The sequence below is a fragment of the Nicotiana attenuata genome, unplaced genomic scaffold (genome assembly GCF_001879085.1).
Source record: "Nicotiana attenuata strain UT unplaced genomic scaffold, NIATTr2, whole genome shotgun sequence".
NCBI classification, from domain to species: Eukaryota; Viridiplantae; Streptophyta; class Magnoliopsida; order Solanales; family Solanaceae; genus Nicotiana; species Nicotiana attenuata.
Window position 1 is genome coordinate 305,575 of NW_017670961.1, and position 53,130 is coordinate 358,704.

A 53,130-nucleotide genomic window follows, 5' to 3' on the forward strand; every position below is an offset into this window, starting at 1 on the left:
TTAAAAACCCATATAAATAGCTTAGTGCAGAAATTAGCAAATTCATTTCAATGAAGTCCGGAATCCATTTAGGGGTCGGTTGGTTACCGGTTAGAGTTATGCAGGTATTAGTGTATACATGTATTAGTTTATGCAGGTATAAGTTATGTATGTATTAGTTATGCAGGAATAGGTAATGCAGGGATTAGTTATGCATGCAGTATTAGTTATGCAGGATAAGTTATGCAAGGTTGAGTTATGTTGGGATTAGTTATGCATGGATTAATTATGCGGGATTAGTTATGCGGTAGTTATATAAGGATTAGTAATATAAATGTAATATGAGTGTTATTTATTATTATCTTACTTTATTTTTATTAAAATTGTTTAGTATAGTTTAAATATATTTATTTAAACAAAAAAATACAAGTTTGAATAAAGGGTATTCTTGTCAATTTTGCGTTTTAATACAAGTATTACTAATTATGTATAAGTTATTCCACCTTCTACCTTGCATAAATAATACATAGATTCCCTCATAACTTATACATGTATTTAGTTGTACATGTATTAGTTATGCGGAAAAGAAAACACATAAACCAAACATTGTATTAGCCAATGCTATATTTTATGTGAAAAAGAGGAAAAAAACAACCAAACATTGTATAACTTATGCTAGCTTCTATGTGGAGATTATTCTTCCCCTTCTTTTAACCAAACAATGTATAAAGTTATCCTACATTTAATACATGGATAACTCCTCTCTAACCGGGCTACCAAAACGATCCCGTAAAGTATAGAAAGCAGATCAAGGGTGACATCTATATCTGTCACATATTAATAACCAGAATGACCATCAAAGGATTGAAACAAACGATTCTCGTGCACATAGTGCAACTATGATGTAATCCAAATCCCGCGGAAGAAACCAAGGACGGCCTTTCCTTTGACCTTTTCTGATCTTTAGCACCATTACTTTAAATAAATGATAGTTTTACGCTCAACAAGTAGCTGGTTGAAGTTGAAACATTGCACCGATGCTTGGGTCATTAAGTAAGTGGTGAAGTGCCTGTTGTTCCTAACTCACGATAAAATCTTTTTTGTCTTTTCGTGCATCATCTATGGCTATTTGGTCTATCTTGATCTGTCCTTTTTTCTTTTTGGGATAAGTCTGTTTCAGTCTTGTATTTCCTTATTTCTCAGCATAGCAAATGGAAAAGTGATTGCTGTTAATCTTCTGGTTAAGTTGGCACTTCACCTTTTGGTGGTTTAATTAGAATTCCTTTTTGATAATCATGAATTAATGTGGACTATACACTATACAGAGTCTGATTGTACTTAAATGAAAACTATACAAAAGGACAAAAAACAGTCGTTTCCTTCTCTGGAAATTGCAGATAAGTTTGTTAGAAACAGCACAATAACTGGCAGTGAGCAGCAGTCAACTAATAACTTGAGTTCATTGAGAACCAACATCCATCCCTTAATAAAGCAAACTAATAGAGAAGGAAAAACGGAGTTTAGAATATCAAAATATCAGCCAATATAGGGAGTGAAGGAAGACTTATAATCTCTTTTGGGTTCAAGAAATCTAAAATGTCTATCTTAGTCAAAACCAGCTTAGAGTAGGAGTCACGGCTCATAAATTCCCCTGCATGTATAAAAGAATCTGATTGAACGCAGATAAAAGAACGCATAATTGTCCTTGTATTCATTGCTAAGACTAGAAGAATAGAAGATAGAAGATCGATGACATACAAGCAACTGCATACACTGATCAATGAGTAACACACCTTTTAATTTGATCAACTATAAAAATGCTTTGAACTCTCAACATGATACTAACCATATCTTACCTCTGAAATAATAACAAGAATGAGAAACCATATAAGCAACTCTATCCACAAATCATGAAAACACAACTATAGTCTATGTTACTCAAACTCTCCGAAAATGTCGCCGGGTGCATGTCGATCCTCCCAAAATAGAGTATTTTTGGAGGATCCGACACGGGTGCGACAACATTCTGAGAGTCCGCGCAACATAGACTAAAGTACAGTTGCTCACATTATGAGAGATATACCTGAATTAGACCCTTGACACGCCATACGTTATGCCTTCAAAACCACTATCTGTGAGTCATCTGGATGCATTGAATGCAACTCTTGTCGGACGGATTCAATACTCGCGTTATGCTCAGCTGAAAGCTGGATCGCAAGAACCTCTCCTGTAGCCTTCACAAGCCTTTCTAAAACAGCTCGGGAATCACCTACATTAGCAACATAAAGGGTGCCATTGCAGATCACCGCAACAAGACAGCAAGATCCAACAGCAGCTATCTGCGGCTTCGTTGGCCATTGCTTTTGCAACCAGGAGAAAGAATCCCTCTTCTGTTGCTTGAAATGATTTTTCGTATTACATCCACAGACATACAATTTTGTTCAGCTGCAAACCCTACAATATAAAAGGTGCAGACTGATTAATTCAAATGGCAAATAAGCTAATATGCTAGATATTTTAAAGGCTTTTTCATTTTTTGTCGGTCGACATTAATTACGGGCGCTAGCCCAAATATACAAAACAAGATACACTGATTATGTATATAACATGTATATGTAAGTATATTATATGTATATTTACACTTAATATTACAAAAAATATACATTTGCCGCTATTATTTTTAGGGCGGCCCAAAAATGTAATTATCCCTATTTTAAATTTAAAAAAAATACCCTGGCATTTTTCTTATTAAAAGATTTACTACATAGCATTTAACTAGCTTACCAACATCATTCCGAACTACACTGGATTGATGCAATGCAATAGACAAATGAGTACTTTGGTCAATAAAAAAGGTCTAGTTGCTTACTCTTGAGATGCTGAAAGAGGTGATCATTGATATATCGTGATGTTTCAGGTCCACCATGACCATCATATTATCCCAAGCAAACGTACCGTAGGGGCCCGAATCAAGCAAGCTCAAAGAGCCCGACTCGATCTGGCTTTGATCCTCCAGCAAATTATTTGGCCTGTACAACTGCCATTGAGAACTCACCAATCAAGTGTTGACCACTGTCCTTATACCAAAAAAGTCCATCTTGCCGTCCAGCTGCATCCGAACCAGCGTTATACAGAACGGTCCGTTGATGGCCGCCAACAGGCCCTCAGGAAATTTATCAGTCTTGATAACATCCCTCATTTCATTTCACCTCTGCTCTACTCCAATTCTTCAACAGCCAAAATAAAAGAGCAGTCTAACTAAACTCTAATTTGGTTATTACTCTCTTATCCTTGCAAACAAGAAACAAGCATATATTAACAAGAAGTTCAGCTATACAACTACTTCAAGAATCACAGAATTGGGAAAAGATCATAGCTTTAACCATAAGAAATAAATCTACATAGTAAAACAGAGAGTTCCAAAGTCCAAAACCCAATTTTAACACCAAAGAAGAATAAACAATGAAGTGGGCTGAGAACCTCGGGTTCTAAACCCATACTAGGTGATTTCTTTCTATCTGTCCGAGCCTTAGTAGACACAGTTACCCATACCCGTGCTGGTGGGAGGCACCAAGTACCCTTTGGAATTACTCGAGAGTACGCCCAACCAACACGAACACATCCCGACAAGTCCAAATACCCTTTATTGGACTTATCCAAAGGCTCGAAACACTACGTGCAGCTCAACAACTAAAAATGAAGACTCAAGTCAAACTTAAGGATCCTAATGTTCCAATTTTCATGCAACGGTGCCACCGAAATGCTACCGAGCCCCTCAGTGCCTAATCGAACATATGCACAAGTCCAAATACAATCATATAAACTTACTAGGAGCATCAAATCATGAATCAAAGCGCGAATACTAGAATCATGACCAACAACCTAGCAATTTTCAGACTACATCAGCAATGACAAGAAGCAAATTGGGGTAAAATTACACACTACAGTCTACACTGAAAACCAGTCAATCCTATCTCACATACCCAAATGAACAAAACACAGTAAATTCATAACACAGAAAGCACAGAAATCAAATAAAGTTCACAGCTTGGAGAATTACCTTTCTTGAAAAAATAAGTAGAAAGATTAGACTTTGATGCAATTAGGCCTATATTACGCTATATTTTTTTCTGGTCAGTTACTGAATCTTTTCAATGATAATGACTGAGATCTGAAAAAAGACATAACAATCCATGTGGGTCTGAAAGTGTTAGATCTATAGATCCATCAAAGCTTCACCCCTTAACTATACACAGTAAAGATTGAGTCTTTTTTTCAGTTCTTGTTTCCTTCTTCTCTCTCTTCTCTGGTTTTACTTGTAAAAAGAAAATAGAGAAATTAAAGAGGAAAGAAGAAGAAAAAGATAAGTACTATAATAAAGAAAAAGGGAGTGTTGGGTGGGGGAAAGGTTTTACTTTATCTGTGTGTGATTAAACTAACTGAACAGAACAACCACACTCTCTCTCTCTCTCCAGTGTTTATCAGTAAACAAAACCCAAACCCTTTCAGGAAAAATCCAACAAAATTAGATGGTTAATACTTACAGCTTGTTTGGATGGTTGTTACCTGTCATTTCATAATGTATCGTATCGTATTTTATTATATCGTTTGATAAATATATGTTTGGATAGATTATATCATTTTACCATCGTTTCATGATATTACACACCAGCAATATGAAGATAAACTTAAAAATATTATAAAGAAAAATTATTATATAAAAAGGTAGGATAAAATGATAAAATAAAATTATTTAATAATAATAAAGGGTGACATTGAGAGAAAAAGACAAAGGTAAAGACGCGACCACAACAAATCGATCGTTACATAAAGTGGCACATTTCGTCGTTATGTAACGACGGATTTAACGATACGATACAATAAAATTTAAGTAACAATCAAAACAAACATTATATTTAACATAACAATACGATATAATATAATGGGTAACAACCATCCAAACACGCTGTTAATAGACAGCAATGCTAAAGGTATGGCATATAAGTCAAATAAAATATAGGTAAAATATTAAATATTTTTTTAAAAAAGTGATTGATAATAGTTTCACGTGTCTTTGTAAAAGAATGAAATTTCATATTACATGTGTTGGAGATGTATTAAGATTAACACAAAATACTTAGATTAAATAGTTTTCAAAAAGAAAAAATCTCATTATTTTCTAGATAAACTAAAAACAAAAATGTGTCACAGAAATTTGGATGGAGAGAGTATTATCTTACTACTTTCTCTCTCCAAATTTATGAAGAGGTTCGGAACATGAGGGTCAAAAATACTTAGCTAGCGTTTGGACATAAAATTTAGTTAAAAATTTAAAAAAAGGTTTTGTAGGCGTGTTGAAAAATAATTTTTGGAAAGTTGAAATTATTTGAATATACAATTTATTTGAGACAAAGTTGAAGTTTTTGTGGATGCAAGAAAATTTTCACCTAAAAACTGCCATAAACTCGTTTTTTGGGAACTTGAAATTTTTTCAAAAACTGATTATATTTCTATGAACAAATAATATTTTTAATTTTTTTTTTTTTTGAAAGAAAAAAGTAGCCAAAATCTTATGGGCAAACGGAGCTTAATTTTGAAATGTGAATTTTGGTATAAATTTTTTAAAAAAATTATTTTTATATTGATAGTTATATAAAAGAACTACTATAAGTCAACATATTTAATTATTCAAATTTATTTAAAAATTTATAGTCAAAGAAAAAGTATTTGACTTCCGCAAATAATAACATCTCTTAAGTAATTAGTATTGTTCTACGACACAAGAGCATATATTTCCAAACATATTGTACAACACTGGATGAATTTTCTAAAACTTTAGTATTTATATATATTAGAGGTAGAGCCAACATTAATGTTTATGGGTTTTGAATTTACAACCGAACTCATAGCTCGTTAGTTAATGGGTTAGCAATTAAGTATTTATACATATTTAATAAATTTTCTAGTACAAAAATATAGGATCTAAGCAAAAAGTTATTGAATTCATCTGACATGTAAATAACACCCTCCCTCCGCCCCAAAAAGTAATATGTATACAGAGTCATTAAGAAAAGTGATATTATTTGATGCTCCAAAGTTTGAAATATTAGTTATCCCATTTACAACATCTATGACTTTCTACCAATGTCAAATTTTATTTTTAGTTCTATTGTTCATTCAACCATAAAAGTGAAACAAGCCATCGGAAATTTCTTTTAAAACAATTTCTACTGCCACCTTGATTTCTCCCAAAAAAAAATTCTCGCATAATTCAGAAAATAATAATTATTACTATACTTTATTTATTAGGTTGGTATACTGGGTGCAAAATTTTCGTCCCATAGTGATTAATGACTAACATTTAGATTGCATCTCAATCTACTCAAATCACTTAAATGCTACTAACTATTTCCATGATTGTATCATTTGTCATTTTCTTCTAGTATTTAAATTGTGATGACTGTACCAAAATCTAAATCAATTATTAGTAGAATTTCTCACAATTTTAAAGAATTTGGATCAACCCATAGTTGAAAAATAGTATTGTCAATTTCCAGCCCAATACCATCTCATCACTTCTACTTGTGAAAGATTTCAGAGAAACTAAGAAGCTTAGTGATAGCATAGATAGAGAAAAACAAGGGATTTTTTCATTCCTATACACTATGGGAAACTTTATTACCCTAAATATTCATGTTTAGTAAATTACCCTACCTACACAACAAAAATATATACATTCCACCTTAAAAGGCTCACAATCCAGTATTAGTGCCTACAATTAAGGGATATAGTTATACCCTTACCTTTTTTTGGGAGTTATCCTCGAGCTATCTCAGTTTTTTGTGGATGTCCTGTTTCCAAGTTCAACACAATTCTCCCAACATGCTAATATTTCGGTTCAACATTTGTCGTATACCTTTCTGCAGTATTTCAATACAAAACCTTACGCTTGTGACCCATCAAGCTTGCCTAATTAAGTACCCCCAAAACAAGGAAATTGATGCAAAGTTCGAGAAGAAGCGCGGAGATGGAGGTCGAGTATTAGGGTTGTAGGTTAGGAGGTAGTTGAGTCTTGTCTTATATGCCATAACTTTGGGAGACTAGTTTGGTAGGGATAATATTTTGCTTTTTGCTTTGTATCACTCTTCTTGATTTCATGTTGTTTCTTATATATATTGTGACGACCCGACCCGTCGTCTCAGGTGTTACTGCTTCGTTTCTCCCATTTTATGTTTCCTTATGTTTCGTTATCGGTATGTGGTGCGTTAGAGTTGATTTGGATTGATTTTGATAAGAAGTGAGACACTTAGTCTCTTTAAGGAAGGCTTAAGTTGGAAAAGTCAACCGGACGTTGACTTATGAGTTAGAAGGCTCGGATGTGATTTCCGGTGATTCGGTTAGCTTCGGAAAATGATTTGTGACTTAGGAGTGCAATCGGAATTGATTTTGGAGGTCTGGTGTAGAATTAGGCTTGAATTGGCGAAGTTAGTATTTTGGCGAATTCCGGTTGATAGATGAGATTTTGATCCGAGGGTCGGAATGGAATTCCGAGAGTTGGTGTAGCTTCATTAGGTGATTTTGGATATGTGTGCAAAATTTCAGGTCATTCGGAGGTGTTTTGGTCGGGTTTTTGATCGAATGCGTAATTCGGAAGTTTTTAAGAAACTTAGGCTTGAATCCGATGTGATTTGATGGTTTTAGCGTTGTTTGAAGTATTTGAGGATTGGAACAAGTTTGAATAAGGTATTAGGATGTGTTGGTATTTTTGGTTGAGGTCCCGGGGGCCTCGGGGTGAATTCGGGTGGTTAAACGGAAGGTTTTTGGAGTTAATTGCAGGTTCAACCTTGCTGATATCTGTTGGTTTCGCACCTACGGTTATGGGACTGCAGGTGCGGTCTCGCTGAAGCGATTGGAAGATGCGCACAAGCAGAAGTCTTGGCCCTTGCCAGATTCTGCAGGAGCGGAAGGAGGACCGCATAGGCGGCCTCGCAGAAGCGAGCTAGACCTCGCAGGAGCGGAATTTGGAGCCCTGGTCAGGTTCCGCAGAAGCGGAGCATTGGATCGCTTAAGCGGTCCCGCAGATGCGATTGGGGACCGCAGAAGCGGAAGGTTGCCTTAAGTGAAAGGTCCGCAAAAGCGGACGTTGACCGCATAAGCGGAAGCCGCAAAAGCGGTACTGGATCCGCAGAAGCGAAATGCCTGGCAGTTAAGTGAAATTAATCATCTTCGCGAATTTTTGAAAGAACAACATTTTGGACTTCGGACTAAGGAGATTTTGGGCGATTTTTGAAGAGGGTTTCGAGGGCTATCATCAGGTATGGATTCTTGGGCTTAGATTATGTTATTATTGTGTATAAACATGAATTAACACTGAAAACCCAAGGAATTAAAGGGTAAAAATGGGGTAAGTTAGGGTTTGAGAATTATGATGTAAAAATAGAATTTGGAGGGTCAAACGAACTCCGATTTTGGTGAATCTTATATGTATGGACTCGTGGCGAGACGAGGAATCCAGTGATGTGAATTTTGTAATTTTCGAGAAGCGGGCCCGGGAGCCGGGGGTTTTGCTAGTTTCGAGATTTCTGCTATTTCTTGGTTGTTTTCGATTGGGTATTGTTCCCTTGGCATATTGTAATGTATTCGCTCTGATTTTGGTTAGATTCGACGCGCGTGGAGGCCGGTTTGAGGGGCAAAGGCGTCGAGAGCTAGAGATTTCACCGGTTCGAGGTGAGTAATACTTGTAAATGATATCCTGAGGGTTTGAAACCCCGGATTTGCACATCATAGTGCTGTATTGTGGTGACTTGCACGCCAGGTATGAGCGTGGGGTAGAGCACCGTTGGGGATTGTGACTTGGTCCGTCCCGGTTGTTGATTTTACTGCGTAATTGACTGAAACCTACTTGATGTCGTGATTTGGGTTGATTGCCATATTTTGGGCTTCGTGCCGATTATTTGAATCCTTTAGGGATTATTATCACTGTTTTCATGACACTTAGCATATTAAATGATTTCAGTCCTGAGTTAAACCCTGTTTTGAAATGTGCAGTCATATTGCTAAAGTTTAAAGACTTAAATTGCATTTTTCTGATGTTTTGAGTTAAAAGCTATTACTTGACATTGCCCGAGTGGCTCATTTGCATGTTCTGGACTGAGGATGGATCGGGCTGCACGCCGCAGAGATGCTATGATGATATTGCGCTTGGGCTGTAGGAGCCCCTCCGGAGTCTGAACCCCCACAGTGAGCGCGGGTACCCAAATGGATCGGGCTGCGCGCCGCAGCGGTCATATGCATCGCATTGCATTCATGCATTGGTTCCTGTTTGTAATACGTGTCATGACATTCAGCACTCTCATTTCATTGGCATTCATGCTACATCTTGCACTGTTTACCAGACGCACTGGTGTTAATTGTTAGTGGAGTGTTGTGCCCGAGGGGTTGACTTATGTGCGGACTTGCACTATCTGATTACGCATTCATTTGCTTGACTGTTGGAAAAGGATATTTTCAAAAGAGGTTTTTAAACCGAGTCAGATATTTTCTAAAGGATTTTTCACGGTTTTACTGTTTTCTCAAAGGGTTATACCGTCCTATATAGCATGATGGAGTGCTCTTACGTGATTTCTTGTCTCTCAGTTATTATTTACTCTTATTACTCACTGAGTTGGAAGTACTCACTTTACTCCCTGCACCTCGCGTGCAGTTGCCGGTATTGTTTACCCGGTAGCGGGTTATTAGCGGACTGAAGGTAATACTAATATAGCTGAGCAAGGTGACCGCCAGCGTTCGCGACACCGGACTTCATCTTTTGGATTCCAGATTTCATTTTATATATATATGACCATGTAGTCATGTTCCTACCTCTTAGATGCTCGTGACTTGTGACACCCTGGTCGGGTTGTGTTGGGTTGTAAATACTAGTTATTATTGTCGTTAAGCTGTATTTATCTATTCATTTATGTTTAATAATTGTTAAAGTGAAAGGATTTGGGTTAGTTGGTTGGCCTTGTCTTCACGAGAGGCGCCATCACGACCGGGATGGAAATTGGGTCGTGACATATATATATATATATATATATTCTTTCATATTATTTCTGTGGGGGTACTAATATTGTCTTCTTTTGTCTTTTTGTCTTCTTGAGCCGAGGGTCTTTCGGAAACAGCCTCTCTACTCCTTCGGGGTAGGGGTAAGGTCGCGTATACACTACCCTCCCCAGACCCCACTAGTGGGATTTCACTGGGTTGTTGTTGTTGTTGTTTGTCCTTCACAGAAAGCATTTTCTGCTTGTAGTTCCTCAAATTGACGGCTTGTCATCTGGATGGTACAAATATACTAATCTATATTATTATAAAAGCACGAATAATTTAGGCTAAATATTGAACGACTAAAATATCCTTGAAATATTGATCGACTACTATGCCCTTATTTATTTATATAATTTAAGGATATAATTGTAAATTACCTAAGACTGGTTTTTCTTTCCATTTAAATTACACATACATTAATGCTACATAATTGACTTTGGGTCAAATTCTATACGCCTACTTTTTGGCCGATTTGTTTTACGATTTGGTTTCTTTAGCTCAACTTTTTTTTTAAGCCTTTTCCTTTTTTTACAAGAATATTTTTCTTTATTTATCTTCTCCCATAGAATTCAGCCTACTCACCGCCAACGTTTTTCCTGTAGCCTTTTTCTTTTTTGATAACAATATTTTTCCTTATTTAATCTTCTCCCATAGAACTCAGCTTAATTGCACGAATCTATATAGGAAAAGAATAAGCTAATTATTCCTATAAAGATGATATTGTTCCACATTGTTCATTGTTCTCTAAAGGTTTTGGTGTTGAACAAAGTAATTTTCTCCAAAGGTATTATTAGTTCTCTTCATTGTTCCCGTTTTTCGTAATTGAGTAAGTTCCCGTTTTTCGTAATTGAGTAATGCTTTAGGGTCATGTATATGAACTAGAGAGAAAAACAATGATACCTTAACTTTTATTGTAATTGTTTTTTGTGTCGTACTTCTTTGTTTTTCGGCAGAGTTTTTAGTTTTACATATCAAAGTCTTTTACATTGAAGTAGTATTATGTTTAAATTGTATAGCTTTAGAGATTAATGGTTTATGTTATTTCAACTAATGTTAGTGTAACAATAATAATTTTCAGCTATTACATAATATTTTGCAGCTTTCACAATATTTTATACGGATACAACAACATACCCAGTATATTCCATATCGTTAGATCTGGGGATAATAATAATAATAATAATAATAATAATAATAATAATAATAATAATTACTATTATTATTATTAAAAAAATTTAAAAAATCCAAACTATCCTACTAAATTTTTTTTCCCAACATATAGAAGTTCTTCAAAAAATCGAGCATAGCTTGCTTAATGTATCTCTAGGCCTTCAAAATCGACTATCCATCCTTTCATTCGAGAGTCCTTTCAACACTTCTTACATCCTTTACTTTTTGAATTTAAGTTACGTATAATATTCTGTTAATGTAAAAAGACTTTTCATTAAAGCAAAAATTAAGAACGCATAATTTATCAAGATTTAATATTTAAGAATTCAATCTCTTAAACTTTGAATTCAACTAAAAGAAATATTGTATTTGTATTTTATGAAAGCCTATATTTTAGGATGAGGAATCCAAGTTGCAATAACAAGCTCCCCATTTTGCTAATAATTTATACTTCCTCTTTTTCAAAAAGTATGAACCTATTTGACCGGCACAATTAATTTAAGAAAGAATGATTGACTTATAAAACTTTTGGTCTAAAATAGTAATTTTTTAATATTTATGTAGCTTTAAATTATTTCTTTAAAGGTAAAATGTAAAATTTAAAATTATATTATTTTTAATTTTAGAAAAGGATTATTCTTTTGAAACGAATGGAGTATATATTTGTAATTTTCAACTACTATTACAAATAAGATTCAATAATGAACTTTGAAAAGAGTAAATATTACTAAAATAAAATAAATTTTAAATTCCTAATGATAATAAAAAAGATTTTCCTTTACTGGCAAGTTGATTTTGACGAAAAGGGCACCCAATCATATTACTAAGAAACTAAAATACCTCAAATAGCTTATGTGAGGGCACAATGATGGTATGTCGAAATTTTGACAATAAAGTACTATATACGTGCAGAAATCATGATTGGTTATGTATTACCACACAAGTATTTATCTCAAGAATTCAACTTCAGCTCTAGAAAATGAAGAATATCATTTTTAAATTTGTTCGAGAATAATTTTCTCACGCTTATATTTTACAATCACAATAAAGAAAGCACATGGACACATGATCCCTTGAACTATATCTGATACAACATATTTTCTCAGACATATAACTATATATTACTATTTCAAATAGGGTTTTAATGTCGACAACAAGAGTTACGGTCATTATAGAGTAGTCAAAATATTAGAAGGGAATATAGAACTTAACAATATTGTTTATCTTTACAGGTTCAGTCGATATTAAATTATTTTGAATTTAAGTATTATTTTAATTTAGTAATATTAATATTCATTTATTTCCGTGTCAATTGTTTTAAAATAATTATTCTTCATACTATAAATATTAGACTAAAGATTTACGTGTAACGCACGTACGTAGAAACTAGTATAGTAAAAGCCAACAAAGTTAATCTGCATGCATTTGTATGCACAAAAAGAAAGATGATTCTTCGTTGTTCCTTCACTGGTTCGAGTACTAGTTCAACATTATAGCTTAAACAATTTGTACAGTAGAAGTTTTTCCTAAGGAAAAAATATTTCTGTGCAAGTCTTTAAAGATATCCAGTTAAATACAACTACAATAACATACAACTTAAATGCAAATTTTATACAATATTGTCTTTTGTATATTTTGTATCTGATTTATACATAGTAAAAATAAATTTCATACAACTAATTATATATAACTTATCTACAATTTTCATACATTATTTCTACTCAGTTATATACAACTACAATATCATACAACTTAAATATAATTTTTATACAATGTTGTTCAACTTTCATACAATAGTTAAATAAATAAAAGAAAAATATATAAACAACCGAATACAATTTATCTACAATTTTACTACAAATTCGAAAATATAATGTATATCATGTCTTCTTCTTTTTCTTCTTCGAGTTTCAATCTGAAATTCAGCCAAAATCAAGTCTAATCTTCACCAAAACCCCTCAAAATTGAGATATAAACTCCAAACCATATTCCCAATTGGTTGCAACAACACCCAATCCAAACAAATAATGATTTTTGAAAAGCTGCTCTCTTTTCCTTTGCTTTACATTACTGAAATTAGGGATTGAGAGATAGAGAGAGACGTAGAGAGAATTCCCAATTCTTTGCAACAACATCCAATTCAAACAAATAATATTTTTTGAAAACCCAAATTCGAATTCAAAGCTTCAAAGCTTTTTAATAGTTGTCAATGGTGGAATCGTGGATGGGTGCAAGATACGCGGGGGAGGGGGGTGGGATGTGGAGAGAGAAACGTGGGGGGTGAAAGATACGTTAGAGTAATTTTAGGACACTAATTATTATCATTAATTCCCTTAAAATATACATAAATGGTAATTGAGTATATAAAATATAATTATAGTAAAACTTGAGTAGGGAGGGTAATATAGTTTCATATAGTGTATAGGAATGTAAAAATTCCATGTGTAAGATTTTAGAGGGTAATATAGTTTCAGCCCAAGACCATCTCATCACTTCTACTTGTGAAAGATTTTAGAGAAACTAAGAAGCTTAGTGATAGCATAAATAGAAAAAAACAATTGTGGAAAAAGGTTTATGAAAGTTTGGATCTAATGCCATGTTAATTAATCGCCAAAATTTCACGGTATAGCCAGTTTTCGGACTGGTCAATCAAAAATAGCCAGCGTTTACCAAGTCAATGAAAAATAGCCATCGTTTTGCTGCAATAGAGGCCGGTCCAGCATAATATATTGGAGTTCGGTGCACTTGTGTATGAACTCCAGCATATTATGCTGGACCGGTATACTTTGCTGGTTCCAGTATAATATACTGGACACTGGAGCACTGGTGCTCCAAACTCCAGTATATTATACTGGACCATTATACTTGCTGGAACTCCAGTATATTATGCTGGAGTTCTAGTGTATTTATGCTGGAACTCCATCATATTATGCTGGAGTTCCAGCATACTATCCTGGAACTCCAGTATAATATGCTGGAGTTCAAGTATACTTATGCTGGAACTCCAGCATAATATACTGGAGTATTTAGGAACAAGGCGTAGAGAACGTAAGCCACCAAATAATGGCGCGACAAAGCTGCTATCCTACCATAATTCTTCACACGGGTTGATTCACATGGCTACTCATACTCACACTTGACGTGCCTAATTCTAAAACAAAATGTGCAACTTGGGGAGGGGACTATCGTCCCTATTTCAATGAGAATTATTGTTCACAAAAAACAACGAACGCCAGATGTGAATTACCTGACAATTTTCACACGGAGAACCCAAGCAATATCAATGCCAAACTAAAGCTACTCACAGAAGCACAATGTAAGCACTAGTACAAATAGAAAGAAGATATCTGGGTTCTAACCACGGTGGTGAATCCAGTAACCTTCAGGGGAACAAAAGGGACACCCAGGTTGGAGTTTTGGGTCAGGGGCAAAACTTGGGGAAAGAGAAAAGTGGGAGAAAGGATTACCTCATGATAATTTAAAACTTTAGTAGCATGAGAAACATCTATAATTCCCTCTATTCTGGAAAATTAGTTTAATAATATTATACAATACAAAATCATAAAGAATAAGTGATCAAAGAAAATATTATATGATGCTGTAAATTAAATCTCAAATATTAATTATCTATCATTCCCCCAAACTGACGAGGGGTGCCCGACTCTAGTTACTCATCGAGCGAACCTTGTGTCTAATTGTTTGATAGATAAGTTAACTGTCTGAATTTAGCTAGAAATGTAACCATAGTTAAAAATACTGAATTGTCTAAGTCTATAATTGAACATGAAAAATTGGTCGCATGAGAATATTGGATTGTGAGATGGTGATAATTGGTCGCATCGGAAACGTTGTCATTTAAGAAATTAAAGCAAGCCCTTGCCAACTAATTATTACTGATAGGATACTCAGCAACTCTCACAAAATACCTCCTAAAAGCCAGAGCAAGACTATCTGAGGAATACATGTTGTACAAGAAATATATTCACACATAACATGTAAGTAATTTAAGGTTTGGAAATTAATAATAAACTGAAAGCTGAAACACTAAGTTGAACTGTAACTTCAAAAGCTTTATATATAAAAATATGGATTTCATGTAACCTAACCTACGATGCACAATTATAGCGCTAGCATTGGACTTACTCTATTTTTTTCTTGCAATTGCCATGCGATACATGAGTCTTGAGATGTTTTATTTTGTCCCTATGAATATTTCCATAGATAATTAGATACGTCGAAAAATCAAGGGGAGTCAGCGTATAGTAAATACACATAAAATAAAATAAAAATTATCTAGCAATATAGTGTAATTTTACGATGATTCAATGTGGCTCCGCCACGGTTTCACTAAGTCTCATGTCCATTAATATGTTCCAAACACTCTAATTCCCCTCAAATGAGTCTTAACTAGTTACAAAACGTTACAATACCTTACATTATCCAACATATAATTAATTGGATACAGAAAATACCTATGGAATTCAATGCAGGCTGGATATGCAGGAAATTGGAGTATATTTTCATATCGTGAGAGCAGGTCACCCGTGACACAATGCATCACATAAGTGATAAGACCAAGTACCATATATAACCATATCATAATATATAGCTACACTCAACTATATATGTAGTCTATCCATTGAAGCTATGATATGATATTTATTATGTTGGTGAAGTTATAAGTAAAGTTGAAAAATTAACGAAGAAAATAAAAATATTCTTCAGGCTGAGACGCAGATATTTCGTTCTCTTTAAGGAGATTCAAACTCACTGTATCAAAATCTTTGTTGGTCCAGCAATAATCTTTTTTACCTATCTCCCCTAGGATACAACAACCTGAGCATGTCGTATGATCACTCAGACAGATTCTGGACTAGTTGTTGAGTCCGAAGCTCCACCACAAATAACATATTTCTTCAACTAAATAACATTCTCTTTTGTAGTGAATAAGTTAGAGACTTATATTTAATTTTTCTTCTGTCAACTCTCCTTTTTACTACACCAACCTTACTTCTTATGCAAGCTTTATAGGAAACACGCATATTTATAAGTGTAAGAATTCTTGCTTGAAATAAATTAGAAGAAAGTTGGCCAATTATAAGATTATAGAGAACATGAATTAATGGAAATTAAGAGTTATGACCATTTCTCAAGATCATGGTAATAGAAATTAATAAGAGATCATGATATTATTTTTTTTAATATTAAAATGTCAATATTCCAACATATTACTCACTCTACTTCCTTTTACTAGTCTAACATACTAAAAAATAAATTTTCTACTTTACGTGTCCACTTTAACAAATCTACATTTATTATTTTCTTCCAATGGTACCATTAAGTACCCATACTTCCTAATCATTGCTTTGCTGACAGGATTTTTATTACTTAATATATGTAATTTAGTAAAACAATTACTTCATAAATAAAAGAAGATAGGATATGATATTGACTCGATATAAGATGTTTGGTACTCTGATAAATTTGGAAGATTGACTAAAATTTTCTTTTCTTTTATACACCAGAAACTACCCGTGCCCCTCAACTTAAAAGAAAGAAAGAAAAATCGAGAGAAATCGGCAACATGTGATCAAGTCGTCTCCCACTTTTCTGCCTCAACCCGTTTTCATTTCCAATTTCACGACGGAGTCAAAATTTTCATTATGGGTTATCAAAAAATAAAAAAAAATAAACCCACGAAAAGTCAAGAGGAGTCAATACATAAAAATATATTTTACCTAGTTACATAGTGTAATTTCTCGGTGAAGGGGACACTCCTTGAGTACATGTGGTTCCGCCACTGGCAACCAAGGTAAAGGCAAATTTAGGAAGAAAAGACAGGGCGGATTTATTGCCCAAAATTTGAGGCACGTGAATCATGATTTCTTCGTCAAACTAAGTATTTTACGTACGTATTTTTTAAATATGATATTATTTGTTGGCTTTCGTGCTCCAAAAAAATTGAATATTGCACTTGGTAAATATTGAAACAGAAATCAATTCCTAATTAATACGGTTTTTTTCCTCATTTCTTAAGAGTACACCCATATTATAAAATTCTAAATCCGCCTTATGTGTTAGGCATTTTGGTGGCTCAGAGCAACATATAAATTAAGGTTGTTCATCACTTCTTCGCTCTCTCGTGTGAATATTTCAGCGACGAATTCAAAACTTGTGGAGCCTTGTCTGTTTCATCTTCTTGTTTAGTTCAACAAAAGATCTTGGCTAATGTATAGGGTCAAATTTGACCCTCAGTATCTCTACACCAGTGGGTACGCCCAATGAGTGTACGCCGACCAACGTAGCAGGTACGACTCGGCCGTGAGGACAAAAGCGACATCGTTTAGAACTCAGCGTCCACGATAGGGAGACGTTACCTATTTTTGTAACTTTTTGATTCTTTCGAGGAAGGTCTCCTATTATATAAAGGAGACCTCCACATTGTAAAAGGGGGATCTGATCTAATACAACTCTCTCATTTTTCTGGCTTTCTCTCTCTATATCTCTACCTCTAACGAAAATATCTTATGGGTAAACATTATCACTTTGCAATATCAGATCCACGACAATATTATCATCTTTGCATCTCTAGACTTATTATATTTGATTACGATTTACCCCTTTACTATTTTTGATTGTTTTATCGCTTACAAAGTATATCGTTAACTTTTGAGCCAAACAGCTAACAAAAAGAGCTTTTTTTAACTGGTCTTTTAAGCCAAGGTCACACTGACTCTCACGTATATCATTTCTCGATCCTATAAAAACAATTGGTAGGACGACGTTACTCTTTTACCATTCAACTGCAAAAAGACTCGGACGAATGAAAAAAGCTTCTTTCTTCCATTATTTAAGTTAGTGAGTGCATATTATCATCATTTTTACTACTTTGTAAGTATTAAATACAAACTTACACTGTACTTGGTAAACACAATTATACCTCCTACTTACAAACTTAGACCTTGAATTCATTTAGTCTTATTGAGCATATAAAAGAAACCATGCAAATACTTTTCACAAAACAGAAGAGGAGAAATCATGAATGGATTAGAAACTGCAGTATCGGGTCTTCTGGTAGGTAGTACAAATACTCAGGCGGAGCTAAAATGCGGAATAGAAGCTCGGCTGAACCTAGTAACTTTGGTTTAAATTCTTTATCTATCTTAAGAAATTATTGAATATATACAAATTATTAACTTAAAACCTAATAAACTAGATTCCCGAACCTATAAGCTTCAAATCCTGCCAATACCCTCCAAATTCTTTGCACTTCATATCCACCAACAACATTAAACCTTGGGTCCCACAATGTCTGGATCCAAACATGGAACCCACTATACCTTCCCCAATCAGTACTATATAATTGTCCAAACATCCTTGATTTCACAAAGACGAAAAAAAAAATTTTTCCCTCTATTATTCTGTCATTCCCCATTTGACAATAAACTACTACAACTTGTAGTAAGCTTCAGTTGGTAGGTTCACCTTCCACCTCCTCCAGTTTCGAATTCGTCAACCCAAAATTTTCTATTCATATCTTCAATTATCAAACACCCTTTTGATTCTTGGTTCTTTCCTTTTTTGTCTCTCATCCCCCAACATACATATATATGGACTATGTGTTGTACTCCACTCTTGTTTTCATTTCTTATCACTGTTCCATTGAGAATATTTTGAGGAGTTCTTTTCCCAAACTGCTTGGGGTTCGACTTGACTTACACAAATCTTCACATCGAATGAGAATGAGAGGAGAAAGTTAAGGGTCATATAAGGCGAGAACAGGAATTCAACTGTTAAGACGCCTTTTGGATTGAACTCCAAGAGACAAAATCGTGCTGACAATACCTTCGCAGTTGAACCTGGGACATTGAGTTGCTTTTTCTTGTAATTCTAATGTATAATTCTAGTTGTACTAGCAACTTCATGGTGTCTGTTCTTTTTCTGGTGGTTTTGGGTTTACAGTTGCATAGAAATGAAGCATTTGGGACATTCGGGTTTGAGATCCACCACAGGTATTCTGATCCGGTGAACGGTATTTTGGACCTTTATCAGCTGCCTCAAAAAGGTAGTATTGAGTATTATTCAGCTTGGACTCAACGTGATCACCTTATCAAGCGTCGCCGGCTTGCTGGCACCGGAGGTCCTACTCCTGCGCCAGTCACATTCGCCGGAGGAGGAAACAAAACTGTTCTACTCAGTTCTCTGGGATTGTAGGTTCCTTCTTTCTTTTTCTGTTCCTCTCCTTTTCTGCTTTTAACTCCAGTATGGCAATAGCATGCTGTGATATTTGACTCAGAATTGCAGTATATGTCTGACGTTGTACAACAATCAATTATGTTCTTCCCTTTGGGATAACTAAATGTGTTTGGTGATTTTCAGTTTGCATTATGCAAATGTGACAGTGGGTACACCTGGGCAATCATTTCTGGTGGCACTAGACACAGGCAGTGACTTATTTTGGCTACCATGTAACTGTAGCAGCTGTGCCCGTTCACTTGTGACGGATTCTGGAAGAGTATGTCAATTTTTTACATAGTAATTTGCATATACAATACTTTGAAACAGTTAAATCACGTTTCCAATGAAGGATATAGATTAACTAAAAGACACTTGTTTTACTGTCTGTACCTTTGAAACAGCGTATAGATCTCAACGTTTACAACCTTAATACATCGTCGACAAGCAATATCGTTCCCTGCAATGGCACTCTGTGTGGACAAGGAAGACAATGTGCAGGGGCACGTAGTGCATGTGGTTATGTAGTTGCATATCTCTCAAATAATACCTCATCTTCAGGGGTACTGGTACAAGACATCTTGCACTTACAAACAGATAATACTCAACAAAAAGGTGTTGAGGCACCAATTACACTGGGGTGAGTGTGATTGTTTCTGATTTCTCTTTTGAAGATTTAAGGGGTCGTTTGGTATGATAGGTAAGCAAAAATAATCCTGGAAAAAAAAATTCGTACCGCTTTATCCCTTGTTTGGTTACTAATCCTGGGCTGGGATAAGTTACCCCAGGATTAAAAATAGTACCTGGATAACTTATACCAAAGGATGAAATAGTAATCTCAGGATTAAAAATAGTACGGGGATAACTTATACCTGCCAGAGGGTGGAATAGCAATCCCAGGATAAGTTATCCTAGGATAAGTTATCCTAGGATAAAATATTAAAATTGACAATCCAGATTAATATAACATACCAAACAGTCAATAAGAAATAATACCACAATAACTAATTTCACCACAACTAATCCCAGCATAACTTATCGTCAAACCACACGCCCCCAAGGTTAATAACTGCACACTAGATGGTGTGAGAGAAAATGTAAAATTCACTTATTGACTGCCCAACCTAAGAGCGGATAGCTAATGCGTTCCACTTATTGAACATGGTTCAATGGCCGATCCAGGACCCCAGGATGCCAAAGGCGTTCTTGCATTACACAATGCATTTTCTAGTCCACTACAATCTATATTTACTAGTAGTTCCATTTCAGGTGTGGGATGAAACAAACTGGTGCATTCTTGAATGGTGCGGCTCCCAATGGTCTATTTGGACTTGGTATGGACAGTATATCTGTTCCTAGCATTTTAGCCAGCAAAGGTCTTGCTGCAAATTCCTTTTCCATGTGCTTCGGGGCTGATGGAATTGGAAGAATAGAGTTTGGAGACAAAGGGAGTCCAGGCCAAGGAGAAACACCATTCAATCTTGAACAACCACAGTAAGCATTCACCTTGATTCACAGGGTTCAGCATTTTGATTCTGTTTCAAGCTTGATTTTATATGATGTGGGAATTCAAACTGAATATGTATTTTCTTCCTTTTCTCTGTCTGAATGCAGCCAAACTTACAATATAAGCTTGACCAGAATAACCGTGGGAAACAAGAAAACTGATGTTGATTTCACAGCCATATTTGACACTGCTACCTCATTCACATACTTAAATGATCCGGCTTACACAGTCATTACAGAGAATGTGAGTCAGGAGAAAAGGCAAATATATATGTGAAAAACCACTAAAATTTCAATAAATATTAAATTCTGAACCCATAATTTCAAAAGTACAATAAGTTCAAGTAAGAACCTTAAAGGTCGTAACCCATCAAGTTTAAAACCTGGATCTCCCTCCGGCCAGGAGCTGCATGTATGATCACTAGTTGGAGACTTTGTTGTTTATATTTAACTAAAAATTATTTGGTATATTTGGCAGTTTAATTCCCAAGCACAAGAGCAACGTATTCAACCTACTGTCCAACTTCCTTTTGAGTACTGCTATGGCCTAAGGTTAAACCAGCTTCTATAATCTTTGTTTGTATTCTTTCTCTTAATTCCTTATAAACTCTCAGAATTTAACACTATCTGTCTATTCAGTGCAAATCAGGATGCCTTTGGAAATCCTGATGTAAATTTGATAATGAAAGGTGGCGACCAGTTTTATCTTTTTGATCCAATCATAACATTGTCATTTCCGGTAAGATGGTATCTGCTCTTTGTAGGTTAGAGCATTCTCTATTATAATTTTCTAATTACCTCCTTAATCCTCAGGACGGATCCAGAGCATATTGTTTAGCTGTTGTAAAAAGTGGGGATGTCAACATCATTGGACGTGAGTATCTATTAACTACTAGTAATACTTCTGTTTATTTCTGCAACTAAGGAACTAAAGATCTTACCAATACCAGAGTGTTAAGAAGATTTTAAGTTTTTGATTTCATCTATATCTTGAGTCTGATTTACAGAAGAATGCAAAAATGAAAGAAATAACACTAATACAAGGACCCCTTTGCAGAAAATTTTATGACTGGCTACCGGGTGGTGTTTGACCGGGAAAAGATGGTTTTGGGCTGGAAGCCATCTGATTGTGAGTGTACATTCCACCTTTAACATAAGATATATACTCAACCTTCTGTTTAAGCAAAACCAGTTCAAGTCAAAAGGAGGTTCGTTTTTCACAGGTTATGATTCTAAGGAACCCAAAAGTACTACTCTGCCGATCAACAAGCAAAAGCCTACTGAAGCATCTACTCCTAACAGTGTGGAGCCTGAGACCACCAGAGGAATTGGAAATGGCACAGCTATGACTACTCCAGCTTTTCCATCACCTACACCTTCAGTAAACCATGCAACACAGTTGAATTCCTTCTTTTCCACACTAGTGATGACTCTGTTTACCACTTTTAGCTATTATTTGATTAATATTTCCTCATGAGACTTCTCTTTACCCCTGTATTATAGTGAGCTCTGTTTTATTGGTCGTATAGAAACTTCGAAGTGTCAAAAACACACCATTTTCCCATACTGCAATCTCTTTTTCTTTTTTATTTCAATTTACAACAGTGGTACCCTGGTCAGTTGGTGCAAACCTCAACTATTCCACCTGGTATCTGCTACTTCTCAGTTCCCACTAGCACAGGTACCAAGTAACTCTTTCCAACAATGTTTAGGCAGATGGGAAGAAAACACCTAACATTTTTGTCTCTACTGGAATTTGAACTCATTGACCATACTGCAATATCATTTTGTAATCAGTATTTGTTAATAAATTTCTTTTATTTTCACACACCTTTCAAGTACAAACTTGATTAGTAATAAAAAACGATGAGCTTACGTTAAGTGAAAAACATCAAGATTCAAAGAAATGGAGGATGAAGCGTAAGAGTGACACGGTTCATAAGACGTTTGTACTCTCATTCATAGGAAGTTGAAAGAGTCTCTTTTTGTTGTACAGAAACCGGAACCTAGCTGCATTATTGCTTTTTCTTAAAACGTTGTTTCCAATTGTTTCACAAAAGATTCATCTTTTACAAGGTGCAAGCCACTAAGAGCGATGCTCTCCCAATATACTTCTGTTTGCAGATAATATATGTTCTGGCAGGGGTCCTATGTAGTCAATACACAGGAAGAGTTGAGATGTAACCTTGTAGGGGAGGTATAAAGTAAGATATTCCTTATACATACTGCATAATTCTTCAACTACCAATGTAATTTGCATCTTTTAACTGCCACTTCAAAATTTGAAGGACAAAATTCTCTCAAGGTTTTAGAGTTGCAACACCAAATCTACTGATTTCACTTGATAAGCAATACTTTCACGGCAATACATATTCCTTCTCTGTGTTATATCTATTATCATTATGTCAAAGTATACAAACATTTGGAAGGTTGGGTTCAGCCTCTTGGATTCTAGATAAAATGCTGAGCAGGAAGATGCAAAATATGAAAATAGCTGGTAGTGTTCACCAATTGCTCCTTCTGTAAGTATTCAAGGCAAAGATACAAGCACCCACAATTGTGTTCAAGAGTGCACACGTATAACCAGGTCTTTTAACATGTGAGCTCTAGAAAACATTGATATTACGCTTATTAATTTAAAAAGAAACCAATGCCAGTAAAATGAAGTTTAAGCCATGTGTTCCAAATGCCAAGACAATTCATGAGCTCAAGGCTAACACCATTCATCAAAACATATCCTATGTTTCAATTGCTTATAAAAACACAGCCTCTTGGCTCTCGCAATGCAAAAAATGATTTGCACAAACTACCTCATGAAAAGAGATATAGAAATTCGGTAATGAGATAATGCTTGCGGAAAAAATAGAAAATTAGCCTCTTCCAGGTATTCCTAATCAAGGAGAAGCATTTCTTATTAACCTCACTGATAAGTATTCGCTACAACTAGGAGTGCAGTCAAGAACAGGTTGACATAATAAAGAGGTACAACTGAGGTAAACTCACATAATTTTTTCGAACATCTTCCATCAGCTTATGAGCTCCCTCACTGTTGTCATGGATAGTGTTAAGAACTACCTCTTTTGATCATCATGTTTTTTTACTAGGCAGATCACCAGCACCATTTGAATTCAATGCATCATCACTCTCAATAATCTTGCCATCTGTTGGTACAAGGCGAGGTACCCCATCGACTATCTAATTAAACACAAGGAAGAAACATAACCAAATGACAAACTTGACTAACAACAAAATGTAAATCATGAAGTCAAATACAAAAGCTCCAGTTGATATGACATAAATGTCCTCTTAATTTTCTTTGTATGTACTGAGTATATCATGAGGGAAATGTTCTCAAATCAATATTTTTCACTAATTTGACTGGAATAACTCTCTATTAAAAGTGAAGGCACTTAATTTCCTCAGATTTCCAAACTCTTAAAGTTATCCTTCCTTTTGAATAAACAAAATATTACTCATTCCTTTTCCTGAACGTTGTATTAAGCAGTTTAATTTTATTGACTTCATCCCTCCACCCCCACCCCCCCACCCCCACCCCAAACAGATGTATTTCTTTACATTTGCTTTGCCTTGGAAGTTGTTCAAAATAGTTTAGGCACACATACTCAGACATTGATTAAACAGTAGGAATGGGCAAGGAATAAATTTATTCTCAAAATGAATATATTGATTAAATGAAGAAACATGATTAATAAGGACTCATATAGCCGACGCCAACTAGTTTGGGATAGAGGCATAGTTGTTGTTATAAAAGATATATTAATCGATTATAAATCATAGTAACCTGCCTAAGAAAGCTTCGCAAAGCATAGCTAGCGCCCAGACTAGATAAAGGAGGAAGATTGCAGTATGGTAAAGCTAGTCTAAACATAACGAAGCTGTGAATACAACAACAAGAACAACATACCCAGTGTATTCCCACACTGTGGGGTCTATGTGGGGTCTAGGGAGGGTCTAGTCTAAACATAACGAAGCTGTGAATACAACAATAACAACATCATACCCAGTGTATTCCCACACTGTGGGGTCTAGGGAGTTAATGTGTGCGCAGACCTTACCCCTACCTTGTGGAGGTAGAGAGGTTGTTTCCAATAGACCTTGGCTCAAGAAAATCATTTCTCAGGAGGTTATAACAGAGTTGTGAACATGGATACAAATTATTTACATACAGTACCCCAACATAATTTAATGGTAAAAACTTAACTCCACCTGTTGTTTATACTAAACCAGTAAATGCAAGACACGTGTCTTTCATACACACTGTTTATCACTTATAATGGTTAATTGATACGTATTTTTACTTTAATTCAAACTAGTGAGGTTATATTGTTTGGTTTGGTGTAAACACTGGCTGCAAGTAAGTATTTATTCTAATTTATGCTCTGATTTCGTGCTTGAGGAACAATAATAATAGCAAAGATCATACAAAATTGGACTCATTTGACGGAATGTTTTCCGTAGTTTTAGCAGCAAATACTAAGAGCAAAACACAGTGGAAATGAAATTCAGTTATCAAAGACAATTTAGTAATTCAGTGCAACACAAATCACTCACCGGATAAGAAACACCAATGGTATCACTGATTAGAGAATTCGTCTTCTCACAAAGCCTTCAACAGAGGAAAAAAAACTACTAAACACAAAATTCTGAGTCCAGAAAAGAAAAATAATTTCCAATTATGTAAAAATTATGGTGGTTCAGTAACTGACCTTAAAGGCTGTTTTGAAAGTGGACAAACCAGATATTCTAACAGTGTTTTGTTAAACCCAACCGCTCCATCTTTTAGAAGTATTCTTCCAAATCTCACCATTTTTTATGTTTTCCTGCAAAATTTGATTCCGATGCTGGGGTTTGATATTGTGAGTTGAGAAGAATTGGGGGCGGGTCAAGATTAGCGGGTAAGAAATGGGTCAGCTCCATTGAGGTCAATATGAAATCTTTCTTGAAGAGCGGTTTACAATCACAATTGATTAGAAAGCATTATTTAGTATTTTTAACGTATATATAAAATTACACTGATAATATAAAAAATATAATTATTCTATAATCCTTTATATCTGATTCAACTTAAAAGGCCTCAGTCTTCACAATTATTTTTCTTTTATTTATCCTAAGGAGAGGTAGAGGCAAACTGAAAAAGTATTGGAGAGAGGTGATTAGACATGACATGATGCATGTTGAGCTAACCGAGGATATGACATGACCCTTGATAGGAGTGTGTATGGCGAGAATTAGAGCAGAAGGTTAGTAGGTAGTTGAGGGTCTCTATTACTACTCGATGTTACTTGTATTTTGGTTTTTCTACTATTTTGGTGTTATTACTGCTTATCTGACTTTTGTATTATTGTATATTTTTCTCTATACTGTTGAGATTATGCATACTTGCTTTGAGCCGAGCGTCTATCGGAAACAGTCTCTCTACCTACACAAGGTAGGGTAAGGTTGCATACTCATTATCCTCCCGAGACCTCACTTGTAGGATTGCACTAGATTTGTCGTTGTTGTATTGATTACTTGTGATTTAGACCTTCAAAATAGCTGGTTGATAATCAGCTTGCTAGCTTTCTTTCAATCCATTTTAGTAGAAACCTTAGACGGATCAATTTGGGTTAAATCTATTATAATCTTTCCTTAGTTATATCAGTCATGTAATGTTGAGCTAGGCAGCCATGGCAGAAGAAGAAGAAAGTCGATGAAGAATAAGTAGAAGCTTCATTCTCTGTATTAGAAATGAACTGTTCTAACTAATTCTAAGAAGCTACTATACAGATATAACGAACTTCTATTTATACTACTAACTAACTAACCTCCCCTTTTATCTACTAACTTCATCTAATTACAAAGTATTAAATTAACTACTAGACTCTACAACTGTTTCTTCTACACTCCCCCTCAAGCTGAGGGATGAAAACAGACTCTTCATTCCCAGCTTGCAGAGTAAGTAATCATGTTGTGGACTGCATAGACTTTTGGTGATGATATCTGGCAGTTGCTCTCTTGTGCCAATATGCTGAGTTTGAATCATCCCTTCTTGAATCTTTTCCCTTATAAAATGACAGTCTATATCTATGTGTTTGGTTCTTTCGTGAAAAATAGGATGAGCTGCAATTTGAATTACAGCTTTGCTATCACAGTGAAGTTGAACTGGAAGCTCAACTGATACTCCCAACTCCTCAAATAATCCAACCAACCACTTTATTTCTGCAACAGTAGTGGCCATGCTTCTGAACTCTGCTTCAGCTGAGCTTCTTGAAACTGTTCCTTGCTTCTTTGATTTCCAGGAGATTAAGGCATCACCAAACTTCACAGCATAACCTGTAACTGACTTTCTTGTCTATACACAAGCTCCCCAATCTGAATCACAGAAGGCAACCAGCTTTTGACTGCCATTTGATGGTAGAAATAGCCCAAGACCAGGATTGCTCTTAATGTACCTGATAACTCTCATAGCAGCATCTAGATGTGACTGCTTGGGAGCATGCATGAACTGACTCAGAACCTGTACCACAAATGCTATGGCAGGTCTAGTCATGGTCAAATACAACAGTCTTCCCACTAATCTTTGATCGCCACTTCTGTCTTCAAGCAACCTGTCATCAGACAAGTCCTCCTTGTTGAACACCTTATCAAACTCTATGGAGGTAAGCTTGTGATTGAATTCCAGTGGAGTGAGTGCTGGTTTTCCTCCTGATAGACCAGTCTCAGATAGCATCTCAAGTGCATATTTCCTCTGACACATATGGATGCCTTTCTCTGATCTTGAAAACTCTATGCCAAGGAAATACTTCAGTTCCCCTAAGTCTTTCATCTTAAACCTGTTCTGCAAGTCCTTTTTAGCCTTCTCGATCAAGTTTAGATTATTGTCAGTCACAAGCAAATCATCAACATAGACAAGTACAACCACCAAATCTGCTCCCTTCTTGCGTGTGAACAAAGAATAGTCATAGTGTGACTGTACAAATCCTAGATCTGTTAATGCTTTTGTCAACTTTAAGTTCCATTGTCTAGGAGCTTGTTTAAGTCCATACAAGGACTTATTTAACTTGCACACCTTCTGATACTCCTCCTGGCTTGAAAAGCCATCAGGAATTTACATATAGACTTCTTCACATAGATCTCCCTGCAAAAATGCATTATGAAAATCCATTTGAAACACAGACCAATGAGAAGCAGCAGCAAGAGCCACTATAGACCTTACTGTGACCATCTTAGCTACAGGGGAGAATGTTTCAGTGTAGTCCAACCCTTCTTGCTGGCTGTAGCCTTTGGCTACCAGCCTTGCTTTTATCTTTACACTTCTCCTATGGACTTGTACTTGACCTTGAACACCCACTTGCAGCCTATAGGAACTTTGTCTGTAGGAAGATCTACAATTGTCCAAGTATTATTGCTCTCAAGAGCTGAAATTTCAGACTTCATAGCATCCACCCATAATGGATCAATACTGGCTTCAGCATAGGTCTTGGGTTCTACAATTGCTAAATAAACAGCTAAAGAAGACCTGTAGGCAGGAGTGAGATGGTCATATATCACATAGTTGGACAGTGGATATGGGCAAGAGGATTTCTGTTGAACAATATAATCTCCCATCCATACAGGAGGCCTTGATTCCCTTGAGGATCTTCTAAGTTGTACTGGCTGAGGAGAGGGATCTCTGGCAGAAGATGATGAAAGAGGCTGAGAAGCATCATCAGAAGTGAAGTTTGAAGGAGAATGCAATGGAGCAGACACAGTAGAAGACTCAGGAGGATCAGGTTCAACCAGTTTCACCACAGGGAATATAGGAGAATGACTAGTGTTTATGTGCTTGAAGGGAAAGATGTCTTCTTGAAAGACAGTATCTCTGCTTACAAAGAACTCCTTGGAGGTTAGGTCATAGAGGTAATATCTTTTCTGAGTTGTGGAATATCCAAGGTGGACTGCTGGAATTGCTCTTGGACTAAACTTATCACCCTTCTTGACATTGGTAGCATAGCACAGGCTACCAAATACTCTGAGATGTTGTAGTGAAGGAGCTCTGTTAAACAACTTCTGTAAAGGTGACTTACCTTTCAATAACACAGTAGGCAATCTGTTGAGTAGGTATACAGCTGTGGATACACACTCTCCCCAAAACCTTAAGGGTACAAATGCATGAAATCTTAGTGCTCTTGCCATGTTTAGAATATATCTATGTCTCCTCTCTACAATATCATTTTGTTGTGGTGTATATACACAAGAAACTTTGGTATATAGTCCCACACTCCTTAAGCAAATTATTCACCTGATCACTGAAGAATTCTGTACCATTATCTGTTCTGAGGCATTTCACTCCACAGCCAAATTGAGTTCTGACATATATTAGGAAGTCCTTTAGCACTACAACAAACTTTGCTTTAGTAGGCATTAGGGAGAGCCATGTATATCTAGAGAAATCATCTACTAGATTCAAAAAATATCTCTTACCGTCATGCGTGGGAACCTTATAAGGACCCAATACATCGGCATGCACAAGATCAAAAGGCTTAGCAGAACAGGTAGTACTTAGAAGAAAGGGTAGTCTTGCCTGTTTAGCAATAGGACATACAGAGCATATGTGATTATTCAGTTGAGAGTTACACAAGCTTTCAATATTCCTCAACACTCTTAAAGGAGCATGTCCTAGTCTTTTATGCCAAAGAGACAAATTGTGACGACCCAAAGGGTCATCACCTGTTTTCTCTTTCATTCCGTGCTTTCGAGGTCTTGAAAACCTCTTTTTTTTTCTTGTCTCGATTTGCGTGCGCAGTTCGGGCGCGTAGCCGGAAAGATTATATGTTAAATTCTGTGAAAAATTTCAAAATGTGGCTTTAAAATGATTAAAGTTGACTTTGGTCAACATTTTTGGTAAACGGACCCGGACCAGTTATTTGACGGTCCCGGAGGTTCCGTAGAAAAATATGGGACTCGGGCATATGCCCGGAGTCGAATTCCGAGGTCTAGAGCCCGAGAAAAGAATTTTTCTGTGAAACTGTTTTTCTGAAATTATTAAGGAAAATGGAAATGAAAATTGATTAAAAGACTGTGGTATCGGGCTCGTATTTTGGTTCCAACGCCCGGTACAAGTCTTATATATGGTTTAAGCGCTTTCTGTGAAATTTGGTTGAAATCGGACGTCATTTGACGTGTTTCGGACCTAAATATCAAAGATTTGAAGTTTATGAAGTTAGAATGAAAAAAATGAAGATTTTGAGGTTTGATTAATTGATTTTGATGTTGTTTTGGCGATTTGATCGCACGGTTAAGTTCGTATGAGGTTGTTTAGTTAGTGTGTGAGTTTGGTTAGGAGCCCCGATGGCTCGGGAGTGTTTCGGAGGTGTTCCGGGGTGTTTTGAACTTAGGAGATTGTAGCAGATTTTCTGCAATTTTTGCATAGCTTTTTCCTTCTTCGCGATCGCGGCCTTCAGCCCGCATTCGCGTACCTTTGGGCTTTCCCTTCTTCGCGTTCGCGGCTCAGTCCCCGCGTTCGCGTAGCTTTAATCCTCCCTTCATCGCGTTCGCGAACCCCGTATCGCGTTCGCATAGACCAAACTCCGGACCCCGGCACTTTTCTTCTACGCGTTCGCGTTTGCCTTCACGCGATCGCGATGACTTGCCCAGCTTACCCTTCGCAAACGCGGCCCCCTTCCCGCGAACGTGAAGGGCATTTTTGCCCAGTGAATTTTAAAGTTCAAAAACAGAACAGTGAAGGGTTTATTCCTATTTTCTCACGAGCTCTCTTCCTCCCCAAGCTCTAGGACTCCATTGAAGCCCCCATCCTTCAAGACCACTTGAGTAAGTAATTTCCCACTCATTTCTTTCACTTTTCCTTCATTAATTAGTAAGTTTCTAAGCCTAAATCATATAATCTAGGGTTAAAATTGGGGGAAAAGGGTAGAGTTAGGGGTTTTCAATTTTCCATGATTTAGACCTCGTTTTGGGGTCGAATTTGAAAACAAATTGTATATCCGGGCTCGTGGGGGAATGGGTAACATGGAAATTGGTTCGAACCTCGTGTTTTGACCAAGCGGGCCCGGGGTCAATTTTTGGAATTTTGGGAAGAAAGCTTAGAAATTCATATTTAGGCATTGGGTTTAGTTTGTTTAGCTATTATTAATATTGTAAAGTCATTATTTCATAGATTTGACTGAGTTGGAGCCGAATTTGAGGGGTAAAGCTATACTAGAGGCTTGAGTTGATTTTGGAGCATTTGAGGTAAGTGTTTGATCTAACTTTGGCTTGAGGGAATAGGATTAGAGTATTATTTGCTAATTGCTAAATGTTGAGTACGGTGTATAGGCATGGTGACGAGTATCTATACACCGGTGTCTAGCATGACCGTGGGTCTTTATTTGTGCTTAATTGGGATTCTGTAGTGACTCTTCCTTGTTAATTGATGGTTTCTATATGATATGAAGAGAATGAGAAGGAAATATGATGTGTAAACTCTTTGGAGCGTTGGCTCGATTTTTGACTTGATTAAAAAGTAAGAAATGAACGTAAGAGAAAGAGATGTGATTATTCCCTTGCCGGGACGTGTAAGTTATTGTTGTTGCTCCCTTGCCGGGATTTAACTGCTTAGTCGTATTCTCCCTTGCCGGGAAACCACTTATATATTATGAAATGGGATCGTGTGGCACGCCGACCACTTATATATTATGAAATGGGATCATGTGGCACGTCGACCACTTATATATTATGAAATGGGATCGTGTGGCACGCCGACCACTTATATATTATGAAATGGGATCGTGTGGCACGCCGACCACTTATATTTGCTGAAATGGGATCATATGGCACCCCGACCACCTAGTTATACTATGAAATGGGATCGTGTGGCACGCTGACCACTTATATAGATTATGAGATTTGATGTAGTTTCGTGTTTTTTTCTGATAAGTTGTTTTCGTCTGTATTTCCCCTAAGCATGTCCCCTCCCCGCCTTAATTGGTATTTTCTGTGGTTATTTCGTTGCACTTGTATATACATATATATCTGCACAGGTTGTTTTTGGTAGGTCCTGTCTAGCCTCGTCACTACTTCGCCGGGGTTAGGCCAGGCACTTACCAGCACATGGGGTCGGTTGTGCTGATGCTACACTCTGTGCATCTTTTTGCACAGATCCAGGAGCAGCTTTTGGGCCTCAGCAGTAGGATTTGATTGGGAGCTGACTTCAGTCCAGGGACTTTCGAGGTAGCCTAGCTGACGTCCGCAGGCCGGAGTCCCTTCTATGTTATTAGTTTGTTTTCCTTGTACCGAGACAAACATTGATGTACTTCTATTCAGACTTGTTTTTAGCACTCTTTAGTAGTTCGTGAGTTAGTGACACCGGATCTGGGTAGAGTTGTATTTAAACTTCCGCAATTGGTTTTCAGTTATCTATGTTTTTAAGACGTCCGCTTTTATTTAAATGACTCGTTTTATTTATATCGTTGTGATGTTATCAGAAAATGTTTTAATACTTGGCTTGCCTAGCTCCGACAGTAGGCGCCATCACGACTCCCGATGGTGGGAAATCCGGGTCGTGGCACAAATCAACAATCTTAGTTCTATTCTTGGAACTAGCTTCACTTATTGAACTGCAAATGGTATTTATAGATGATTGACTGATGACATCCTTATTCTCAGAGAGTTGCTGTGAGTTTCCTCTGTTCCCTCAGAATGTACAGGCCATCCTCTTCTCTACCAATCCCTATCACCTTCCCACTTGAGAGTTCCTGAAACACACAGAAGTCAGGAAAGAATGCTGCACAGCATTGTAATTCCTTGGTGATCTTTGATACTGATAATAGATTGTATTTGAATTCAGGTATATATAATACTTCTCCAATTGTCTTGTCTTGAAATATATGAGATTCTCCTGTCTTAGTGATACTCACTTGCTCTCCAGTAGGTAGATGTACCTTATTTTTACCCATTTGAGACAGTTCTTTGAATTTGTGAAGCAAGCCTAACTGATGTACCATGTGATTTGTAGCCCCTGTGTCTACTATCCAGTTATGGTTTCCTAAACTAGACATTAGAGCAGTAGGAATACCTGTTGTTCCCACTTGAGCTGCATTAGCCACAGGTTCTCCCTCTTTTCCCTTGCTTAGCATTTGTAGAATTTGATTGTATTGTTCTGAAGTGAAGAACTGAACTGGAGCTGGTGATGTTGTATTAGAAGCAGGTGCTGTTTGTTGAGATGATCCTTGAGCTTCAAATCCCTGATTTCCTGCACCACACACATTGTTAGCATAAGTGTTTGGAGTGCCTCCCTTCCTCCTGTATTTGAAATCAGCTGGATATCCGCGCAGCTTGTAGCAGTTATGCCTTGTGTGACCCTTAAACTTGCAGTAGTCACATTGAAGTGCAGACCTTCCAGAACTCTAGTTTGTCTTAGCTTTGTAATTGATGTTACCACCACCAGAATTGTTGCCACTGTTATTTCCTTTGTTGCTTAGTAGAGCAGTTGCATCGTTGCCATCAACACTAATGCTAGCATTAATTCCACCACTGCCATTTCTCCTTTGACTTTCTACATTTACTATCATAGAATATGCTTGGTTTATGTTTGGTAAAGGCCTTGTCATAAGCATTTGATCCCTGACATTCTCATAGGAATCATTCAGTCCTGTTAAGAACTTATATAGCTTTTGCAATTGATAATGTTCCGCATGTTTGACAAACTCTGGACATCCACAGGAAGGAGGAGGAGATAGTGTCTCATACTCATCCCACAGTTCCCTAAGTTTCGAAAAATACACAGACACAGAAGATATGCCTTGGGTTAATGCAGCAATTTCTTTGTGCAGATAACATGCTCTAGAGGCATTTACTTTATCAAACCTCTCTTTGAGGTCTTCCCACACCTTATGAGCATCGGATGCATAAATCACAGTACTAATTAGACTAGGAGATACAGTGTTCATTATCCAGGCTAGAACAATGGCATTGCATCTGTCCCAGAGTTCATGCAAGGTAGAATCATACATTTCTCTTCTACAAGTTCCTAAAACAAAACCTAGTTTGTTTTTACCATGCAACACAATCTTCATTGACCGACTCCAAATTGAGTAATTTTCAGAACCTTGAAGTTGAATTGAGATAAGAACAGAACCTTAAGTATCTGAAGGATGAATGTACAGAGGATGATTGTGATGCACCAGATCTGGAGCAAGTAGTGCTTGAGCCTGACTTGCAGTCGCCATAGGAGGAGTTGAAGTCGAGGTTCCGTCATCGATTGCCATGTAGATAGTATAGATTGTATCGCACTTCTCTAAATGAGATGATTTAGGTCGCAAATCACTCAATTTCAGCAGAAATTGACACTAATCAGACAAACCCTAATTTCAGGGAATTTGCTAGAAAACTGAAAAGGAATAGAGTAAAGGAAGCTATTAACTAGCGATCTTCCTCTCCTGAAGCTGCTGAGTTAATCGATCTAGCCTTGAAGCTCTGATACCATGTTGAGCTAGGCAGCCATGGCAGAAGAAGAAGAAGAAAGTCGATGAAGAAGAAGTAGAAGCTTCATTCTCTGTATTAGAATGAACTGTTCTAACTAATTCTAAGAAGCTACTGTACAGATATAACGAACTTCTATTTATACTACTAACTAATTAACCTCCCCTTTTATCTACTAACTTCATCTAATTACAAAGTATTAAATTAACTACTAGACTCTACAATTGTTTCTTCTACATGTAATCTGTCAAATTTTAAATAAATTAGGCTTCTTCTTTAGTGAGACAGGGAATCCCCCCTTAGAAAGATGTTAGGATCAAAATGTAGTCCGAGAAGGAATATTTTCATGTTGGTGGTTCGATTTCCGAAGAAAAATAAAGGTAACATCTCAGTTCACTAGTAATATTGTCCATTTTACGCCTAAGTTGAAATATATTGATAAAGTTTAAGGTTTATTTTTTCATACATACTCAACATCTTTTCTGTGTTTTGCTGACTTGAAATTTGCCTAGAATGTTACAGTTGAATGTGTAAAAACGGCAACATACAATTGTAGGCATGTAAATTTTATTAAGATTAAATCCATGAAATAATTTGGACTATATTCAAGATATATTAGTCCAAATAAATATATGGGCTAATATAATTGAATTAATTATATAAGTCCAATATATATGGATTAAATAAATAAGTCTTAATTCATTGGGCTAGCCCATTTAATTGGGCTAAAGTGATGAGCCCACTTTATTAAGCCCAAGATGTCATCTTCCTAGAGGCCCAGTTTGGTGCCACGTGTCAAATGACGTGGCACGCCAAGTCAAACGGAAGAGCCAATAGGATCATGCCACGTGTCAAAATGACAAGGCATGCCCAGTCACACTGAAAGGCCAATGAAATCGTGCCACGTGTGCAAGTGACATGTTTTGGCCAATCAAATGCGGTCATGTCACCCTTCAATTTGATTGGTCGGAAAGAGTTTGTTCTTATCATGACTCTTCCCTTCCACAACTATAAATAGGGGTCTTCATAACTCAGAAAAGGCACCAGAAGTTATAACAAGAAGCAAGAAAGAGCTCGTGGATCAAACGCTGCAAATTTCTCCACAAGTTTCAAGCTTCAAGTTCAAGTTCAAGCTCAAGAACGAAGAACAAATCAATTCCAAGCTCAAAAACGAGAACAAATCAAGATCAAGTTCAAGCAATCAAGCTCAAGCTCAAGAACAAGATCATCGTTCGTGGCGATAACTATAAATTCAAGATCAAGCTCAATGGCCTTTGAATTTATTTACAATTGGAAAGAAGAATCAGAGGATCCATAGAGATTGTAACACTTAAATATTCGAAATAAAATACTACGACTGTTGCAATATTTTCGGTCTTGATTTTAATTTTCTCGACGCAAATTTATTGTCTACAAATTCTGGCACGCCCGTTGGGACCATCTCTACCTCTCATCTCAACTTTTCAATCACCAAAGTTCAAGAACATTGAAATGGCTTCAAAGAAAATTAACTCCATTTCAACTTCCACCAAGGCTGCTAACTCCAGATTCTATGCTGATGTGGAAAGCATCCTCGATGTCATCTTTGGAAGCTTCGGACCAGTTACGAGGAGCAAAGCAAGCTCTTTAGGACAACAAGCACCCCAAGTGCCGTCCGCATCAACCCCTGTTTTCGGATCTTCATCCTCAAAAGGAGCAAGATCTGCCACAAACGCATCTGAAGGAGGAAGCGATGTTCCTGAAAAGATTAAGAAAACTCTTGCTCTGCTTGACCTCTCCGGCTCCAAGCACTCTGCTGTGAAGGAAGATAATGATGCTTCAAGTGATGGATCCTCCCCGCTTACACCACATAGCGTGAGCCAATCAAGGATCAATCTGTGTGAAAATCCATGCTACTCTCCGTCATCCACGACAATCATGCAAGCCATGGTGACAAACACTTCATCCATGGAGGAGCAGTTGGCAAACTTGACGGAAGCAATCGCTGGCTTAACCAAATGCATGCAAAATCAAGAGGCTAGAATTGACAAGCTAACAGACAGGGTGGGAACCTTGATGGAAGAAGAATCTACCCATGCACCCGGCAAGCTCCCAGAAGTTCTAGAGAGTGACTCTCCCCCAAAACAAGCAGCATCCACTAAGGCTATCCCTGTCTCATCTGAAGGGATGATTCCAATCGATCAACTGAAGGAGTTCATCGAAGGAACCATTAAGAACAAATATGAAGTTGCTGCCAAATCCTCCCTTACATATGCAAAGTCGTACACTGCAAGGGTCGATATGTTGAAGATGCCTGCCGGCTATCAACCTCCGAAGTTTCAACAGTTTGATGGTAAAGGTAACCCGAAGCAACATGTTGCGCACTTCGTGGAGACGTGCAACAATGCTGGGACTTATGGAGATTACCTCATCAAGCAGTTTGTCCGCTCGCTAAAAGGAAACGTTTTTGACTGGTACACGAACCTCGAGGCTGGATCTATTGACAGCTGGGATCAACTAGAGCAAGAATTCCTCAATCGCTTTTATAGCACAAGACGCACGGTGAGTATGATAGAGCTTACAAATACTCGTCAACGAAAGGGGGAACCAGTTATCGACTTTGTCAATCGTTGGAGGAATGCAAGCCTCAACTGCAAAGACAGGCTTAGTGAAGCTTCAGGCATAGAGATGTGCATCCAAGGCATGCATTGGGGATTGCGCTACATCTTGCAAGGTATCAAGCCTAGCACATTTGAAGAACTTGCAACTCGTGCCCATGACATGGAATTGAGCATGGCCTCCACTGGAAATGAAAGGCTGCCCATCTATGAACCTCGCAAAGCGAATGACAAGCAAGAAGTCAGGAAGTGGGTCAAGTTCGTACCCAAGTCTGAAAGCAAAGAAGCTATGAATGTCAATACGTCACCTATGAAGTTCACGACGAAGGTGAGCAAGAAGCAGAGTATGAAATCCACTTCTTTTCAAGACAAGCCAAGTGGAAAGTTGACTCTAAAAGAGATGCAGGAGAAAGAGTACCCATTCCTGGATTCTGATGTGCCAGCCATTTTCGAAGAACTCCTCGAGTTAAATCTCATTGAGCTTCCGGAGATGAAGCGACCAAATAAAGCTTGTAAAACAAATGACCCAAACTACTGCAAATATCACCGACTTGTAAGCTACCCTCTGGAGAAGTGCTTTGTCTTCAAGGACAAAGTCATGGACTTGGCTCGCGAAAAGAAGATCGTGCTGGAAGATGAGAAAGCAAGCGCAAACCAAGTCTCTATCCCCTTCGGCTCATTTAGTCCAGATGAATTATGCGGTATTAAAGAAAGTAAAAATGAAGAATTACTGGAGAACAACAAAGTTGAAGACGATCAACCTGATGATGATGAAGGTTGGACGTTGGTGACTCATCGTAGGCGCCACAAAAGGAGCCCACGAAAAGAATTAGTAGAACAACCAACAAGGAAGATGATGGCAAAAAGACCAATGAAAAAGAATCCAGTTAAGCGTTTGAAGAAAGCAAAAGTGGAGATGCACCACCCTCAAAAGCCACGACATACAGTGACTTTGGAGGATTTCTTGCCATCTTGGTTCCGCACGAAGATTTCCTGTGATCGTGTTGAGGCCTCTTGTTGCCATGCTGGCAAAGGGGAAGAAAAGAGTGATGACCTATCGTTGGCACCATCTTCGGAAAAGCCCATCGAGTCCACTCCTCAAGAAGTTAATGCTTGTGAGGAAAAGGTCACGTTCACAAATGACGATCTTTTGCTAGGTGAAACTCCTCATAACCGCCCGTTGTACCTGGTTGGCTATATGCGCGATGAAAGGGTAAATCGGATTTTGGTTGATGGAGGATCCTCGGTGAATATTTTGCCAATACATACTGTGAAAGAACTTGGTATTCCTACGAACGAACTCTCAGAAAGTCGTGTGATGATCCAAGGATTCAACCAAGGGGGGCAAAGAGCCATAGGCGCGATCAGGCTGGGAATCACTATTGAAGATATGCAATCAAGTGCATGGCTGCATGTGATCGACGCGAAGACTTCATACAATGTTTTGCTTGGAAGGCCTTGGATACATGAAAATAAAGTAGTTCCGTCTACCTACCATCAATGTTTAAAATACTACGAGGGTGAAGTCGAGAAGACGATAGTTGCTGATGATAAGCCATTCACCGAGGCTGAGTCACACTTCGCCGATGCAACGTTCTACTTGAAGAACCGCATTGTGAAGGAGCTGAAAGCTGATGATGGCATGAAAAGCAAGAATAAAGAGCCCTCAACTAAAAGAGAAGAGGTGACTACTGGTGAAGCCAAAGCTGTTAGTAAGGAGGTACAACCCAATGCGAATAAATCTTATAGAGGGAATATTACGTCTTATGGCAAGAAAGTAAGTCCGGCGCTCCAATATGTCCCTAATAGGAAGAAAGACGAAGGTGAACCATCTAATCTCCAAGTTAACATGCTAAAGGAGTTAACTCTTCCGGTTAAACGAATTGAGGCAGTAAAGTCGCCCTCAATGCCGCTTGCAGGGTTTTTAGCCCAAAATCGTTTGCAGAATGTGGCACTCCCTACAACAATAACAGGTAATAATTATCTACAATAATCTTCAAAATTATAGTAAATAACTTGCTTAACCGGTTAAAATACATGTATATAAATTATACCAAGAATGGTATATTATCCCATTTACATCACATGAGAATACAACCCCTTCTCTCTTTTCACGTGAAATAGGTGCATAGCTAAGTTCATCTTTCCGCTATTTAGACTGCCGGGGGCCGGGGGGGGGGGGGGGTCGGCTTCAGGTGTAAAAAAAGGTTAGAGATAGTCCCTGATTTGTCAACCACAGTTTAAGGAATGGACAATGAACCGTTGAAAACTATAGAATATATTCTGTACAAGCTGAATCTGGATTACTAAGAATTACTTTACAGAATGGTTGACTAAACTCAGTCAGAAACTATCACGATGCATGAATCCAGTAGTGACAAGTTAATCAGTCATTAACTCTGCATAATTCTATAAAAAATTTAGCCTTAAAACGCCAACCGTAATTTCCTAGGATTCCATAAATTGAGAAGGTGGAGGACATGTTTTCGTCTTCCCTGTACCTGCATAATATAGCTTTGCATCATTCGTGAACGTATAAAGAGTGAGCTTAGTGCAACACATAGTGTTAAGATTTCCAGTTTGGATCTTGTTAATACAGAAAAACGGCTCCAACCTAGTTGAAGGCATTAACAGAAGGAAATGTGAGTAGAGGATTCAAGTAAAACATACCATGAGCCCCACGTATCTCCACTTCACGCAATTCTTGGACAAGAGCACAGCAACAGCACATTAAGTGTGAGAGAAAATCATCAATAATGCCTCCCTAAAAAAAACAAAAATCAGCAGGGTATCTAGGATATCTCGATGATATTCAGTTTAACACCAGGTCTTGCATGAAGGTACTTGTCCATCATTAACAATTTGATTTTGTCAATCAAGTACCTTCAAACAAGGATCAACATGATGAAGAAAAAGGAACCTTCAGAAGCTTTTCCTTATCCCTTCCGATAGGCATTTTCATATGGAGAGGGGGGTTTCTCTTTTCTTGTGGAGTGTTAGCAGGAATAACGTGCAAGTCTATTTTTCATTTCTGATTTACTAGAGAGATAAGTTGTGAATCTACTCTGATAACTTGCAAGTCTATTTTTCGTTTCCTATTTACTAGAGGGATATTAAGTTTGCGAATCTACACTGATAATGGGACGAATGCAGCTGCAGTAGATATGGTAGTTTACCGTGATGTTTAGCTTTTTCCGTAGCTTCTTTCTGACGCAGCAAGTGTAACAACAGCAGGACAGTATCAATGAGTAAGCCATTAATTCATTACAGGCATCTGCTGAAGCTGCATCCAACACAGTCAAAAGTTATTTAGGAGAGATCCAAATGGTATCAAAATCGTGAATAAACATCAAATAAAATAAGGGCAGGGTGATACTGTTTGAGATATGTCTCACATCAGTTGTATAAGTGTTTCTAGAAGGATTTGTAACAATCTTGGACGACTCCAACAATAACCTTCAGATCGCATTTGAATTGTTCTAAAAACTTGTTAGGGGGAAGAAACTTAATTTATTTACTGGACACTTCTTTATTTAGATGTACGTCACGCCTCCTCACATGTAGACTGATTCTTTTTCTTATGCCAAACACGTGGAAATATTTTTGTTGATAGGTGTTGTAAGTCTAAAACTGAAGACCTCATGATAGTTGAATTTGTGAAACTCGCATAAAATATTAATCTGTTAGAGATATGACACTTTTATTTATTTATTGCAGGTTTGTAGCATGACAATGTCCCACATCGATTATATAACAGTTAAGAAGTAGTTTCAGCCTTAAGGTACTCCACTCATATCCTTACCAGTTTTGGCTGAATGCTCAAATTCTTTTTTTGATGCATAGTATACTTAGAATGGAGATACCTGTTGTAAGATATCTAATTATACACAGAGAATTTGAATTTTATCACAGGAATATTGATCCAAATTTTCTAGTTCTTAAACTTACAAGACCCAGTCAAGTATTGAGTTTACAGTTGCTATTTTCTCTTGAAAACAACAGAGAAATGCAATCAACAGCTTGGTTATCAAAAGAATAGGTTGCCAATGCTAATCTAGAGATGGATTAACTAGTTCTTTCACATCTCTTAGATAGTACTTAGTTTAACTTTAACCAAAAACATAGTATATATGCTCTCACGGTGAGAACTGCACTTCAACTGCTAGTTCTGAATGTCATGCAGTGACTTGCAAAAATAAATACCATACCCATGGCTAATTATGATTTCTTGTGATTAGAGAAAAGAAGATTGCTGAAACTGAGTAACTAAAAGATGACTCCATCTTTATTTTTATCACCCATGACTAGACAAGAAAGATTTGGACAGACTATTGAGCCACTTACATATATGCCTGTCAGCTGCAGCACTGGCAACTTTAGAAAATGTACCGCAAGGAAAGAAACAGGTTTTCATGCCTGCAAGGTAAACACACGCTTTTAACTACAATATCTTGATATTACATGAAAATATAATGATATTTTCTCCAAAGGATGAATAACAAGCAGCTTTCCATCAGAAAGATGTAAAAGCTCAAACAAAGTAAACCAAAATGAATTGAGTTGAACAAGAAGGATCATATGTTAATGATGCCAAATGCGATCTTCCTTTTAACTACAGAACTATTGTTGATTAGCACAAATATCATCCCAGCCAATATAGTCTTTGAACAAACTTCTATACCAAAAACCATCAAATAGGGAAAAGATAACTTTATGTATATAAAACAAACAAGTCATACGATCAACTAATTTCAGGATTCTCCTTCAAAATAAAGGCTGTTCAGCATGAGAAATGATAGAACATGAACTAGCAATATCTATCTAAGATCACATGACCAGCAGAAGACTGCGGTTGTGTGATTCATAGCAAGAAGAGAAATACTAATAGGACGAAGTGATAACAAAAAAGGATAGCCAATTGTGCTTCGGTATCCTATTTCAGCCATGGGAATCCTTCCCGCCTGAGTCTGCTACAAAGAAAAGATGTTTCTAATAGCAATGACCAGAAAAACATCCAATCTAAAGGAGTAAATGTTTGCGCCATTGACAACTTGAGCATGATCCAAATCTAAAGTAGCCACAGACTCAAATATTCTGGTCATAATAAACATGGATATTTGTTAACATGTTCCAAGGTTTCCAATACACTCCAAAATGATGAGTGTATCACATAAAATAAAAATCAGTTGTACTCGAGAAAAATCAAACTCCTTGTAAGGTTTGGATCAGTTCAAAATATCGTAAAGCAAATGTATTAAGAACTAAGAGTTGATTCATTTCAATTTAAACAATAACAAAAACAACGACCCAGTGAAATCCCACTAGTGGGGTCTGGGGAGGGTAGAGTGTACGCAGACCTTACACCTACCCCGAGGGAGTAGAGAGGCAATTTCCGAAAGAAATTTAAAAAGGGGGAAAACCAAAATTCGCTGTAGAGATGTCTTAAGGATTATGTTTCAATGTCTAAATATCCAATTTCCTTGTCTCATTCTATCTTTTTGAAATACGCGCCCAATTCAACATATTTTACTTTGCAAAATAGGATAACATACAATGGTCACCATCAACTAAGCTTATTTGAAGTACTTAAAATACATAGCTCGTTGCCCTTTTGCCTGCTAGAGCTAGGAAATAAGTAGTCTCACATTTCTTGTTCTGCCTAAGAGCTACCTCACCTTGATTAGAAAGATAAAGGTCATTGGCTACGTTATATTTCCAGGTGCTTAAAACCCACTTGTGCAATTATATATCTGAAATGCTAACTAGAAAACTTGTGAAGGTGAATTCTAATGCCAACATCCTTCACCAAGAATGATTTCAGGTTGGCATCAGTCCCTTGTTGTTTGCATTCTATCTTATTAATCTAGTTAGCCTATCTGTAATTGGCTCTAAAGTGCAGTTATTTGCAATGCTACAATGGCACATAGAAGCTTGTCGACTGACGTTCAAGTTTGAGAGTCTATGCACATGAATCTACTGCTAAATACTTTCTTGACTTTTTTCTTTCCTGAACCAACATGGTTATTTTTTGTACTTCAACATCCAATATTTCTTCTATTCTGTTTTATAGTCTACAGATGGCTCCGTCTCTAAATCACCTAATCCTTTTCTGCCACTGAGAAACATTTCCATAGCATGCTTACTAGTACATCCTGCTTTCAACAAATGCCTTTTTTTTTTCTTTTCTTTTTTTGAATACTCCCTGGATTAAGCAACTCCTTTTCCTTGATCTAGCTACCCAAGGAATGGAATGGAACCTCTCTCCCAGTAAATGGAATGGAACCTCTCCCAGTACTTCCTCTGACTACTCCGAAGGTACGAATCAGCAGATATTTTTTAGCATGCACCAAGATGGGTAACAAATATTATATCAGTTTAGTGTTGAGTCTTCAGGGTATCTATTCTATCCAACGACCTATACAGTAGAAATGAAATAACAAAGAGCTTTTAATAGTCCATGCTGGTTTCTCCATGCCAAAAATATCCCTTTGTTACTTCCCCGAAATCATCCAAAAAATGCACGAAGGATCTGTTTGATAGGCTAAACTACAATCATGACAAACTTTTAGTTTCTGAAGTTGGAGCGTGGAATAAATTGTTCTCTTTGATCAATAATAACAAATATTTCCTCAAATTACAAAGTGTCTCACATAAAATTGGACTTGTGAATACAAGTACGTCAACACGGGTAGTTTTGTTCACAAAATTAACTATTCTGGACATTTTACATCTTCAGTACAAATATCTATCAACAAATAATCATTGAAGAAACTGATTATCTTTCATTCAAGCAAAACTGGAATGAAAAACGATAGAAAAGATGAAACCATGTACTGTAACATAAAGAATAGTAAAGCAAAGATGTTGAATGTACATAAGAGAGGTTCTGAACAGCAGCCCAACAGATCTGAATGCCACTCGTCATATCGATCTGAACCCTTTGAAGACAGCAGTTCACGCTGAGATGAAACTGATGAAGAGATTCTGTAGATAACATAAAAAGCGAAATGGTTGATAGAAGAGTATAGGCACTAAACTCTCAGACTCTAGAGAATTCACAAGATAGCTCCCACATCATATGAAAGGATCAATACTATCTATAAAGGAAACCTACCTTGAAGTTGACTGTTTCTCATCGCTCTTAGTATAACTTCTATCATAGTGTTCCTTGTCACTGTTGACATCTGAGTGACTATGCTCTAACTTTTTGGTAGGCTTGGTGGGTGAACTCTTCTCAGAAAGAGATTCAGATGCAACTACCTCTGTGACTTCGAGAAGATGCTGAATGAACTCACAATGACTTACATCTAAATTAGCTTGTGAACGTTGCAGTTCCAGCTGAAGCTTTTCATTCTCCTTTTGAATTGCCTCATTGATAGGCATGCTTGGGTAGGAACGAGAAAGGGTCTTCTTCAACACTACTGTATCATGTTTAGAGGGCTCTCGTTTCAAAATGACCTCTTGCACCTTCATGTCTTCAGCCTCCAAAGTGTATTCACACTGGTCCTTCTCGATGATTTCAAATCTCTCCTGTCAACATATGAAACGCAAAGATTTATTCTCTTTGAAGATAGAAACTAGATACTGACAACACACCAATTGTACATGTGTAAATAATTAAGTCAAGGTGCAGGTTACTCCTTCCAATTCTGAGCGGAAGTGAGCAAACCAAGCTAGATTTGCATGCTTGAATAGATATATTAGAATAACATGAAAGTTAAATAAGTGAGCAGATTACTGTTTTTTTAAAGATGCATCTCACTTCCAACTACAATTTCTCTCATGCTTTACTTGATAAAGAAACTATCGCCTTGGGAAGTGATCACAAACATTTTTTCTACAGTATATGTTAAACAAGATATAAGACAATATTGGCCCTCGACTTTGTTAACAGTCAGCAGTTACCATAGCAATGAAAAAAGTGAGTGCATAACGTCCTAGTCCTTGACTTTAGTTCATAACCTGTAAAGTGGAGACAAGAGAATAAGAATACATAACTCGGCAGAAGAGAGAGGTTGACGATACTCAACGACCTCGTGACAGCAGTTTACTATTAATTCCAACTCTAGACTGCTTGATACTAATATCTCATGGCGTTTGTCCATCATCTGGCACATTGAAGTAGTCCACATTTCCCACACATGACCTACCTCATAATCTTATGCAAAACGAACAAGTGACCAGAGCTGTCCATTTTGCAGGAACCAAAATGTTTAAGAAACTATCATGCACTAATTTTTCTCCTAATTGATCACACTTTACACCTTGACAAGTAAGCTAATGTAAGAATCTATTCTTGAATTTACTGACACTGTTGTTGGTAATTGGTATTTATTTTTATGATGCTAATACATTCAAGCTTTTTATACATGTTACAGCATGAAAATAGGAAACTTGTTCTTCCACAAACATAGTATTTAACCAAAAAAGAAGTCTTCTTAGCATCTGAAAACAAGGATTTGAATAGCAATTAACCAGCAAACCTAGTAAGATCTTACGATAGGAAACACGTGCAAGGTTAGCAGGAAAGAAAAGCCTCATACTATAATTTTGTGGATCAGACCAACATCAAATGATGCAACGACCTGACAAACAATTCCAAGTACAAATCATGAATTCAAGACTTCCTATCAAACTTAATATACAAGTAAGAACAAATACATAGGCGTGGGACAGATTATGAACGAAATAAAATACTTATGAAGACATGTAAAGCTGAATGCCTGATGGTATGGATAAAGAGAGCAAAGTTTCTGTACCCTGACTCGAGCATTATCCACCAGAGTGATAAGAGGGATGATCTTCAAATATTGGTCAATCTCATTCTGAGCCTTCCGGAACTGGTAAACGATGTTCCATCCCATAGCCAACAGATAAAGATAGCTCCTATCCTGGCAGCTGTGGACCAACATATAAGACCTCCTTAATGCATCTTCAAGATATTCCAATGGCTCGCGGGTTTCGGGATACTTCTTGAGTTCTGTAATCTTAAGCTGCTCCAATAAATTCCCGATCAACTTGAGATGCTGTGCGAACTGCCTACAATTCTTCTTGTGCATCCGAGCTGTGCTAGCAGCTTTTACAATCATCCCAATTAGCCTCACTGCATCAAGGCCAGCAAGCTGGGCAAAGTTTGCAACTTCCCCAAAGTGTTCCCACGTCGCCATTCTCAATATAGGATTATTTCTTCGAATCCCTTTATTTTAAAGTCAATTATAAGCACATCTCATATCAATTGAATGGCCATAATACCAACATTGGCTCACTCATATGTCTTGCATAATAAACTAATCAAGTATCAGGTTGATATTTGCCTTTTCTTGGACAAATTGTCTCTAAACAAACCTGTGCTTGTGTAGCAGGCAATCCAATTGATTAGTCAACGTTTGCTCAACTGACCTAGACACCACCGTCATTAAAAAAAACATAAACGACAAACAAATGTCAGCCTGCAATGTCCAGTCAAGAGCTCCCTACGTGGTCAGTTTTATACTGAGACCACTGGGAGCACAACTTGCAACGGATCTTGCAGCTACTAAATTCCAGATGAAGATCCCCAGCTGCAATGTAAGCTCAAAACATGAGTCAACAAGATCTCAAAGCTAGTTAAACATTCCATTACCTTTCACTATCCATTTCAACAAAGAGATAAAGGCAAAAGGGAATATACAACAAAAAGGAAAAGATATTGTTTTGACTCTTCCCCACAACAAAATGGAAAGCAAGAAACGATTTTTTTTTTTTTTAAATAAAGGAAAAGCAAGAAACAGTTTTCAGAATAATTCAATTAAAATTCCTAACAACATCACCTGAATTCATCATATTCAGATGAATTCAGCTACACATTAGCCAGAAATATAACTCAGTTCATAAGACTCTGCAACTATTAATTCTATGTGATAATGGATGCAAATTTCATGTGTGTACATATATGTTTTCTTAAAACATACTCCCTTGGTCCATACTAGAATTACATCTTTCGGTATTTAAAATTAATTTAATCTTAAAACTTTAATGATTTACAGGGACACAAATGTCTAAAATTAGTTTTAGATTATAAATTTCAGAAGTTTTAATTATTTTTAAATTTTGTATCCAGTCAAACACTGTGGATTTTTTTAAAAAAAAAAAAATAGAAGCAAATTTTGTATAACTGTAATTCAAAAAACAAAATCAACTACATACTATATAAAAGAAGTGGACTGGGAACACTGTGTACACACAAATATTTCAGCAAATGTAGCTTTTTTGGGAAGAACAAGTAGAAATCCAGATGAGTTTTTCGAAAATGTTGCACACAAAAAGATGGGTAGAAGCTAAAAAATGGGTGGAAGAAACGTAAAATTGAGAGCAAAAAGGACATGGATTTCTGTGAATTACAGCTTTACAGGCATTGATTACAGGGAATCAACTTCCAAATTGCAGAGAACTGTGTGTGTGTGTGTGTGTGTGTGTGTGAGAGAGAGAGAGAGAGAGAGAGAGAGAGAGAGAGAGAGAGAGAGAGAGAGGTCACCGGCTTCGGTGTCGCTTGTCTTGGAGCTCCGTTTTGCTGCACACTGCACAAGGAGAGAGTGGTTTGCAGAGTCACACTATTTGGATTTGAGTGGATACAATACACTGTCAAAATGCCAGAAAAGCAATTTGGCGTTTATTTTGAATTTGCCTAAAACGCCCTCCACTTTTTCTTGTTCTTACAAATGTTACCACAGCCACCACAACTAACTTTTGCACGAAAATAAGACCGTATATATTATATTAAAAATTATACTTGAGTTATAAAATAAAAGTGTAAATATGTTAATATACATAAATAGCTTATGAATTTTTAACTGGCGATTTTTTTACTTTGATATAATCTAAGTGTAAGACATAAAATAAAAGTGCGAGATATATAGCTCGTCCAAATTGAAAAACATTAATTGTAACTAGACTTTATCAAATATATTACACAATTTTATTTTTAAATAAAAAAATTTCTAAAATAATAAATTATCAATTACTATTTAATTTTTGGATCTTTATGATTGTTGAACCGTTAGTGTTATTTATTGTTGGTGGACAAATATTCGCTCGCTCTCTTTCTTATTTATATTCTCAAATATTTTCTTTGTCATTGTAATTGTTAAGCTTAGTATTAAAATATTTTATAGCTTACCAATCAAATAACTTCAGTATAATGCAAATATGTGAATTATCAGGTATCAAATTTGGTTAATTTTACATTGCTTCATATCTGAATCTACTGTTTCTTCATTATTTGTAACAGTTCTTTATTTGGGAGGTTGGAGCTTTCTATTCCGTACATATTTGTTCCTGAGCTATTTGGCATAAATAAAAGGGGTAAAGTCTTTGGAACACTAATTGGTATCTTTAACACATTAGCGAAACTTATTTGTTTTTGTTCATTCCTATTGCAACAAGATGGACTTTACCGAGGCTGAGAATGGACCAACTATTAAATCTTGGGCGGGAATTTCTTTTACCTATTTCTCTAGGTAATCTATTATTCACAAACTTCGTCCCAACTTCTTTCACCGTAAAAGATTATAATATTTTAGATTCACGACTTGTCTCAAACAAGAGAAAGAAACAAGCATAAAATCTTTTTGATCATTATCGGATCTTCGTAAAGTTGATCATTATGAGTCTTACGACGAATTTGATTGGCAGGTTCAATGGCAACGAGAAGGGGATTCATTAGCTCGTTATTTAGTACGAATCAGTGAAATGACAGAATCCATAAAGATTATTCAGCAGGCTTTGGAAGGAATTCCAGGAGGGCCTTACAAAAATTTTGAAAATCCGATGTTTTGACATATTAAAGATCCTGAATGGAATGATTTTGAATATCGGTTTATTAGTAAAAAACCTTCTCCAACTTTTGAATTGTCGAAACAAGAACTTTATGTGGGAGTTGAAGCCCACAAAAGGAGACTTGGAAATTTTTCTCATAGGAGATCAGAGCGTTTTTCCTTTGAGAAGGAAAATTCGCCCACCGGGTTTTATCAATTTGCAAATTCTTCCTCAGTTAGTTAAAAGAATGAGATTGGCTGATATTATGACAATACTAGGTAGCATAATTGATATAACGGAAATATAAACTATCAATTATTTTTTCAAATTGGAAGCCTTAAAAGAAGTCTATGGAATCATATGGATGTTTTTCCCTATTTTGACTCTTGTATTAGGAATCACAATAGGTGTACTAGTAATTGTTTGGTTAGAAAGAGAAATATCTGCAGGAATACAACAATGTATCGGACCCGAATATGCTGGCCCTTTAGGAATTCTTCAAGCTCTAGCAGATGGGACAAAACTACTTTTGAAAGAGAACCTTATTCCATCTACAGGAGATACTTGTTTATTCAGTATCGGACCATCCATAGTAGTAGTATCCATATTTATAAGTGTTATTTGTGGCTTGAATTAATTCCTTGTATTTTTAGGAAACCCATAGTCCCTATAGGTTTAGGAAAATACATTGTCCTAATAGATTTGGGAAAGAAAAACCTATAGTGCTTGTCAAATTTGGAAGCCTTTCTCTTATAGGTTTGGGACCTTTTCGGATCTATATATAGGGGTTGTAGTTGGAGATCCTAGAGATTGTACTACGCTTTTCTTCTTATTCATAGTGGAAAACTCTCTCTGCTTTTGCCTCGAGGATTAGGCTTAGCCGAACCTCATTAAATCCTTGTGTTAATTTTTCTTCTCTATTTGTTTTGTGTGTGATTGTGTGCTAGTTAACCCACGATATTCCGCAACAATTGGTATCAGAGCAAGGTTCAGGTTTCTACATATAATCTAGGGTTGAGATGTCTTCATCATCTTCAACAAAGTACGAAATAGAGAAATTTGCCGGAGGTTCTAGTTTCAGTCCATGGAAGATTAGGATGAAATCGTCCCTGGTGTTACAAGGGTTTTGGAAGGCAATTGATGAGGATTTTTCCGAAGAGATGAAGGAGACAAAGAAGGCAGACCTGAAGGAGCGGGCTTTGAGTGCAATCTTCATGAGCGTTACAGATAGCGTTCTTCGGAAAATTGCTGAAGAAAATTCTACAGCAATGGCATGGAAGAAGCTGGAAGATCTGTATTCTAATAAATCTCTAACAAACCACCTCTACCTGAAAAAGAGGTTATACAATCTCCGTATGAATGAAGGTACACCTGTTAAAACTCACATTGATGAGTTTAATTCAGTTATAATGGACCTGAAGAATGTGGATATCAAAATTGAGAGTGAGGATCAGGACTTGATTGTGTTATGTTCTTTACCACCGTCTTATGATACTTTTGTCGATACGCTACTATATGGGAAAGACAGCATTTCACTAGAAGATGTTAGTAATGCACTAAAATCTAAAGAGTTGAAAAGGAGCTTTCCAGACAGCAGAATTGAGGGCGAGGGTCTTGTGATTAGAGGAAGAACACAACAAAAGAACTTTAACAGGAAAAAGTCAACCGCCAGATCAAAGTCTAGAGCAAGGAAGCAACACTGTTATGAGTGCGGGGAGCAAGGTCAGTACAAAAGAGATTGTCCTAAGCCGAAGGAGAAAAGAGGGAAGCAGAAAATAGATAATTCGGCAAATATTACGGACACTGGCAATAATTCTGATGATAGTGACTATGTAGGGGAAGTCTGTGCTGTGAGTTCTAGTAATGGGCAGAATTCTTGGGTTATTGATTCTGGTGCTACTTTCCACATGTGTCCACACAAGAATTGGTTTGCAACTTACAAGAAAATGGGTGGGACTGTCCATACGGGAGATGATAATCCATTACCAGTAGAGGGGGTTGGTAACATCAAATTGAGAATGTTTGACCGGAATTATTAGAAATATTGAGTGTTCGCATGTTCCTCGAATAAAGAGAAATTTGATTTCTCTTTCGACTTTGAATGATCAAGGGTATAAATTTCACTCCGAGAATGGAATACTTAAAGTGTGTAAAGGCTCCATGGTACTCATGAAGGGTAAACTACATTCTAAATTGTATCATCTTCAGGCCAGTGTAGTTGAAGGGGAAGCTGCTGTAGCTTCTGGGAAAAGTGATCTGAATCAGCCTCAGTTGTGGCACTTGCGATTTGGCCATATGAGTGATAATGGATTGTCTTTGTTGAGTAAGCAGAATTTGCTGAATGGGTACAAAAATCAAGTTTTAAATTTTTGTGAGCATTGTGTGTTTGGTAAACAGACAAGGGTAAAGTTCATCAAGAAGGCCGAGCACAAGACCAGAGACAAGTTAGATTATATACACTCTGACTTATGGGGTCTAAACAGAGTTCCCTCTAAGAGTGGTGCCAGGTATTTTATGACTTCGATTGATGATTACTCAAGGATGGTGTGGGTGTATTTTCTGAAAATAAAAGATGAGGCGTTTTCGACATTTGCTAAATGAAAGATGGTTGAGTGGCAGACGGAAAGAAAAGTTAAGCGTCTTGAACTGACAATGGGCTGGAATTTTACAATTATGAGTTCGATAATTTCTGCAGCATGGAGGGCATAGTGAGACACCGCACTTGTGTCGGAACACCACAACAAAATGGTGTTGCAGAACGTATGAATAGAACACTTTGTGATATGGTCCGGTTCGTCGGTTGATTATTCAAATTTAAGGATATTTAGTTGTCTTGCTTATGCTCATATGAGGGATGAAAAACTTGAGCCGAGGGCAAAGAAGTGCATATTTATAGGGTATGCAACTTGAGTGAAAGGTTATAGGTTGTGGTGCACAGATCAAAAGACTCTAGGGCTAATTATCAGTAGGGATGTAACATTCAATGAATCTGCCTCACTGGACAGTCAGAGGGAGAAGGCAATAGCATAAACACATCGTGGTGTCAGTGACCGCATAGAGCTAGAAATTGAATCTCCACTAGCTCAGCCCAGTAGTTCTAAAGTAGAGAAAGTGGAGGAAGTGCAAAATATTGATCAAAATGACAATGTTGATGCATCTGCGCAACAACAACCATATAGCATTGCAATAGGCAGAGAGAAGAAAGTGATCAACCGACCGCAAAGGTTTGCAAACTTAGTTGATGGGAATCTTCTTGGATATACGAATCCAGTGGGATTTGCTTTGGCAGTTGCAGAGACCGTTGATGCATTTGAGTGTTATAGCTACTCAGAAGCTATTCAGGTACAGAACCAAATCGACGGATTAGTGCTATGGCTAAAGAGATTGAGTCTCTTAACAGGTTTAGGCATTGCCTTGACTTGGTTAATGTGTGGGCAATGAATAGAGCCCTTGCGAGGGCTGAGGGCAAGGTAGAGAGACGTTGTTCCTATTGATGAAGACAATTCAAGCCAAGGGGAAGATTTGTTATTTGTGGCTTGAATTAATTTCTTGTATTTTTAGGAAACCCATAGTCCCTATAGGTTTTAAGAAAACTCATTGTCCTAATAGATTTGGGAAAGGAAAACCTATAGTCCTTGTCAAATTGGGAAGCCTTTCTCTTATAGGTTTGGGACTTTTTCGGATCTATATATAGGGGTTGTAGTTGGGGATCCTAGTGATTGTACTATGCTTTTCTTCTCATTCATAATGGAAAACTCTCTCTGCTTTTGCCCCGAGGATTAGGCTTAGCCGAACCTCGTTAAATCCTTATGTTAATTTTTCTTCTCTATTTGCTTTGTGTGTGATTATGTGCTAGTTAACCCACGATATTCCGCAACAATAAGTTATTCAGTAATTCCTTTTGGTGATCACCTTGTTCCAGCCGATCTTAGTATTGGTGTTTATTTCTGGATTGTCATTTCAAGTATTGCTCCCGTTTGACTTCTTATGTCGGGATATGGATCAAATAATAAATATTCCTTTTTAGGTGGTATACGGGCAGCTGCTCAATCAATTATTTATGAAATACCAATTAGCTCTATGTGTGTTAGCAATATCTCTACGTGTGATTCGGTGAGACCTAAGATTTCTCCAAATTCTTTTCTTTCTAAAAATAAAGGTAAAAAGATTTAATTAAATATATATTTTTTCATTTTTATTCAGCATTTGGGTTGATGAACTAAACCAGATAGTTATATGAGTATATATATATATATATATATATATATATATATATATATATATATATATATATATATATATATAC

At 36.8% G+C, this 53,130-nt stretch overlaps 3 protein-coding genes and 1 pseudogene across 4 annotated transcripts; 1 reads left to right on the forward strand and 3 right to left on the reverse strand.

Annotated features, from left to right (window-relative positions):
* Positions 1–1,618: 1,618 nt before the first annotated feature.
* Positions 1,619–4,025, reverse strand: LOC109244830 (annotated as a pseudogene).
* Positions 4,026–18,642: 14,617 nt separating this feature from the next.
* Positions 18,643–22,565, forward strand: LOC109244836 (aspartyl protease family protein 1-like). The gene is made up of 10 exons (XM_019411990.1): positions 18,643–19,445; positions 19,615–19,750; positions 19,875–20,110; positions 20,740–20,964; positions 21,085–21,220; positions 21,455–21,528; positions 21,616–21,715; positions 21,790–21,850; positions 22,034–22,105; positions 22,200–22,565. The coding sequence occupies exons 1-10, from the start codon at positions 19,129–19,131 to the stop codon at positions 22,451–22,453; spliced, it is 1,611 nt and encodes a 536-aa protein (XP_019267535.1). The 5' UTR covers positions 18,643–19,128; the 3' UTR covers positions 22,454–22,565.
* Positions 22,566–23,698: 1,133 nt separating this feature from the next.
* LOC109244837 (UPF0434 protein Mmwyl1_2153) lies at positions 23,699–25,919 on the reverse strand. The gene is made up of 3 exons (XM_019411992.1): positions 25,704–25,919; positions 25,549–25,603; positions 23,699–24,171 (listed from the first exon to the last, which is right to left on the reverse strand). Exons 1-3 carry the CDS (start codon positions 25,802–25,804, stop codon positions 24,064–24,066), a joined length of 264 nt encoding a protein of 87 aa, XP_019267537.1. The 5' UTR covers positions 25,805–25,919; the 3' UTR covers positions 23,699–24,063.
* A 13,334-nt stretch (positions 25,920–39,253) lies between these two features.
* LOC109244838 (protein MID1-COMPLEMENTING ACTIVITY 1-like) lies at positions 39,254–47,643 on the reverse strand. 2 transcript variants are annotated; one of them, XM_019411994.1, is made up of 9 exons: positions 47,545–47,643; positions 46,377–46,591; positions 45,791–46,227; positions 44,146–44,561; positions 43,906–44,015; positions 41,376–41,447; positions 40,208–40,314; positions 39,702–39,795; positions 39,254–39,532 (listed from the first exon to the last, which is right to left on the reverse strand). In XM_019411994.1, exons 3-9 carry the CDS (start codon positions 46,196–46,198, stop codon positions 39,480–39,482), a joined length of 1,260 nt encoding a protein of 419 aa, XP_019267539.1. In that variant the 5' UTR covers positions 46,199–46,227; positions 46,377–46,591; positions 47,545–47,643; the 3' UTR covers positions 39,254–39,479. The 2 variants fall into 2 exon arrangements, with proteins under 2 accessions (XP_019267539.1, XP_019267538.1); XM_019411993.1 differs by lacking the exon at positions 47,545–47,643 and adding an exon at positions 47,412–47,505 and having other exon boundaries at positions 45,791–46,591.
* Positions 47,644–53,130: the final 5,487 nt, after the last annotated feature.

What these genes read in the sequence shown, in the direction of transcription:
- LOC109244838 (XM_019411994.1), bottom strand. Translation starts at nt 46,198, where the DNA reads ATGGCGACGTGGGAACACTTTGGGGAAGTTGCAAACTTTGCCCAGCTT. An exon ending in TGCAGCTGACAGGCATATAT is followed by an intron (nt 40,315 to 41,375) that starts GTAAGTGGCTCA and finishes TGTTGGATGCAG; the next exon opens with CTTCAGCAGATGCCTGTAAT. An exon ending in GGAGATACGTGGGGCTCATG is followed by an intron (nt 39,533 to 39,701) that starts GTATGTTTTACT and finishes TATATTATGCAG; the next exon opens with GTACAGGGAAGACGAAAACA.
- LOC109244836 (XM_019411990.1), top strand. Translation starts at nt 19,129, where the DNA reads ATGTATAATTCTAGTTGTACTAGCAACTTCATGGTGTCTGTTCTTTTT. An exon ending in TCATAACATTGTCATTTCCG is followed by an intron (nt 21,716 to 21,789) that starts GTAAGATGGTAT and finishes CTTAATCCTCAG; the next exon opens with GACGGATCCAGAGCATATTG. An exon ending in GGATGTCAACATCATTGGAC is followed by an intron (nt 21,851 to 22,033) that starts GTGAGTATCTAT and finishes ACCCCTTTGCAG; the next exon opens with AAAATTTTATGACTGGCTAC.
- LOC109244837 (XM_019411992.1), bottom strand. Translation starts at nt 25,804, where the DNA reads ATGGTGAGATTTGGAAGAATACTTCTAAAAGATGGAGCGGTTGGGTTT. An exon ending in CTTTCAAAACAGCCTTTAAG is followed by an intron (nt 25,604 to 25,703) that starts GTCAGTTACTGA and finishes CCTCTGTTGAAG; the next exon opens with GCTTTGTGAGAAGACGAATT. An exon ending in CCATTGGTGTTTCTTATCCG is followed by an intron (nt 24,172 to 25,548) that starts GTGAGTGATTTG and finishes GTGTTTAATTAG; the next exon opens with ATAGTCGATGGGGTACCTCG.